Source organism: Mercenaria mercenaria, chromosome 12, assembly GCF_021730395.1.
Source record: "Mercenaria mercenaria strain notata chromosome 12, MADL_Memer_1, whole genome shotgun sequence".
NCBI classification, from domain to species: domain Eukaryota; kingdom Metazoa; phylum Mollusca; class Bivalvia; order Venerida; family Veneridae; genus Mercenaria; species Mercenaria mercenaria.
In genome coordinates this window covers 2,591,045-2,663,133 of record NC_069372.1, presented here as the reverse complement: position 1 = coordinate 2,663,133, position 72,089 = coordinate 2,591,045, and the positions used below count along the sequence as shown (strand labels likewise).

The 72,089-nt window shown below is 36.0% G+C and overlaps 2 protein-coding genes across 3 annotated transcripts; one reads left to right on the top strand and one right to left on the bottom strand.

Annotated features, from left to right (window-relative positions):
* Window positions 1-19,826: 19,826 nt before the first annotated feature.
* LOC123534279 (uncharacterized) lies at window positions 19,827-36,651 on the top strand. Its single transcript, XM_045316449.2, has 5 exons — window positions 19,827-20,054; window positions 30,284-30,853; window positions 31,653-31,811; window positions 32,844-32,886; window positions 33,068-36,651. Exons 1-5 carry the CDS (start codon window positions 19,992-19,994, stop codon window positions 35,689-35,691), a joined length of 3,459 nt encoding a protein of 1,152 aa, XP_045172384.2. The 5' UTR covers window positions 19,827-19,991; the 3' UTR covers window positions 35,692-36,651.
* A 1,989-nt stretch (window positions 36,652-38,640) lies between these two features.
* Window positions 38,641-70,791, bottom strand: LOC123533725 (centromere protein J-like). Of its 2 annotated transcripts, none has more exons than XM_053518978.1 (24): window positions 69,868-70,791; window positions 67,519-67,719; window positions 66,605-66,714; window positions 65,310-65,564; window positions 64,749-64,867; window positions 63,647-63,776; window positions 61,672-61,779; window positions 61,136-61,346; window positions 60,020-60,123; window positions 59,337-59,507; window positions 56,294-56,434; window positions 54,346-55,438; window positions 52,913-53,028; window positions 51,753-51,908; window positions 50,889-50,992; window positions 49,999-50,092; window positions 48,873-49,040; window positions 48,283-48,382; window positions 46,497-46,914; window positions 45,444-45,594; window positions 44,046-44,186; window positions 43,030-43,103; window positions 41,943-42,138; window positions 38,641-40,738 (listed from the first exon to the last, which is right to left on the bottom strand). In XM_053518978.1, the coding sequence occupies exons 1-24, from the start codon at window positions 70,220-70,222 to the stop codon at window positions 40,610-40,612; spliced, it is 4,845 nt and encodes a 1,614-aa protein (XP_053374953.1). In that variant the 5' UTR covers window positions 70,223-70,791; the 3' UTR covers window positions 38,641-40,609. The 2 variants fall into 2 exon arrangements, with proteins under 2 accessions (XP_053374953.1, XP_053374954.1); XM_053518979.1 differs by having other exon boundaries at window positions 59,337-59,504.
* Window positions 70,792-72,089: the final 1,298 nt, after the last annotated feature.

Sequence of the window (72,089 nt, the reverse complement as noted above, 5' to 3'; positions counted from 1 at the left end):
TCATTGGCAAATCACAAAACCAGTGGGATTTGCACCTTCAACAAATAGCCGCAGCGTTGAGATCATCTGTGAACCGTATGACCGGGTTAACGGCCAATAAGTTAATGTTAGGTCGGGAGGTCAATGCGCCTGCTCACCTAATGTTTCCTCAGCATCTGGGTAAAGGCCAGTGCCCTAGTGATAACTCAGATGAATTGGTCCAGAAGTTGCGGGAGGCACATGATACAGCCCGCAAAATGATGAAAACTTCCTCAAAAAGAATGAAGCGCAATTATGACTTGCGTTTACTTGAGAGGAATTATGAGGTAGGTGATAGGGTTTACCTACTTGATACTGCGGTATTGAAGGGTAAATGCCGCAAGCTCTGTCCACCATGGAAGGGACCAGGGGTGAAAGTATCCAAATTGTCATCATTCCTCTTCCGTGTGAAACTTAGAAATGCTGTTTTGGTAGTAAACCATGATAGACTAAAACAGTGTAAGAACAGGGAAGTGCCACGGTGGATTAGGCACTGGGAGCAAAATCCAGGTGACATAACTGCTGCTAAAGGCGGCGACCGAGTCTACTGCTTATGTCGAAAGCCATGGCAGGGTAGATTTATGATCCAATGTGATTTCTGTAAAGAGTGGTTCCATGGGTCCTGTGTGAACATAACCGCTTCAGATGCACTAGACATAAATCAATACAAGTGTCCGGACTGTCAAAGAAGAGTGAGGACTCAAAATTGATCATTTTTTGGGTATGTTTTCAGAATCATGGTTGAAGAATATAAGGATGGCCTGGGACGGGTAATGAAGGTGCTCAAGATGGGTAACCTGGCTAATTCCAAGAGAGTTAGCTGCAAAAATCACCTCTAGTAGGCGACCGAACAGGTATCAAATCCTGTTGGACCATGTCCGTGAAGCCAAAAGCAGGCATAAGTATAGCTGGTTAAGGGATCTGGCCAGGGAGTTAGGCGTTCTACAGTATCACTCCCGTGAGTGGATTTTCCAGAATGTGAGCCGTTTGGGGCCCCTTCGTAAATCCAAGTGGCAGGATGCCCCACGTGAACAGAGTAGGGACATCCGATTAGGGACAGATCCGGCTATTGAACGGACTGGTGAGAATCTCGAGTTGGTTCCTCCGGCAGAGCAACAATTGCTTGTTGGGGGAGAGGCCGACAGCGAGTCAGAATCGGTTTCTTCTGGAACTGCCGAAAAGTTGTTAGGAGGAAACAGCCCAACAAAACCCTCAGGCAGTGGGAAGCCGGTTAGTCTGGTTAAGCCTCGTCTGCTTGAGCGAGACGAGAGTAAGACCCAGCACAGTGCTTCTGGGACAGGGCAGGTTCCGCAAGGCCCTGTTTCTAGAAGTCCGGCAGAGAGGGCACCAAGACCTTCTGTTCGGCAAGACAAGCCTCAGCTAGTCATTACTGTGCCGGGTAAGGGGAAGCAGCCTGCTGGTCCGGGGAAAGGGTCCCATGTTAAAGGCCGTTCGGTTCAGCATTCACTGAGTGGAGAATCCCTTGCAAAGAGGTCAAAGCTGTCTTTGGGAGAAACAGGGCAACCAGGGCATGGCCCTAGGTGTCCGGTAGGAGGATGTGGGGCAGGTGTTAGCCGCAAACATGCGCTTCTCTGTCATTTGCCTGGTGTGTTTAATCTGGCTCTTTCGGGAGAAGAAATATCTCAACGCAGGTTAAGCGCCCTGAAGCTATGCTGCAGGTGGCTTTTAGGAGCACATCGAGAGCTCAGTAATTTACTGGTCTATCTTGAATCGCTGAGCCCACTATCCTCGGTTGAGCAGCCAGATGCCTCCACCGTGCAGACAATGGTTGAATTGGGTAGGACTTTGGGGGTGTCGGTTCCCAGGGACGTGAAATTAAGACCGGAGGGTAATGATGCCATGGCCTTGGTACACTGGCGCTTTCTATTGTCATTGATGTCGATGCTAGAGCGACATCAGGTTGAGAAACTTGGACACTTATTTCAGCTGTCCCAGGATGATCAACAGAATCTCCCTAAGTTGCCTGAGGCTTTTGATAGTCATTGTCACCTTGACAGGACTATGAGGGAGTGGGGGATGACTAACACATCTCTGAAAGAGATGAGTAATCTGAACCCGCTAGAGTCTCATGAGGTTCACCTCGTGGGAGTTGTAGGGGTTTTCTGTGACCCTGAGACTTACCATACACAGGAGGGTATTAAATCATGGTCTGAACAGGGTGTCGTACCGGTCGTGGGACTCCACCCCCGGAAGGCGCTTACCGAGAAAGCGTTCAGTAAGCTGGCGGAAGTTCTCGAGTTTTTGGAGGTAACAGGATTGGGGGAGATCGGTCTTGATCGAACTGAACCTGCTGAAAAATGGGCTGAACAGCTCCGCAAGGTTGAGCAAGTCCCGACTTTGCTGCAACCGGAGCATGTGCTTGTTATCCATTGCAGAAGTTTGACAACCCTTTCAGATGATTCTCTGTTAACTATGTTGTTACTTGTTACAGAGTCATCCCTCCGTCAGTAAGGAGCAGCTGATTCATCTTCACTGCTTTACAGGGTCTTTTGACATGTTACAGAAATGGTTAGAGGTGTTCCCTAACACTTATGTTGGGTTCACAGTTATGACCTGTAAGTCCAATGACTACCTAGACATGCTCCGGAAACTAGAGTCTTCCCGTTTGCTCCTTGAGACGGATGCTCCTTATTTCAGCCCGCCACGCTGTAAAAAGTCCAATCCCTATATGATTGAATGGGTTGCATCCAGGATAGCTGAGGCCAGAGGCCAATCTTGGGGTGACCTCCTCAAGTTGGCAAGTGCTAATGCACAAAGACTGTACATTGAGAAGCTCATTCCAGTCTCAATGTACGGTGATGAGTCCGGTTAAGCCAAAGGGGCTAACCCCGGTGCACTATGGATATAAAGATCCATGGTCACCGGTAGTTGTGGTATTGTGACTGAAAAGCCGCAATACTAGTACTGGTTTTACCCAGGAATCTCTCATATTATTGAGAGTAAAAGACCATGGCTAACTCTCATGGTTTAAGACTACCTCCTTCTATAGGACGGGGAGGAGTGTAGTGCCTGTCCGGTCTGGTCCGACATACGTGAGGATAGCCCTACCGGAAGCCGAAAAGGGTGATTTCCTGTGGAGCGTTCCAGCCGGTTAGACGTCCTTCATAACCAAACTGACAATCTACCGTATCACTTCTAGATACTACTGTATCCACCATCTAAGGTTATTGGTAAGTTGTCTTGGGCTATATTGAATAATCACCAATTACAATAAAGTGAAAAACGGAAGGCTTCGTCGCCACTGTACACGGATAATACACTGGTCAGTGGTCATTGTAGTCAAACCGGTTTGGTGTGTAACCCATTGTGTAATTCGACAGGTGTTGATAGCGGATTAGTAAGTGACCAAAATAAACGTATTAATATTTCATCTTCGCCTGACTACTTTATTTTTCCAAATCAAACTATGCAAAATATGCAAAACATGCAAAGTGGTATTTACCCAAATCAAAATATGGCTAGTTTAGCAAATCCGCAGTTTAGTGGACAGTTTGTTCAATCTATGCAGTCACCTCCATTTAATGTCATGCAGCAGAATACTTCACCGTCAAGTTGGGCAACAGAACTCATGGAGGATGTGAAATTAATTAAGCAAAAAATGTCAAAAATTGATAGCATAGAAAAAACTGTGAATAGAATTAACTGCAAAGTAGAAGATCTAGAAACTAAGTATAAATCCATGGATACCAGAGTGATAGCAACAGAAAATGCATCAGCGTTCCTCAGCACGGAATATGATGAAACTAAGAAAACACTGGAAAAATCAAATTCGGAAATAAAAACTTTAAAAAGACTTATGTAAAGTATTTGAAGATCAGGTATCAACAATGGAAACTGATAACCAGCTATTGAATAAAAAAGTCGACGATCTAGAATCTCGAAGTCTTCGTGACAATCTACTATTTCATGGAATTCCAGAAACTGACACAGAAAACTGTGAAACGCTGGTGCTGGAACTTATCAAAGACGATCTTGAAATTGCTACCCATATAGATATTGCGCGTGCGCACAGATTGGACAAAAGAAAAATAAAGGTACACGACCTATAGTAGCACAATTTCAAAGCTTCTACTTTGCAGTTAATTCTATTCACAGTTTTTTCTATGCTATCAATTTTTGACATTTTTTGCTTAATTAATTTCACATCCTCCATGAGTTCTGTTGCCCAACTTGACGGTGAAGTATTCTGCTGCATGACATTAAATGGAGGTGACTGCATAGATTGAACAAACTGTCCACTAAACTGCGGATTTGCTAAACTAGCCATATTTTGATTTGGGTAAATACCACTTTGCATGTTTTGCATATTTTGCATAGTTTGATTTGGAAAAATAAAGTAGTCAGGCGAAGATGAAATATTAATACGTTTATTTTGGTCACTTACTAATCCGCTATCAACACCTGTCGAATTACACAATGGGTTACACACCAAACCGGTTTGACTACAATGACCACTGACCAGTGTATTATCCGTGTACAGTGGCGACGAAGCCTTCCGTTTTTCACTTTATTGTAATTGGTGATTATTCAATATAGCCCAAGACAACTTACCAATAACCTTAGATGGTGGATACAGTAGTATCTAGAAGTGATACGGTAGATTGTCAGTTTGGTTATGAAGGACGTCTAACCGGCTGGAACGCTCCACAGGAAATCACCCTTTTCGGCTTCCGGTAGGGCTATCCTCACGTATGTCGGACCAGACCGGACAGGCACTACACTCCTCCCCGTCCTATAGAAGGAGGTAGTCTTAGACCATGAGAGTTAGCCATGGTCTTTTACTCTCAATAATATGAGAGATTCCTGGGTAAAACCAGTACTAGTATTGCGGCTTTTCAGTCACAATACCACAACTACCGGTGACCATGGATCTTTATATCCATAGTGCACCGGGGTTAGCCCCTTTGGCTTAACCGGACTCATCACCGTACATTGAGACTGGAATGAGCTTCTCAATGTACCAGAGTGATAGCAACAGAAAATGCATCAGCGTTCCTCAGCACGGAATATGATGAAACAAAGAAAACACTGGAAAAATCAAATTCGGAAATAAAAACTTTAAAAAGACTTATGTAAAGTATTTGAAGATCAGGTATCAACAATGGAAACTGATAACCAGCTATCGAATAAAAAAGTCGACGATCTAGAATCTCGAAGTCTTCGTGACAATCTACTATTTCATGGAATTCCAGAAACTGACACAGAAAACTGTGAAACGCTGGTGCTGGAACTTATCAAAGACGATCTTGAAATTGCTACCCATATAGATATTGCGCGTGCGCACAGATTGGACAAAAGAAAAATAAAGGTACACGACCTATAGTAGCACAATTTCAAAGCTATAAGGAGCGAGAACTTGTGCGAGTCACAGCTAAAGACAAAGTAGACAATCTGAAATCAAAAAATAAGGGCGTTGGTGTACAACAAACCAAATCCGTTCTGGCAAAGAGAAAGGAGCTTTTCCCAGTTATGGAGAGAGAGAGAAAGCTAAAGGAAAAAACGTGAAGTGGGCAGGCGCTAAATTGTTAGTTCGAGACGGTAATAGTGGTCCTTTCCAGGAGATTTCCAGTTAGGAACAGCAGGAGGAGCTACAAATGCTATCGTGGAATATAAACGTTTAAAAGAAAATTACAAGATGAGGAATTTATAAATTATGTGAAAAACTATGATATTCTTCTCTTTATTGAAACATGGTTAAGTAAATCTCATATGCTGAATTTAGAGATAAACGGATATAATTAATTTCATTTATATGGAAATAAATCTACAGGGACGAAAAAAGGACGATATAGTGGCGGTTTATCCGTTTATTATCATAACAAACTAAAGTCTAAAGTTTCTATTGTTGACAGCAATAATTTAGGTATCGTTAAAAATTAATCATGATCTGTTTTATTTCAATGAAGATGTATATATATGTATTGCTTATATTCCACCATCAGGTTCAAAAATCTTTTACGATAAAGATTTTGACTTTTTTGAAGAAATTGAGAAAGGAATTGAAAAATATAATCAGTTAGGCAAAACATATGTTACAGGGGATTTAAACTCGAGAACGGGTAATTTAATTGATATTTTGGAATTTGACAGATATCTTGATAGCGATCAACTAGATATTGAATCATCATTAGCAAGTCAGTATGATATTCCTATTCGATATAATAAGGATTCCGCAATTGAAGTAAATGGGCGGAGACTTGTCTCGCTTTGTAAATCGACAAGTCACGTGATTGCAAACGGGCGAATCCATAACTCATATGGCCATACCTTTTTATCATCTCGTGGTCTCAGTACAACGGACTATTTACGAGTAGATAAAGAAAATCTCTACACGATTAATAGTTTTGATATTGACGATCATGCTGCACTTCGTTTTACATTTGATGTAAAAACAAATAATAATAAAAGTAATATAAAACTGAATACTTCAAATACCGAAAGAAAAATAGTATGGGACGAGGAAAAAGTACAGAATTTTAGAACTGCCATTTTAAAAGATGTTACTGGTATTTGTAATGATGAGAATCGTTCCCAATCTATTAATGATCGGGTAATCAGTCTTACAGAAATTTTACATAAAAATGCATTGGAAACATTCGGAAGGGATGTATCCTTTTCAAATAATGATAAACCCCAGCAAAGTAAACCAAAATGGTTCAATGATGAATGCTACACAGCCAAAAAGGTATTTAAAAGGGCAAGAAATATTTTTGTTAAAAATGGTACGGACGAAAATAGAAAACATTAGAGAGTTCGAGATTTCAACCTTCGCCTTCCCCTTCAACGTCTCCCATATATATTTTGGGTAAAACGTCACCAATATGCGAGTACTTTATTTATATCAGACGTTGCTACTAAAGTTTTCCATGTAATTTCAAGTAAGCCTTAGACTTCGTTTTATTACTATATGAAATAAAAAGGATTTCTGCTTATTAAGTTATTCGATTATTCATATGTATAATTGGACTAAATTTGATGCGAAACACTATCAATAAGTATAAGAATATTGAAGTTTTTTCTGGCTAATGATTTTAACTAAATACATTGAATTGAACCTGGAAGTATGAAGTTATCAACTGATTTTGAAAACCTTTGAGATTTTGTTCAAACTTTAACTTCTACGGCATATTTGTGTCCTCGGGCGGTATTGATTATACCAGATGGGCCTTTTTGTCGTAATAAGTGAAGTTTTGAACGTCCGAAGATGTGATATCACGAAAGTCAAAACTTCAGTCTTTGTAAATCTACTCTGCCCACATACACGGCATCAAAGACTGAAATCTGGATGGAGTCACATGGCATGACAGTCATTTTACTTGAAAAATGAATAATAACGCGCGATTATCATTTGGTGGAACATTTTATTTTAACTTCCAAATAGAATCAATCCGTTTCTGCCGGACACTTAATAAGACAATTGCGTTTTAATTATAAACATAAAATGGTACTAGTAAGACGGATTTTTATCAGACAATTTTAGATCTATATCATGATGCGAGAGGTTTCCTGTTAGCCGTATGGGATAGCATCATTCTTTACATGCACGGACCCAGAACATGGCAGAGGGGCATTCGGGTCAATCCCCCTTTGATTCTTACATTTTACAAAGAAAATCGATCTTGAAACTCGGTGTGACTACCCACCACCCCCCACCCTTGAATGGGTAACCCCCGTCTTAAAGTTGGTGTCCCTCTAACCAAAATTCCATGATCTGCACATGCTTTACTTATGAAATAGTATATTCAAACAAATACGTGTATATGCCCATATGTTATTTTGTGCGACAATTTTCGTCTCCACCTAACAGTTCTTGACCGTTATATTGTGTTGTCTGAGAGTTTGGCAGTAAACAGAGTCAAACTGAGTGTCATGATGCCAAAACGTATGATATCACGAGAGTACTTTACATTTGTTTCAAATCGCTTGTTAAGTGTATTCATAAATTGTGTATATTGGCTCATGTTATCAACATATCTTTTAAAAGGTTAGATTTTCAACAGGAACAGTCTACAAGTAAAACGCGTCTTTTAAGGAATTCGTTGTACAAAGTACCAATTCAAAGTAAAAAAAAAGACTTTAACAAAAACTATGAAATACTAGTCAACAGCCTTTTGTGTTTGCTTCATCTCATATATTTAACTTCAAAGTATATCGAGAAATGCATTTGTTGTAGTTGATGTCTCATGTTTTTGTTTAAAAATATTAACTGTAATATCTTTCAAGAACACCATCAACAATAGAATATACGTTGATATAATTATCATTTTTATTTCCTCTCATGTATGATTTACAATCATGCATTGTATACTGACATCATCTTATATAATTATTTTTTTTTATATATATATTGGACTAATATCCAGGCGATGATTATGTTAATTGAAATGTTTTAATTTAATTTTCATTTCTAAAACCTCTTGTAAAAGTCCTGCACTTTCGGATAATTGATATCAAAATGCATGAGAAAAACGATCATAATTACAGATAAATTGAATGGGCGGATTAAAAGAAGTAAGGTTTATTCTAAAGTTTGAAATCTCAAGGAATTTTAATCGGACTTCAACTTCATACGTTAACTCCGCAAGAGACGTTGAAGGGGAAGGCGAAGGTTGAAATCTCAAACTCTCTATTTTGTAAAAATGCGTACGCAATATAATAAAATAAAATCAAAAACAAAATATAGATTTAAGTTGCGTGAGAGTCGTGAACTTGAAAATATTGCAACGAAACAACCCCGTAGGTTTTGGAAATCGGTTAAAAAATGTTTTAAAAAGAAAAGTTCTAAAAATAAAGATATAGAAATCGATCAACTTCATACGCATTTTGCTACATTATTTGGTGAAAACAGTGATGCAGATGTAAATATTGGAGAGGATAATTTTGAAAATATCTATGATGATGAACTTGATTTACCAATTTCTGAGCAGGAGGTACATAAAGCTGTATTTAAACAAAATAACTTTAAATCTTCTGGCCCAGATGACATTTCAGCAGAAATAATTAAATCATCTTACAGTATAATCTCTTTTCACCTTGTTTCAATTTTTAATCAAATTTTTGACAGTGGGGAATACCCTGAAAGTTGGGGGACAGGATACATTTTCCCTATAATTAAAGGGGGTGATCCAAAAGAATCTAAAAACTACCGTGGTATAACACTAAATAATATTTTGTCTAAAATATATTCATGTATATTACTTAACAGACTAACCGTATGGACAGACAAATACGAAACACTTGTAAATTGTCAGTTTGGATTTCAAAAGGGTAAAAGTACGGTAGATTGTATATTTCTTTTACATTCAATTGTATCAAAGGTGTTGTATTCTGGTAAAAAATTATATTCTATATTTATAGATTACGACAAATGTTTCGACAAGATAAATCGTTCATTCCTCTGGCAAAAACTACTATCAGAAAATGTTAACACCAAAATGATAAAAGCAATAAAATCAATGTATGCAGTTGTTCGTGCTTCTGTTAAAGGCCTAGATTCACTACTATATAAGTGTCCCCCCCAAATCCAATATACAACTCCCATCTTATCTGTTGCTTATCAACGATTATGTAACCGTAACTGATTAGAGTCAATTAGCACAGCAGGGACTCCAACTAGACCATGAAGATGTGTGCAGTGGAGTTGAAAGAAATTAATTTTTCTTCAGTGAATGTGGAATGATAATAATATTAATTATTATTTTGATATTATATAGATGATAATAACAATCACTTTAATGTTATAATAATGATAATAATAATAATAAAAATAATCATAATAATAATAATTTTTTTATTATTATTATTATTATTATATTACATAAAGGATAATTAAAGATACAGTAATAATATTGAAAATAATAATGATAATAAAACACAAGTAAAGTGAAAACTTCATGAGTTCTTTGTGCTGACAAACAATATTTTTCTAATTGGAAACTGGGTTTCTTGTATTCATGTAATCAACATTATTTGAACTTTAAATTATTGTGTTCCATCTATACTGAATTTTCATTTTCAGTATGTTGCCAAAAGTGATTTTTTTCATGCTTTGCTTTGTAACTTTGAAATGCACATACTGTTTTTAATTTTTAGACAAATGTTATTTACAGTATTCTGCAAGCTTTAGATGAGTGAAAGTCACATTTTTCTGAAATATCACAATTCTCCAGACAGACTTTGAAAAAATAAAAACTTGCATATTTCTTTAAGTAAGTTTATCATTATTTCATTATTGTGAAAATAAGTTTCTGATTATCTTATTATTGTGTTTGATCAACAAATATTTTTCTTTACATAGAAATGCCAAAAAAAAAAAAAAAAAAAAAAAAAAACTAGTATAACTTTAAAAGTTATCAATTATATATCAATTTAAAATAAATTACATTGTTTCCCATTCTCACTAATTGATACACTTGTAAGGTAGACTGACTCTCCAATAAACATTGACCCTTGTTTATTGGAACCATACTGTGATGGTCATTAGCCCCCAACTGTGCTGGTGAAGACAGAAATCCCTTGGCCCACTGCCAAAATCTAGGCCTTTAAGTATAATGGACAAGTCCACCCAGATGTTATAAACTCTCATCAAGGGGTAAAACAAGGAGACCCAAGTTCTTCACTTTTATTTATGATGTTCGTAAATGATTTAATGAAAAATATAAATGCTGATCTTGATGGAATATTCTCAATCAATGAGCTTAGTCTGTTTTTAATACTTTACACTGATGATCAAGTATTATTTTCCACCAATCCTGAAACATTGCAAAGTATGTTAAAAAATGTAGAAACGTACTGTAATACATTTGGTTTAAAAATAAATACAAGTAAGACCAAGGTCGTGATCTTCGAAAAAGGGAGACCAACCAATTTTACCTTTTATTTATACGGCGATAAACTTGAAGTGGTATCATCCTTTAAATATTTAGGTATATACTTCTTTAAGAATGGCAATTGGTCGCGTACGCAAAAACTATAGCAGATCATGCATCAAAAGCGTTGTATCGACTGTTTTCTATTTTCTACCAGTATGAATTCAAAACCAGTGAAAAGTGTAAATTATTTGATACGTTGGTTTCCTCAGTTCTAAATTACTGCTCAGAAGTATGGGGGCCGTAGATGGAAAAGATTTAGAATTAATCCATACAAAATTCTGTTGAAAAATTCTTGTTGTTAATAATTCAACAAATCTGACAGGATTATATGGTGAACTTGGCAGGGAACCCATGAAAATTAAAATACGTATAAACATGATTAGATACTGGTTAAAAATTCAAAAGTTAGGTGAGAGTAGTTTGGTGAAGCAAATGTTTAATATGCTAAAGGAAGATACAGAAAACAATATAACATATAATGGTCAGAACTGGGCGTATCAAATCAAAACTATTTTGGACAGTCTGTGCTTATCTGATATGTGGAATAATCTTCATAATTATCAAAATATGTCGGTATTTGATTTTATTAAACAAAGAATATTAGATCAGTATCATCAAACTTGGTATGCAGATATCAATAACTCACAGAGATTGATAACATATTCTAGGTTCAAGCATAATTTTACTCTCGAACCATATCTTGATTACTATAGCCTAGCAAAACGAGTGTATATCAAAATCTCCTTGATCAAAATCCCCTCCACTGAAAAATGACTGGGAGTTACAAAATCCCCTTCATACTTTTGCAGGGGGTATCATAATCCCCTCTGTGATTTTCATTATAGATATATAGATATCAGTGCCCCAAATTAAATTATGTTTGCTAAAGGCATTGTATTTACGTGCTTTATGTAATAGACTTTTAAATTGTGTATAGTTGTATTTGAACTTGATGAAATAAGTAAAAATCACAGAGGGGATTATGATACCCCCTGCAAAAGTATGAAGGGGATTTTGTAACACCCTGTCATTTTTCAGTGGAGGGGATTTTGATCAAGGGGATTTTGATTGTCTCCCTAGCAAAACGATTCAAAGTCGCCCTTAGTAGATTTCGTATATCTTCACATAGTCTTGAAATAGAGAGGGGAAGGTATTACAATATTTCAATATCAGAACGAATCTGTAAATTTTGTACATCAAAAACTGTAGAAAACGAATATCATTTTCTGTTAACATGTCCTGTATATTCAGATTTACGTAGGAAATTCTTAAAGTCATATTATTTTACCTGGCCAACTTTGCAAACATTTGATAATCTTTTAATGTCTAGAAACAAGAAAGATATAATTAATCTATCAAAATATATATATTTCGCAAATAATCGTAGAAAAGAACTAGACAAATAAATATTAACATGTTATTGTTATTTTAGTAACTTATCGTAATACTTTAGCTTCTGCTTAAAGATATATTTGAAGTTCACATTTTCTCTAAAAACTGGAGTTGCAAAACTTTCATTGTTTTTGTCACTACACTCGTATGTAGGCTAGAAGTAATGTTATATTACTTAAAGGCAAAGAAAATCTCCTATATAAGTGACCCCCTCCAAATACCAGACTTTTTAATCCCCAATATACAGGATCCTGTCTGGTCCAGTCTGATAAGGGTCCATAAAAACCCTGTAGACTTGACATGTAGCCTAATTATTGTCTGAGAATCATAAATTTTATTGCCTACAGATAAATTGGTTATTTCCTGTGTTTTGCATTTTATTTATTAAAATGCTGTTGTTTTTTTTTTTGTTGTTGATTTTTTTAGAATGTACACAAAATTATTTTAATTTATGTTGAGTAATGTCCCGACCAGTTAAATAATAACTCTTATAGCAAAGCAATTCTTCTCACTCCTTAACAATTAAATAATTACTTAAAATTTAATAAAAGAAATTAAAAGTTTGTTTATTCAATGATTATGATCTTTTTATCAAAAGTAACAAAATAAAACCAGGAAAAGAAATGATAATTGCTGGATTTTATTAGAAATTAAAGAAGCGTTCAGTTGCATTTTTAATAGATAAATTGGAATATGGACAGAAGGATTTTATATATTAAAAATGCATAATTCCCCTTGTGTTGTCTAAATAAGGATTCTTTTATGTATAATAAAATCCAGCAATAAAGAGATATCATTGTTCAAAATACACATAATTTATAATTTCTAAAAGCTATGTGCCTGAATGCATTTTTTGTATTTTTGGTTAAAAAAAAATGCAATGATGAAATTTAATTGTTAAAAAACTTGATTATTGAAAATATGAAAAAACACTGTTGTATCTTATCACTTTGTTTATTTAGCCCTAATTCAATCAAGCTTTCTAAACTCGTTATAAAGGTGAGAACTGATTTGCTACGAAGGTGAGAAATATCACCTGTAATTTATGTACTGCACAGTAGCTATACAGTAGCTTATAATGATAAACAGAAGCAAGTCTATCAATGGTCCAGTCTTGTGTATTGGCCCTTACCACCAATACGCAGACCTTATCATTCCCATAGGCCACATACCTGGCTACCAGAATCAGTGTCTTTAATGCTGAATAAATTTTGTTGTTGTTGTTGTTATATACATTACCATAGCCTGGGAAGCCGTTGGTAATATTCGTGCCTTGTCAGAAGAAATCAAACCTAATATCTATGCTTTAAAGATCCCACTTAATTTGCGCTAATTAGTGTTAATTGGCATTCATCGAGTTTCTGATATTATCAATTTGCACAGGTGCCCGTCCAGGCTTGGTGCCCATATGGGTGCGCCCCGTCAAAAAAAAAAATTAAAAACACTGTTTTAAGCCTAAAACGAAAAAAAATTGATTTTTTCCTCTATAGATAGTACTCTTACATGGAAAAGGTGCTTGCGTTGCCGTAACACTATGGAGGTTTCCTAGGACACGCTGTGGAACAACCAAAATGTCCAGTTCAGTACCAATGCAAGCTACCCTGCTGCCATTTACACATCGGACATTTAGAAAACAGTAAACAATCCTATTCCACCTAGTTTACAACCTTAAACAACTTGCATTTAAATTCTAAGACGCCAAGAACGGAATAGGTTTTCTGATATTATCAATTTGCACAGGTGCCCGTCCAGTCCTAGGTTTTCTACTTTCGTTTTGAAACAAAATGGCCGATCGTCACTGTTATTTTGCAGGTGTCTAGACAATTTGGATTGTTTGAATTTAAATGTAAGTTATTTAAGGCTGTTTACTAGGCAGAACAAGATTGTTTACTATTTTATAAATGCATGATGTGTAAATGGCAGCAAGGTAGTCTCTACTGTTATTGAACTGGACATCTTGGTTGTTCCACAGCGTGTCCTTGTATACCTCCATAGCGTTACGGCAACAAAAGCGCCTTTTCCATGTAAGAGTATAATATAGGATTTTTTTTTTCGTTTTAGGATTAAAACAGTAGTTTTTAAACTCCTTTGGGGTGGGGTGGGGGGGGGGCCACCCATATAGGTACCAAGACTGGACGGGCACCTGTGTCAGTTTGCAGTAAAAAGTTAGAAATTGTCAGACTGGATTCCCAGGCTAACTGTACCATTCAAAAATCCTAATATAGATAATTACAATGTACAACAAAGTTGTTAGTTTCCCACATTCTATATCCGGTTTTACTAGGTACTTTCCATAACTTTCCACTTACAATCAATATTATTTACCACGGTGGGGAAACGTACTCCGGATATAACCCTCAAAGTGAGATCTGACGTCTTTTTCGCCAGAAGATATTACTGTATTAACGCTTATCTACCACATCCATATATAGAATAAGAAATCTAATTAATAGTTTAATGTTAAAGGTGGCCAATCACATCTGAGCATCATTTTATGACATTTTTCAGTTATCATATAATCTGTTAGAGATTTATTTAAGGAACAAAAAGACCCATTACATAGAGTTAGAGTCGTATTGCAAATGTAGATTTTATCACTTTTTAAGAAAATTTGTAATTACCTCCCTTTCATAAAAAAATTTATTTAAAAAGTAGTCTGTTTGAATGATTTCAATACAATTTCTACTTTCACATATTCATTTGATAAATATGAGGATATTTCAACTACCTGAAACAAAAGACAAGTTTTAAAACAGCGTGTATGTCAGGATACGAGTTATATGACCCAGGGAAGTGTCTACGCCTTAAGTATCTTGTACAATGAAATGGGTCCAATCGCTACTTAAGGTGACTATGTTTTAGACTATCTGAGAAACGATGTAGAATGTCCTTTGTTAAAACGTATGACTGGTGAGACCACATATTTCATATATAAAATTTTCCTCTGGCTACCTTGCCTAAATGATTCGTGTACCAATGATTCGTAAATTATTTCTTCTCCTTCTTCTTCTAAATACTACACTCCCTCATAATAATGAAGATTATGTGTAGGCGCTGGTGAATTTAATATAACTAAAATATAGTGTTTGTACATGCAGAAATTATAGTACAAGAGCTAAAAGTTCGTTTGTTTGTTTTTTCTTTTTTTTATTTCTTTTACAAAATTAGAATAAAATATTTGTACAGTAGAATAAATAGTTGCTGTTTAATATCCTATGGCTGAGACAACAACAGGCACAGTGGCGATGGTCTTAAACGTGTCAACGGTGGCTGCTTCATGAGCTGTGATAGGCAACATGTTCCACTGGCTAACAGTTCTTGGATAGAATGAAAATTTATAGGAGTCTTTGGATGTTCCAATGTGCCTGAATGTGTATATGCTACCATACCTTGTTCTTAAACCTGTAGGGACCAATAAATTATTTTGTGGGTCCCATACTGTCGAAGACTATTTCAATTTGGGTCTAACTATGGCTTTATAGGCATGTTCTTTTACTTTTGAGGAATTAATTTTTAAATTTCTACGAAAAACAAAAACCAAGTGACTGATTTGCCTTATTTGTAATGGAATTGATATGTTTGTCCCATTTTAAATTATTCTGGATTGTGACACCCAGGTATTTTGAGGATTCAACTTTTTCTAAAGCATGATTATGTAATTTATAGCAAAACTTGATGGGGTTCTTTTTCTGTATGATGCTAAGAATATTGCATTTATCTGGGTGGAAGTGCATCAGCTAGCTATGAGCTAGATTATTTCAGGGATTAGGCAAAAATCACTCAATGTTTCAACTATCAACCTTCAACTTATGAAATCAGCCCAAACTCCTATAGGCTGGAGATACTATACTTGACTGTTCTTTTTGTCAAAGTTCCCGTCAGACAATGTCTTTGAACAACAACGTACGAGTCCTATCGCATAGATGCTCATTCTATATCCTCTTAATTAAAACTGTAACTCAATATATTTGCCCTGACTCCTGGATGCCCAGCGCCTATATGCTTTCACATATAGCATTCAACTACCATATAGGTATAAACCCGATGCCTTGACTGTTCTTCGCCAATAAAAGGCTGAACATCGTCCATAAGTTGGAACTTTCCTACTATCTAAGTAGATTACCAAACACCGTTAAGGTAAAACTCCTATGCGCTGGCCCTATAGCTCCAAACCTTGTTGAAATTCTGCAAATCTTCTTTAGTCTATGAACAGCAAACGTCTTTTTTTTAAATAATTTATCCGCCCTGACAGTGTAGTTGCAATACCTTCCTCATCAAGGTACTGGGATAAATTATGTCTCCCCCAGGAGACATATTGTTTTTGCCCTGTCCGTCCGTCCGTCCGTCCTTCCGTCCGTCCGTCCGTACGTCACACTTCATTTCCGAGCAATAACTGGAGAACCATTTGACCTAGAACCTTCAAACTTCATAAGGTTGTAGGGCGCTGGAGTAGACGACCCCTATTGTTTTTGGGGTCACTCCGTCAAAGGTCAAGGTCACAGGGGCCTGAACATTGAAAACCATTTCCGATAAATAACTAGAGAACCACTTGACCCAGAATGTTAAAACTTCATAGGATGATTGGCCATGAAGAGTAGATGACCTCTATTGATTTTGGGGTCACTCCGTCAAAGGTCAAGGTCACAGGGGCCTGAACATTGAAAACCATTTCCGATCAATAACTAGAGAACCACTTGACCCAGAATGTTGAAACTTCATAGGATGATTAGTCATGAAGAGTAAATGACTCCTATTGATTTTGGGGTCACTCCATCAAAGGTCAAGGTCACAGGGGCCTGAACATGGAAAACCATTTCCGATCAATAACTAGAGAACCACTTGACCCAGAATGTTGAAACTTCATAGGATGATTGGTCATGATGAGTAGATGACCCCTATTGATTTTGGGGTCACTCCATCAAAGGTCAAGGTCACAGGGGCCTGAACATGGAAAACCATTTATGATCAATAACTAGAGAACCACTTGACCCAGAATGTTGAAACTTCATAGGATGATTGTGCATGCAAAGTAGATGACCTCTATCGATTTTGGGATTACTCCATTAAAGGTCAAGGTCACAGGGGCCTGAACATTGAAAACCATTTCCGGTCAGTAACTTGAGAACCACTTGTCCCAGAATGTTGAATCTTAATAGGATGATTGGTCATGCAGAGTAGATGACCCCTAACGATTTTGGGGTCACTCTGTGAAAGGTCAAGGTCACAGGGGCCTGAACATTGAAAACCATTTCCGGTCAGTAACTTGAGAACCACTTGACCCAGAATGTTGAAACTTCTTAGGATGATTGGTCATGCAGAGTAGATGACCTCTAACGATTTTAGGGTCACTCTGTTAAAGGTCAAGGCCACAGGGGCCTGAACATGGAAAACCATTTCCAATCAATAACTTGAGAACCTCTCGACCCAGAATGTTGAAACTTCATAGGATGATTGAACATGCAGAGTAAATGACCCCTATTGCTTTTGGGGTCACTCCGTTAAAGGTCAAGGTCACAGAGGCCTGACCATTGATAACCAGTTCCGATCAATAACTTGAGAACCACTTGACCCAGAATGTTGAAACTTCATAGAATGATTGGTCATGCAGAGTAGATGACCCCTATTGATTTTGGGGTCAGTCTATTAAAGGTCAAGGTCACAGTGGCCTGTTCTTGTAAAATCATTTTTTAGAAATAACTTGAGAATCACTTGACCTACAATGTTGAAACTTAATAGGATGATTGGACATGCAGAGTAGATGACCCCTATTTATTTTGAGGTCACTTGATCAAAGGTCAAGGTCACAGGAGCCTGAACAGTGACTTGAGAACCACTAGGCCAAGAGTGTTGAAATTTAGCGGGATGACTGGACATGCCAAGTAGATGATCCCTATTGCAGCCAACCATCAGTGTCTCTTCGACTTTCGCTCCTGACCCCTATTGACTTCTTGTATAGGACCTTGCATTGGGGGAGACATGCGCTTTTTTACAAAAGCATTTTCTAGTTATTAGTTGAATCCTCGATGTGACACATCAATCGCTGGATACAGAATGAATTCTCTGTCATCCATCTACCTATTTATACCTTAGCAGAAGTGAGCTTTGATTGATGCTATTTATAGAACTTGTGTCAGATTGGTTCAAATTCGAACATAGTATTTTACAACGAGTACTTGCTCTAACAAATAGTTGGGCCACTTTGTATATAACCTAATGCTTGATGCTGGGATCCAGCTAACGCTGTAATTCACCCAAATCGTTCATGAATGACCAACTTCCTATTATTTACAGCAATTCAACTATAATTATAGCAATGATACAATAAAAAAGGAGTCGAGCTCTATCTGTGCTTACTTGTTATATATTAGTAATATATTAAATATACAAATTATTCTGACAGTGTAGCTTCGGAATTCACCTGTTTTCAATCCCTCTAGTTTGCGCAACCGAGATAGACAAAGGGAGGTAATGATAATTTTATAAATTTGCATTTCTAATTAATTCTGGTAATGTATGTATTTCTCAATGCAAATCTTTGACAACTTTAATATAATAGTGCTTATATTGACATTCCTTAGGCAGAGCAACAGCCTTACTACTGCATGTTATCTTTCGATTTTATGCTCTCACTAGACATAAAGTGTTTGAGTGTCCATCCGTCATTCAGTCCGTCCGTCACACTTTTTTTTTGTTTTCATCCAATTCAAAGAAGCATGGTATGCGTACATTATCAACATGAAGTGGACATATGGGGATTTCATGTTTGAATTGTGCCATTTTTTACCTACATATGTTTCGTCTATACTCAACTTTTTCTGCAGTCTCCATTTAATTCAAATGAAACTTAGTGTAAATCATGAACATGAAGTGGACATGTCACGTGTATTACGTCGGGACTTTCAAGTTTGATTATGTTTAAGTTATGCCCCTTTTTGCCCTATTACAAAAACATCTGTTTCTTGTGCACCCAAATCCTCCTACAGTGCCCATACAATTCAAATGAAACTTGGTATATATCATCGGCATGAAGTTGACTGACGCATATTTTCAAATCTGACATATCCGACTACTATTTTTTGAGTTACTTTCCTTTTTAACTTAACCGTATAAGGCTACCCCTGAATCATGTATGCCAAACCCGTACAGTTTCCATCCAGTTCAATGAAGTGTGGTATACATCGACTCCATGAAGCAGACATGTGCATATTTTGAAACTATTACTTTTTGAAATTATTCCCCTATTGGACTTGGCCATATTAGAACTACATCTGTACCTTGTGTACTCGACGCCTACAGCTTCCATCCAATTCAAATGGAACTTTTTGTCCATCGCCCGCATAAAGTAGACATGCATTTATTGTTGGTAATTTCATGTTAGTTTTTTTTAATTCGCCCATTTTCTTTTAATGTAATCATGTAATTTCATATCCGGTGTATGTTCCCCCGCCGTGTTTTCTACGAAATATAAATAGTATCGTCCTAGGATATTGCATTTTAGGCATAATCACATGATTTTCATTTTATTTTTAAAGCTAATGTCAGTCTCGAACTAACTTGTACACTGACAGATGCAAGTATATCTATGAGAACATTGGGATACTTAGATAACAAGTACATAGGAAATTGCACATACAAAAACAAGTTTTAAAATCTTTAGCGTACAAATATATACTAGTATGTAGGCGGTATATGATACGGATCATCCGTTGTAAATGTGACAGTGTATTCGGACTGTTACTGGATCTGTGTAAGGTAAGTTCTATAAATATTATCATTACTTATCAATAATAAAAAAAATCTGCTACTGTTATTTGACAATTAATGTAATGTCAATGAAATGTATCTGAGATACTGAATAGGTCTATCACCACCTACCTTCATATAAACCAGGGGCGGATCCAGGATTTATTTCCAGTGGAGGGGGGTCCGGATGGTGGTAGATGCGGGAGGGGATGTCGCCCTCCTACTGGTGGGGGTACGTGGGGCTCCCAGGAAAATGTTTGTTTCTCGGGGTCAACGGAGAGCGAATTTCGAGCGTTTTAGAGTAAAAAAACAAGAATCTGAATCCCATCAAAAAATGTATTCATCACTTCGAAAATTAGAAATGCAATATTATTTTACAAATTTTCCGATGATATGAAAGGCACGGATGAACACGGATGAAGAATTCATTATTAGCCTTGACTAAGTCTTCTAAAGGGTTATTAAAAAAATATTTATAAATCAAATATATTATGTATTTTAAATCTCCGTTAGATATAGGGGCGTACCGTTCTGGACGAGTTCATTTATCCTTGAATTGAATTTACGATACACAGCAAATTATATTTGGATTCTCGGTGCCGCAGCACGTTATAATGAGTTTTGTACTGTTTGTTCAACTGTGAGTGCAGCGAATTCATTTATTCTTGAACTGATTTTACAATAGTATTATACACAGCAAGTATTGTTTGGATTAACGGTGCCCACAGCCGCAGTACGTTATATAATATGATTTTTGTACTGTTTGCTCAACTGTGAGAGTGCAGCTTTAAAAGTTTTCATCATTAACTTGGAAAATTCTGTGTGTATTGGGGGGGGGGGGGGGGGGGGGGGGTTATTACAATTGTAATATTGATTTTTGTAAAGAAAAAAGATTTGAAAACCCTGACCTATATACAATTATCAGAAATAATTTACCTATGATAATGTCAGACACTAATATGAACGAGGCACTCGTATATTCAAAATATTCATCAAAAGAAAAAGGCAACCACCAAACCTTAACAAACTAGTGACAAAAGATAAATTTGCAATAAAGTCTAACAAAAGCGGAACATTTACCGTTACAAATTGAAAAAAAAAACCAACACACACACACACGCACGCACGCACGCACACACACACACACACACACACACACAAAAACAACAACAAAAAACCCGTAGTTTATGCAAACATATAAAAGAAAGCAAATGTTACATAGTTTGCCAAGAACACTTGTTGCGATCATGCCGCGAATATCAGGCGAACATGCCGCGAACACTTTTGATACAATATTCGCAGGATGTTCGTTTGGTGTTCACTTTTCACAGGCATATTAGATTTGCCGAGAACATGTTGCCGGAATTAGTAGCTGTGAGCTTCCCACGAACAAGTTGCTGCGATCATCCCGCTAACTAGCTGCTGCGAACATGCCGCGAACTAGCTGAGAACCATGACTACTAAGTTAAGCCTGGCCAGAAATGCCCATGAAATAGCATGCACAGAAAAAGGGCAAAAAAAAAACAACAAATAAATTAACAGGAATCAGGGATATAAATTCGTTGAATTAACTTAGTACTGAGGCTGTAACAAATTCAAATTATCAATGTCTGAACTTTTTCATATCATGATACTTGGTTTATTTCGAAATTTGTAAGAATTTTAATTGTTAAATGTAATTTAAATAACAGTATCTCAGTGCATGTATTAATTTCATCCCAATGTCTTTTCTTCACACTGCTTATAAGTTATATATATGACTACAAATCTGTTATAGTTTTACTTTTACATCTTATTTTTCAAAAGCTAAAATTGTCATTTTCATATTTCTTTTTAGATACTCTGGTTCAGCTCTGCAAAAGTTTAAGCATCTATTTTATTTTCAAAATTCCTCATGTTTATTCAGACATCTATATGAGTATAGATATTAAACATTTTGACTTACCACAAATAAGAATATATTCCTATTATCCATCTAAGAATCACCATTCACATTTGAAAAATGTCTGTAATGAATACAGATTTTCCTAAATATCTGGTTGTAATCATACTTTGACCTTACAGATAATGTTACAAATTAATTGATCTACAAATACCTGCCCTGATCAAAGCTCTTCATAAACAGTATACGAAAAGATTACAATCTTCTAAGTTCTTCTCGCGATCATTGGTCTTCCTGATAAATATCCCGCAAACGAGTATCAAATCAATAGCGGCAAGATCGCGGGTAGCAGCGAATATCCCGCGAATACTTTCTGCGAATAGGTATGTTCACAGCATGTTCGCGTCTTTTTGACCATTTCGTAAGGGAATTTTAACGGCAAAACATTTTATGTAAATGAAAATATGTCTTGTGATGTAAAAAAATGTACTTTATGTAATCATCACCTGCAACGGTTGTGGAGAATTTTATATTTATGTGGAAGAGAATTCCATAGTTTGGCAGCAAAGTTTGGCAGCAAATGAGCGAAAATAGTTGACACCATATCTTGAGGTTCTTACCTGTGGTATATCGGCTGTTCCAGAACATCTAAAATAATACATATTTTTTTAATATTGATAATATCATGTAAATAAGTTGGTCCTTCTTTGTTTGTGATCTTAAAGACTTCAAGAGCTATATATATGTCCCTCATTCTTCTAATTTTAAGGAGGGCTTCTTAGACTTAAACAACAATGTATTATAATCAGACATGTAATCACTGTAAATAAAACAGAGTGCTCTTTACTGGATCTTTTCAATCTTTTTGGTGTTGACCTCCCCACAAAAGTGCCAAGTTAGGGGGCAGTAGTTAAAATTTGATAAAATGAATGCGTGATAAATGCTTAATTTCCCCAGTCTGCATAGGTACTTTCCAATTCCTTTAAGGACATTTAGCTGCCTCAAAGCCTTTTTACATATGTTGGAAATATGCACATCAAATTTAAGCTTAAAATCAATAGTTATACCTAAAAGTACAACATTATCTTCACACTAAATACTGATGTCATCATGATTAAAAGAAATGTTTATTTTTGTTTTGTTACAGATAGCAATTGCTTGAAATTTATCTGGCTTGGCTTCCATTTAACAAGAAATATGCTATCTGATTCCAGACTTCTTACTACATTTGAAATATCATAGTCTGCATGCGACAATTTATTAAAATCTGCATAATTTAATAATTTAGGTTTTCAACTAAATGAAAAAATATCATTAATGAATATATTAAACAGGACATGGCCTAATATGAAGCCCTGTGGTACGCCTTTATATATTTCTTTGAAATCACTAGTAAGAGGCCCAATCTTGACACACTGAATTGCTTTCTATTATTTAGATAGCTGTTTACTTAATTCAGAGCAGATCCAGATAAACAATAATGTTGCAGTTTTAGAAGAAGTCATGCGACAGATAGTCAAATGCCTTAGAAAGGTCTATTAAAATTGCGGCCACAAATTTATTTTGGTCACAAGCTAATTTCCAGTCCTCAATATTTCTAAAAGGGTACTTTGCATCCATAGACAGGTATAAAAGCTGAAAGATATATATTCAAGTGCACATTAAAGAATACAGATAGTTGTTCATTCATTGCTCTTTCAAAAGATCTTAGACAAAAATTTGTTAAAGGTTTCACAATAGAGGGTTTAGCTAGTTTAACTAATTTAGATGAAAGCCCATCATAACCAGTGGCCTTTTTGATACATAATTTGTTTATTTGCTTATCTACAAATGATTCTTTAATTGTGACATCTTCTAATGAAATAAGTGTTTAAAACTGATTTCCGTCTCAGTTTTGTTATCAAATTACGCTGCTTCCTAAAAGACTCCCATGTTTTACTACTTTTATCTTTAATATATATATTATGAAGCATCCTGTTTTTAAACATAGTTTGCTTCAACTCCCTGTTCATAAACGGAGCAGGTTTTGGATGTTACTTTTTCCTTTTGATAGGTACATGTGTATTTGCAACGTCTGAAAAGGTAGATCTAAAACAGTCATACATAGTAGACGACAATATTTTCCGTAACAGCTTCCGAGTACTTACGGATAACGGCGGAAAATGCCGGAATTTTTTAAGGTGATTGACATCATGTTTTACACTATTACTAAAATCTTGATGTAAAATTATCTGTGTTAAATTTTTTAAAACTTCTATAAAAAGACCATTTTGACTTGGTAGAAGGTATTTCTACTTTCAGCTAAAATGCTATCATATTATGGACACCACGCAGACCGCAATTAAATTTGCAGATTTTCTCTAAAGATGTGTTTGCATTTGATAAAATAACATCAGTAAGGGATGGCTTATGCTTTGCTGTGCAGCAAGTTGGATTTTAAACATATATGTAATTATGAAGATCAAATATATCACAGAAAAAATTTAACATGTCACATTTTGTAGGTTTAAGCATATCATAATTTATATCACCAATTAGTACACAATTTTTGTATTTATCATACCGTTTATCCACAGTTCTACAAAAAAAAAAACTTTCTGAAAAAGGTCATCACCAAGTGATGGAGGATTATGTGCCCCACATAGTAACTATTCACTGATGTCCATAGGAATTTAGCAACAAATTCTTTCATATACAAAATTAATGTAAGCTGTCACAGTCAAACTTATGTTCGTTCTGTTCCTGTGCAAAAGAAAAATAGACCAACCATTTTGGGAATGCCAATATACACAATACTACAGGAAGCAAACATCAAATCTATAAATTTCGAACTTATCAAAATCATAGTTAACAACAAAATTAACCCATATCATGATTGAAACGATTGATTCTGCCTTTGCGACCAATGTAGATCATGATCAGCCTGCACATCCGTGCAGCCTGATCAAGATCTGCCTGTTCGCTATTTACTCAGTATCATTTTGGTAAGCACTCATTTTAACAGATAATGGTACTGTCAAAATTGAAAGATTGATAAATTCATTATAGAACTTTAGCAGGGTAAGGGTTAAACTTACACAAATGACTCAATATAAAATAAAGATATAATTTGGCACAGATTTCTGGACCAGAACGTGCAACACAACCCTCATTCTACTTTAAGTTTCCCCCCTATATTTGTTGAAAGCGAGATCAATTTAATGCCTTGATTACAATTTTAATTAAAGATTAGTGTCTCAAAATGATATGATAATAAAATTATGAGAATAATGATTATAATGTATTTGTGTTTACTCAAACATATTTTAAGATTAGTATGGGATGGTTCCCCGACCCATACTTGCCGTTTGACGGGGAAAATAGATAGAGTTACCCTGTATTCGGGACCGGGAAAAAGACGATATGAGTAATATGTTAGTATTAGGAACGTAAAAAAGGTGATTGTTGTGATGGAGTTAGGGGAGGTGTAGATACGAATAGTGAAATTAAGAAAAAACAAAAAAACAAAAAACAACAACAACAAAAAACCAACCTATTACAAAATCTGACACCAGTGTCCTTGACCTTTCGGATACCTGACCCTTAGCAAAAAGATGTATTCACCTAACCAACCTTTACTTTTGAAGTTTGATGAGTTAAGAGGATAGGGCAAAATTGAGAAGCTCCCTATAAAACTTAAGTCTGAAAGCATCGCCGTCGCCGTTGTGAGTATAATAGCCCTGCTTATACTTTGTCGAGCAAGAAAGCGTAAAAATAAGCATATTGTAAGAGTAAATACATGTAATAGTAAATCATTTTAACTTTAATCGTCTGTTGGCAGCAAACGTACGAACTTGTTTGTCCCCCCCCCCCCCCCACCCCACACACACATGCCTTTATGTTCTACTTAGCTGGTGTTTCATATAAACCCACCCGTAAGAATGGTGCAAGTAATGATAAGTCGAATAATAAGCTACCTATATCATATAATAATAACTAAATTTTGTTTACAGGATATAAAGTTAATGTTTGGCTACATCAGTTAACGAAGAAATTTGAGTTATACTACTTAATGGTTAATTTTAGTTTCAACGAGGAAGTTATGTTGCAAGGATATATTTTCTACTTATTGATGCACTTTCGTATTTCTATTGTTTTATACCTCCCAAAAAATGCACGGGCGTTTAATAAATACATATACATTAACCTTCTTACCTAATTATCACAGTTTGCATTTTTTTGTTATTTGTTTTGATCTGGACATAATTCTGTATTCAGGATATTTCGGGGCAAATACTATTGTATCAATTTATCTTAAAGTACTTGATTATTTGGCAATGAACTTATTTGATGACAACTGAAAATCTTATTTCTGTCAAATATTTGAGAAGTATATCGAGGACTGGACGTAAAACTCTCGTATCTTGTTCTTTAAATTCAGCTATGTTAAGTTCAGCCTTCGATATATCGTTCCTATGGTTGCATATTTCTGCCACGAGATAGCTATCGCGATAATTAAATAAATTATCTTGATAAAGCGAACTTTTCTGAAAAGATTATTTCAAATAGTCGAAAGTTTCCTGGAAATATTATTGCGATATTGTAATATGTATGTATTATTGATGATAAGCTGTACATGCTTAAATCAAAATAAACCTATGTTCTGTTCTGTTCTGATAATTTACATTATTATCATGAAATGTTTTGCGTAAGCGCACACAGCTGTCATTTATTAACAAGACAGCTGTCTCGATACTTTCAGCGATTATCGTGATATTTCGAACTTTTTCTGAAAACTTTATCGCAATAGTCTAACGTTTCCTGGGGAAAAAAACATATCTTGATAAAATAATTTTTTGCGGTAATATTTTCATAAAAATGCTAAACTTTTCTTGAAAGTTTAGATATTATCGTGATAGCTACAAAGAATCTCGTGGCAGTTTCAAGCACTAACGCGAATTTTTGTGCTAAAATATTTTCAGGAAAGAAATAAACAAAATATCTAGAAAATATTACGTTTTGCTGAAATGTTTTCTACGGAAACGTTTATGGGCCTCGCAATGTCGCGTTAGATAACGTAGATAAAACAGAAATATCGACATATTTTCGCGAGAAATCAACATATTATCACAACAAGTCGGTATATTTTATTGACTTATTGCATTCATTTTTTCAATGTTTAATAATTTTTCTCGAGATACGCGTATGCTTAAGCTATAAAGATTTATCCTGTCACTTGCAGTATTTTCGACCCGATATCAGGGTGTCGGATATCTTTCTTTATATACCGTCAGTTGATCATGTGACCAGTGATATACGGTCAGTTGATCATGTGACCTTATGATCGATATTGTTGTCATAAGAAATTTTGCAACGAAACCATCATCATTGTGTTGGAAATGTCCGAACTAAGAAAATGAGTGGTCAAATAATGAGTTTTTATTCAAAAACGAAGAAGTTGTTGCGATTTTGCCGGTAATCACGTCATTATATAAGTGACGTCATTACGAATATGACGTCATTAAAGCGGCTGTCGCACACTTATTTTTGTAAAATAAATTGCCAAATATCGGAAAATGAAGTAATGACAAGATAAATAGAATAATAGGTTAGTGCCTAAGATGGAGCAAGTTTATCTGGCTCGGCTCCGGACGTTATCAGGTTCGCCTTCGGCTCACCCGATAACCTCCTCCTCCTCGCCAGATAAACTTTCTCATCTACGGCACTAACCTATTATTCTCTATATCTCGACATAGTATGACGATATAAAACGCCCCTTTCTTGATTTACTAAAGTGAGTTCTCGTAATATCTTCTAGCATAAAACTGCTGTTCTTGTCACTTTTTGGGGGTGTATTAACAAGAGAGAAGACGTGTGTTAACAGAGAGATTTTCGCGCTCACGTGCTGTTATAACACCTTTTTATATTTGCGCGTTCCGTGGCAAAGCGTAAACGTATTACGGCTCCAAACGAATAATTCAAACGGAAATGACGTTAACGTGAAAAAACAACTCAGATATTCCCGCGCATTTCATGGAAATTTAATGACGTTGAGGCAGAACGTATTCATTTATTAGGTTTTTTTCCGCGTTTTATGCTAGAATAGCGTTAGCGCATGTTCATTTCGTGTTATAACATCTTCAGAATCCCTCGGGATACGTTGGTACCCTCGCCCTACGGGCTCGGGCACCAAACAATCCCTAGGGATTCTGCAAAGGTTATAACAAGAAAAACATGCGTTATCCCTACATAGTAATTGCTCTCTTTAGAAATATGAAATTTGGGTTTACAGGCCCGTAGGAAATATTTTCATATTGGGCGGGCATTTTCAATACCATGCTAGTAAGACAAATCAAATAGCTGGAAGTTTAATTAGTAGAATAAACGCAATTTTGGAAATTATTTTGGGAATTGTAGCACTGACCCTGTTCCTAGAAGCCTGGCTTACCACCAATATAAAGTGACCGTAGGGCAGTTTAAACTGTACTTTAACAATTACAGCACTTAGTTTGCAATTTTTGGGAGCGCAATGTCCTAAGAAGCGGTTCCTAAAAACCACAGTAACGTTACCATGATTCCCTTGAATTCTGACAACACACAAAAGATATATGAATGACCACAAAAACAAGTTCCATATTTCCTGCCATGAATAAAAGTATACACTATTCAAGTTGACCACTTATAGTATGTAAGTTCCTTATTCATGTGAGGTGACAGATAGCAGACAGTGTTACAAACACATTGGTCCGTCAAATGCAATGCTACAGATATTTTAGGATATCCAAGCAGTCTTAATTTTCTTCATATAAAAACATCAACATTTTATTTATTTATTTCCTTTAATCAGCTTTTTAAAGAAATCCGACTGTATTCTAGATGAACTTATTTATATTTCTAATTAAAATTGTTGTTATTTTCGGACGTTTTTTTAATGAAATCCATTCATAAAACATAAACATTGTATTTCCTTTAAATTTGAATATTTACTTTTTCTTATGAAATCCATGTTGAACCTAGATCTGCTTTATGAAAAACATCATTTTTGTTATTTAATACAAAGGTTTCTTGGTGTTCCTTTATGAAATCCATAAAAATAGAAAACATACTTTTCAAAGAATTGCTTCTCTTTCACAACATCTGACGGACGTCTGTTGTGAAAGTAAAACTGTGGATATTTTACTGTGAGGTTGTTTTCTTTTTTAATTTTCTTTATCTGTTTAATTTGTTTGCTGTTGCTGTTTTGGAAAAAAATATGCACTCAGAAAATATTTATAAAAATGTGTTATGTGCTAGTGATATGTTATTTGTTCACAGACAAACCAAACTGTGTATGCAGTTATTCTCTGCTTCATACTATCTGTCAACGAGTAGCATTAAAGCACTTACAAATTAAATTTTTAGTCTTGCTATAACTAGAAGCTTTACCGAGTCCCTTTATAGAAAGGCAAATGATCCGCCAAGTGAATATTTGGTGCCTAAGTACTCGTAAACTGCCTGTACACAGTGAATCCGCATTTTATTCTGGAATTACTATACGTTTTTATTTTATATTTATGTTCATTGTTTACTCTGCTTGACAGTCCGCCCGCTTAGCTCAGTAGGGAGAGCGCAGATCTACGGAACGTGGGGTCGTGAGTTCGAGCCGTGGGCGAGGCGTATGTTCTCCGTGACGATTTGATAAAAGACATTGTGTCTGAAATCATTCGTCCTCCACCTCTGATTCAAGTGGGGAAGTTGGCAGCTACTTGCGGAGAACAGGTTTGTACTGGTACAGAATCCAGGAACACTGGTTAGGTTAACTGCCCGCCGTTACATAACTGAAATACTGTTGAAAAACGGCGTTAAACCCAAAACAAACAAACACAACTCTGCTTGACGAGACCCAAGATCCACGCAAACATACTGAATCCTTAACCCAACCCCACCTTTCCTACGCCCCTGGTCACTGTCATTGAAGTGACTTTGTATACATATAGTCGGGTTAAGTCGAGAACTTGCGTTAGAAAATCATAAAGGGATGGTTTATATCGACACAATATGTCGAGATATCATTACAGCTTACGCGGATCTCGAGTAAAAATGATTAAACATTGAAAAAAGGAATGTAACATGTCAATAAGATATATCGACTTGTTGTGATAATATGTTGATTTCTCGCGAAAATATGTCGAAATTTGCGTTATCTAACACGACATTGCGAGGCCCATAAACGTTTCCGTAGTTTTCAGAAAAATGTACAAATTTCTTGAAAAGTTTTAAATCTTATCGTGATAGCTACCTGAAATATGCCACCATACGTCCCAGTGCGTTCCGGTGCTTTGTAAAACTTATATTGGAAGGCATTGAAACGTTACACAATATGTACAACATCTTTCAGAATACAGCAATGACTTCGTCAGATGAAAGTGAAAATCATGCCAAGAAAGAAAGAAACTGGGAGCAAGCAAGACATGGCCTTAAGTACATGCGTAAAGGAATTCAGCCTTTTGTAAATGATGTAATTAAAGAAGAACACCAGAAAATATTGAAAGCTATACAATACACCATTGGAACTAATAATGCATGCAATAGCTGCAGTCTAAGCACACTTAGACCAAATCATTCCAAAACACATGGCCGCTGTCCTCTAAATCATAAACATTGTAATTGTCTTCTAGCGGCGGGAAAAACCATAAATTGTCCGAAAGGTGCTTGTGGAATAGTATATGAAAGACTTATAACTCTGCATCGTTTTCAATCTCCAAATTGGAAGAACGTTAACCCTAAAACATGGTGTGTTGATGCTTGGGAGATTGGTAAATGTTTTATTTCTACCCATGGGTATGACGAAACGAGGTCAATTGCCGACATTGATACTTCAGGGCTGCTACAAGTGATTATAAACAATTTGGCATTCCAGAGTCATCTAGATTGTACAATTGACCCGCCCGAGGACACATTTTCATTGGTAAGATATTTCTAAGCTTGTAAACTCTCGGTGATACTCTTGTATAAAATCTAAATCTGTATATTGGCGTTGATGGTTGTCATACCCAACATGAATGCTTAATATTGCGTAACAAGCGCCTATAACGCTGAATGTTAACAACCACTGATGGCATTACAAATGTTTAAACTAACAGATTATTAAAAATATGTTAAATTATTAATTGGGTAATCAGCGTTGCTATAATTGAGCCCATTCAATGTATCTGTATAAAGGAGTTCCACTTAAGCTGTTGCTAGGGGTGTGGGACATTTCATCATCTCTTAGTAACGGAATCAATGAAGTCGCGCATTCTTATTTTCCTTGTTGGGTCTGTGCTTCAAATGTATCTGCTGTAGAATTTATTATGAAAAGGATCTTTGCTGCTATAAGTTTTTGCTTGCATGAAATAAGTAAATATCAGTTACATCTTGACTTATAAGTTCAGTTTGCAGTGATGTGTATTGGGGAAAGTATTTTAGATACGGCACACCATAAATGTTTGCATTTTTAAATAATTTTCTTTAATTGAAAAGAACAGTATTTAACATAATGTCAGTTTTACAAAATATTGAAATATATTATAAATCTTCAGTTTTATCAAAATGCCTTAGAAGTGGGTAGGACTGTATTGTTAAAGAGGACTAAAATGATAGCTCCTTTTAAAGAATGGGTATTCTTGATATTGAAATACACACTATTATTTAGTAATTCAAAACCATGACAAAAAATTATTGACAAAGTACTTTGGTGCAGTCTAAACAGTGTTCATTTTTTTCAGATTAGAAAGGCTCGGGGTGATCTATTCCATTCTGCTGAGCATGAAATCGAACAAAAGACTAAAGAGACCTATTTAAATTTGATGATATCTGCTCTAAAAGATAAGAAAGAGCTGTGTAACCGATTAGAAGCTCAAGAAGCAGCGAAAGAGATTGAGAAAGTATGTATATGATTGTGTATTCTAGTTCTAGAAATGGTCTATAAAGACCTATCTTTGTAGTTTACTGCGAATCATATATTCCAATTTCCGCTGATTGAGTATCTCCCTTATTTATATTTTTTTTCAATTAGACATGTCTTCGCATATTTATTTAAAACTGTAATCGCGAAATGTGTATATTTTTGTCACTTTGGTGGTTAGTATTTTAGAAACGAAGTAGCTGATGACAAATGAATTTTCTTTGCTACTTTTAAAGACATTAACAAAATCAATACGATTGGAAGAAAACTATGTTAAACAATACTGTACATAAATAGGTTAGAGAACATTCTGGTACACATAAGTAGAACTGGGATAAAGTTTATAGTTAATATCAACAATCTGGAACTTTCTCTATTCCACATGTTCACATATCATATCTCCCATTCGCATTAAAGTGACATGGGTCGGTTTCGTAATATGACCCTGTACGATTTCTGAATTATAGGGATTGCATTCACATTCCATCAGCTACTGGTGATGTTCATAGAACTAATAATTCCAACGAATGAATGTCTGCTGTGTAATCTAAACGAATGAGTGAATTGATTTTCCTAACTACCTATAAACAGTCGGGTCTAAAAACCTTTTTTTTCATTTTGTCCACATGTGCTTGCTTTGTCTATGTATATGTGTGTGTGAGTGTGTTCAGATTTAACGTTTTCAGTCAAATAAACGACGGCGTCTACTTTTAGCAGTGAGCACAGTGCTTGCCGTGTGCACGTCCGCGTGCTGTGGGTTGCGGTTTGGGGAGAGTGCGTTAATTTCCCTCTGAGCTAACTGAAACAGTCATCTATTCATCTGGATTCAGCTCAAAATTGTGAAAAGGGTAAACGGTTATGCGACAATTCTCTCACCATCATTGTTGAAGTCTGCTTTATGTCATGTACATATACATACGTTTTAAGTCAGTTATTTGCAAACCTTATTTATGACAGGTCTATCAAGGTATGCTATTTGCCCCTAACTGAATACATGAAACTTTTTTTCCAGCTGAAAACAGATGAAAATAAAGACTACTGTTCATCGAAGAAAGGTAGGTTTCATATATTTGTTGTTATTTAATCTTAGTTACGGATTTGTGAATATTTTCATAAAATGAAATTAAATTATAATTCAGAATTAGAATATTTAACTTCTTGTTGAATGTGTACTTCGATTTCGAGTAATCATGTTCGATATATACAATAATTCTTTCATTTGGTTTACATTTTTAGATTTGCAAGAACATTTGATACAGATGTATCTGAAATATTACGGCAGGGTATCTGTGCACCCGCTTATTTCATCTCAAGACAAGGGCATTGACGAAATGTACGTGCAGCCAGATCTTGTCGCTTTGCCAGTATCCCCCGGAACATTCCATCAGGAGAAAACGGTAACAGGGTACCACGATCTTTTTGTGACCGGAAACGACATGTTCAAAAACATATATTTATCTGGAGACGCTGGTATTGGAAAAAGTGCTTTTTGCGATGAAATGGTGATCAGGTGGTGTCACATTAAATCAAAAGCTGCTTTGCAACCATCACCAGATGAGTCAGTGTTGTTACAATTTGATTTTGTGTTTCTAATACGACTTAACATTTCCAAGAGTGAAAATCACGTCCATGATATGGTTAAGACTCAGCTGGTACAGGACCCATTCTATCAAACATCTCTCGATCACATATTGAGGAATGAGTCCAGTAAATGTTTGATTTTAATGGATGGACTAGATGAATGGTGTCCTGACAGTCCGGGTCTACATCTACCAATGGTAGACCGCATGAAAGACTATGTCATCCTTACAACATCCAGACCTTGGAAACTTGACATTCTAAAAATAAAACCTCCAGAAATGGATAGGCATATTAAGTTACTTGGATTAAGTAGCAGGTCATCAGAACTTTTCATTGACAGAATTGTAACGCGCCTAAATTTAATATACAAACAAGAGAAAAAGTCCCAAAGTTTTTCAGCAGCATTAACCGCAAGTGGCCTTGACTACCTAAGTAACAATCCCATATTGTTGCAACAACTTCTATGTCTGTGGCATAGCGGAAAAACTTTCGGAAATTCTCAGTGTGATCTGTATAGTAAAATGATCGAATTTTTATTAGAGTTTTCTGAGGCACGAAGTCGCCATGATTTGTCTTTTCAAACAAGCACCATTTCTTCCTCTCCTCGGACCGAATCTCTTCCAACATGTTTAGATAATATAATGGTTTGTAGGCAGTTTAGAAGTGTCATTGAATCGCTTGCTAAAGTAGCCTTTGTCACATTAGTCAATGGAAAAAAGGATATGTTTGAGCGAGTTTTCTTAAAGAATTGTGGTTTGTCAGAAAATGATATAGACAATTGTCTAAAAATAGGACTTTTGACACAATGTTTGTTTTTAAGTCCTATTGCTCAGAAAGATCGTTCGAGCGTTACTTTTATACATAAAACATTCCAGGAATTTTTTGCGGCAATCCACCTCACGATGAATTCAAACCAAAGTCTGTACGACACTTCGTTCCGTTCTTTAGATGAAGTTTTTGAAATGTCTAAAGTACTTGTGTTTTCTAGTGGGATGAGTGAAAAAGATGCGTTGTCATCCTCAAGCCTTATTCAAAGGAAAGCAGAAGAAAATGAACATTTGCAAAATTACAGAAAGCATATTTCTTGCCGACTCTGCGAAGACGAAAATGATGGATTCGGGTGCGTTCTTGTGAATTGTGTTCAAAGTACTGTTTTTAGTTGTGCAGAAGAATATGAAAAATCCGGGCGAAATAACATTTCCTTTAATCTAGTGGACATTTTGATTGACAGTGACACAGATCAAAATGTTTTATATAGATTAAACATTAACTGTTTGAAATCTGTTACCATTTTGAACTTTGACGGTGCAGCAAGGTATGTTATTGACAACTCCCGCGGACTGCAAAAAATAACTATTCAAGGCGTTAGTGCGACTAGTGATATGCTGCTTGCATCTCACATCTGCCATATGATAAAGAATTCAGTTAGTTCTCTCAAGAGTCTGCTTATAGATATTGATTTGTTTTATTTCGTGCCGTTCGGGGCGGATTCCAGTTCTTTCGATGTACATATGAATTATTTTCTGTTCGTTCTAAAATTACTTGCGTCATATGGCCATGAGTTAAAAACTCTGAAGCTTTATTCTGGAAAGAAGCAATTGTTTCAGAATCAGGATATAGGACAAATACTGAATGCCTTAGCAGATTGTTGGTATTTGAAGGAATTGTACGTGGACTGTTTAATTAGTCGTACGACAAATCAACTACTTTCCGTCGCGCCTGCACTATGCCTCGACCTGACGAGAAACATCAACCTCGAAATATTCGACTTTGACCAAGTCTCTGTAAAAGATATACGTATTGAAAACAATATCTTGCACACTTTTAAATTCCATAGATTGCCTAAGCTCGACAGTTTCCATTTCTTGCAGCGTATGCTTAACTCGACATGGTTAACGGTCCTGCATCTACATTTTTCTGAATCTTGTTCAAAAGTAGGCATTCATCTGTCGAATGTAGTTCCAACACTGAAGGCGCTTCGACATATTTCACTTTGGAATATTGATTTCGGGGCCAACCCACTGATATTTTCCGAAGAGTTGCAAAATCTTCAACATATTGAGTTAGGAGAAGTTCGACTTAGCAAGGAATGTTTTGACAATCTTATTGACAGCCTGCCTCTCACACAGCACGAACTGAAGGTAAATCTGCAATCAGTTATAATATCAAAATTTGAAAATGACCTATACATACGGCAGCGACTGAGTGAAAGGAAACACAAGGGAACAGTTAAAGTCAACGTTTACAGCCAGGGGGATTTTTACACTCGTATAATATGAAAATAACTCTTCTTTTAAGTGTTAAGCATTGTAACAATTGTAAACTTGCTACAACGTTGAAATTGTCTCGTGATGGTTAAATACAATATCATATATCTCACAGAAACATATTCTGACAAGAAACATCTTTAATGTTATCCAATTTTACAGGGTTTTACAACCTTTAGTGTTTCAGATTATCTATTTAATTTCGCATTCTCATAGCTAAATCAGTATGTACCACTTTTGTTTGTCAAATGTCTCATAATTGTATTATCTCAATACAAGTCATATCTGTCTATAAGCCCCGTTCGGAAGGCAGGGTGTATATGCTTTGCTCATGTCGGCCGGTTTGTTTGTCGGTAGACCATTTGACTTCAGATAAACTGCAGAAGACTCATACTATAACTCCCAAAGCCAAACGGCATGGGATGATAGCCTGTACATGTGGTCTGTGAATGACCACTATCGTTTTTGTGTTAAGTAGGTCCGATTTCCCACCAATATCCGGTGAACGCTAAGTTCTTTGGCCGACTTTGTGGTGACTAGGTCAAAATGTCATTGAGATAGAAAACGGTTTCTGATCAGTACTGATGAACGCTTGCGTCTACAACATGATTTACTTACATTTAAAGTATGCATATCCAAGGTCAAGGTCACAATGCCTCAAAAGTGACAAACCCTTACAAAGACATTGCACCAAAAAATGCATTTTTTATAAATTACAAGGTATTAGCTCTGGTATTATGTAGACTGTGACTGTATTAGCTGGAAACTGTCCTCCAATTGGTACAAACATGTATAAACAATATAAACCTAAGGTTATACACTAAACAAATCTTCGAACTCAACAATAATTTTTGTTTTGGCAGTATCTTGAGGCATAATATTGAGTTAATTTAAAAGTACATTTCTAAACTTTTACATACATTTACACACTTTATAAAAAATTCAATAAAATAAATGTGGGCCATCATATAATTTTCCTCATTCTACGATCTCACCCCATGTTAGAAAAGTCAAAATAAACACATTGACACGATTCGAACATAAACAAATAAATAATTTCAACACAAAGAACACAAATTATAAAATGTACAATAACACCGCTGTTTTGGCAAAACTTTTAATACCAAAGTGTAGAAAACATACTGTGATTGAACCGGCCGTCCGTCCTACTTTCTTGTGCAATTCCTCTTACACTTTGAATCAAATTAAATGAAACTTAGTATACATTTTCTACATTAAGTAAAATGAGCATTACGATCAACAATATCTGTACCTTGTGTACTCAGCTCCTAGCTTCCACATAATATTAGCTCGGCTATTTGGAGAATAGTCCGAGCTATTCTACCCGCCCTGGCGCCGACGTCGGAGTCAGACCTTGGTTATAGTTTTGGATGCAAGAACATATGGCTATCATTTTTCTTTTTTCTAAGTCAGTTACCAAATCTGACATGTATTTTGGCTTTGCATGCAAATTAATCTCTCAAAAACTGATGTATATATTGAGTTGAAACTTCACATGTATCTTCGGGGTTATAAAACTAGGTGATAGCATCAAGGCCCATAACTCTGACATTTATTTTGGCCAAATTATGCCCGTTTTGGACTAAGAAATTCCAGGTTAAAGTTTTGCATGCAAGTCACTATCTCAAAAACGTATGAAAATGTTGAATTGAAACTTCACACGTTTCTTTGGGTTTATAAAACTAGGTCATAGCAACAAGTCCTATAACTTTGACTTGTATTTTGCAAAATTATGTCCCTTTTTTAACTTAAAAACTTCTGGTTAAAGTTTTGCGTGCAATTTACTATCTCCAAAACTAATGCAGATACTGGATTGAAACTCTATCGATATTTTAACATTTAGGGTAATATTCCTGCTTCTGGGACAACAATTTGAATAGTCGAGTATTAGCTGCCTTATGGACAGCTCTTGTAATAAAACTTGGTAAAAATGATCAATATATACAATGTTGGCATCATGCTTGTATTACGATATTTTTAGAAAAACAAGAATCTACACCTTACACTTAAACTTTACCCTGCTACATTTTTTAAATGAGACTGGTCCATCATTCAATTTGGACAGCACCACTTATTATTCAAAGTGATGATCGACTGAATAGCGAACAGTGCATACCATGATCAGTCTGCTTGGTCTGCAATGGTCGCAAAGGCAAAATCACTTGCCGCCAGCAGGCTCAAAGTTAAACCTATTTGCATACATGTTCATTGACTATTGTGAAAATCTTTATATACTGTTTTTTCTCTAACATTACAAAACGACGCACGAAGTGAATCACATATATTCATCCTTTCAAACGAGTCATAGAATCAGTTACTTCCCTTTATCACGGTCAACTGTACAAGTTCGTGTCAAAAATAACTATTAAATATGTAGATTGAAACAAACGTATTTAATCAACATGGGTTGTAATATTAAATTAATAAATGTTTTGCAGTATTTTGGCATCGTATCAACAGTAGTTTTTATTCTAAATGCGTTTTAAGTTTCATAAGTTTTAAGTAATTTGAAAGATACTGGCAAAAATCGAAGTGTAGCGTGACAATATTTGTAAAGTGTATGCTATGAAAAAGACGTGAGCAAAGATGTTCAGTGGAACAAAATCAGGGGCTATCACTTAATTCTAGCTATGATATTTGTCTAATAAATGTCTATGTTAGCGCCATAAATATCTGAAATTTTGCAAATATTGAAAACGTATTTCAAGGCAAGTGAGATTATTTGTTGCCATTATGAAGACTTTAAGCAATGAACTGTCAACTAAGATGGGTTTTCAGAATGGTCCTGTAATAGGCCCTCTGTCATGTGAGCCTAAGGCGCAAAACGAGGCCGCAGATCAAGGCCACAAACCGAGGCCGCAGACCGAAGTCTACTGCCATTATGCAAACACATGTACTGGTACGACAAATATAACATGAACTATATACAAAAACACAGACTGCACAATTATAATTTTATTTCAGCATCATATCAAAATTTTAAGTTATTTCATGTTTTATGATATTTTGCAGTCTATACATACACAAAACAGATAAAAAATACAAAATTTTAGCACTAAGTTATCAACAACATCAATATAAGCTTTTCATATTCACTTTAAAAGGAATGGTGCAAACAAATAGATCAGACATTTACACAGATTAAGATGCAAGTTAGAATGGAAGGGGGCAGTGTCAGTAGAACATTTAAGAAATAATATATCTCAAACAATTTCAATTTTGTCATTAGTAAAATCATTGCTAGAGTTCAGCTGCATAGAATTATATCATGTGGGCTCAGCCCGAATGGTATAATAACACATGAATGACAATGATTTTCTCTTGAAACATTTTTTTTTATTCTAACACGGTATCAACAATTATTTATCAACATCCTTGATGGTATCCGCTGTTGTGTGTGGTGTTCTTTTCAAGCGCCTCTATTACGTTTGTATCTTTGCTGGACAGGAAAATACATTGGCACATGTTAGAAGTAACCTTCAGGTTGTATCTGATTGACAGAAGAAGGTATGTAACATTGTAAGTCAGTGAAACTTTTGAGGACAAGTTCAATATATTCCTTTCCACTGCCTTTTTTACTCTTCCTTTAGGAAAAAACCCCTAAAAATGCATGGTTGGTTTTTGAATTTCTATCACTAGTTTACAGATCTATGCAAGTACTATAAAACAAGGCAAAATTAAAATCTCACTAAGGTACAAAGCACTGAGATACATAGTAAAATCTGTAGTGAAATAAATACACTGCTGACAGATCTATATCCAAAAGAACATTCAGAGATCCATATGCAAATCATAAACCTTACACAAACATATGATTAAACAGATAAAGAAACAGCCATTTATAGTCCAACCAAAAGATATACAAACAGATCTATTGTCTAAGAGATAAACCGAGATGAGTAGCACCACATTTAAAGGAACATAAACAAAACTTAACATCAAACTGTGTACAAATATTTTTGAAAGACCTTAACGTAAACTGTTTTGTTAGAAAGGAGATTATGTATGAATTTGCTGAAGTTTGAAAACATGTAAGACCAATGAGAAATATTGCTATTCTTTACCAATGATCTTGTGCAAAAAGGTAAATAAGAAAACATCATGGATATCCTAAACATTTAATCATAAACACACCTATCAATATTATCTTTTAAATACTAATTTACTTAAGCCCCACTGTGAAGAACCCTCAGGCTCCACTGTGAACAATGTTTGAGCTCCATTGTGAAGAACACTCGTGCTCCATTTTAAAGAATGATCAAGATACACTGTGAAGAAAGCTAATCCTTCAATATGAAGAATGCTTGAGCACAAAAGGTCCAGTGAGAAAAATGATGGAACTTCACTGTTAAGAATGCTCAAATTCCGCTGTTAAGAACGCTTGAAGAACATGAACTATCCACTCATCTGCTTTGCAAAAATAGCTATTTCGTAACAATGAGATAATACCATGATTGCAGTAGAGTTCAAATTTCTGTAACTCAAACAGGCAACATTAACCACCACACGACCATCCAAATCTGTCCATACATCATGTAGATGATGCTTTTTTCCAGCTTCTGTTAGCCAGAACAATCGGTAATTTTGAAAATCTCAGCTATTTGGCCAGTAAGTCTAGTACTGGGTATGACAATGTCTATATCTAACAAACTTGGCAAGATTTTTTTTCAAATACAAATACAAATACTTGTGAGGCAACATAATCCTATGCTACACCTTTCACTCACTACCCAAAATAGGACCTTATTTATATATATCAGGTAGTATGTCATGAGATACTGGAAAGTTCCTTTTTTCAAGGTATTTGTCACCAGTGTACTAGTGTATAAAATGACATTTCCATCACTAAATTTCACGTCTGATTTTTCTCTCAGCAAATGCATTTCGGGTAATTGTAACTGTTCTATTTTCAGCATTGTCTATCCACAATAACGTTTCCATCTTTGTCTTTCACTCGTAACCTTCCGTTGGAATATCTCGTCTCCTGGCGACCATCTGGATACACTGTCTTCACTGTACCATCCGGATACTCCCGTTTCTACAAAAACAAAACAACTGTATTTGAAAATACTACATTCATAGTATTACATTTCTTTCATTTCATTACTAGTATTATGTAACTAGTAGTTTAGAAGGACGCATGATGAAAGCCCAATATGCTGCTGTGCCACATCTGTTGTACCTTGCTTACCTAATATTGGTTGCGGTTTTAACCTTTAGCCTGTTATATTACTAAAATAGACTTGTCTGTCATCAAATATGGACAGTACCATTTATTATTCGAAGGGGTGTTCACTAGAAATTTACTGACTTAATAGCCGACAATGCAATCCTCGATCAAGACTGCACGGACATGCAGGCTGATCTTGGTCTGCACTGATCACAAAGGCAAAATCACTTGCCACCAGCAGACTATAGGTCAATGCAGCCAGCAGGCTAAAGGTTAATGCAGCCAGCAAGCTAAAGGTTAAGAAATACCTGAGCATGAACACAATAGTCATAGAATTAAAAGGCAATTTTGTTTATTTTCCAATAGACGATTGACAGAGTATTTGCTTTTTATTTGTTTAGTTTATCAACAGATCCAGAAAATTATACCTCAAATGACTATATTAATATTTTTCTGCTTTAGATGGTGGATGGAGACCGCATGTGTCTCTCTGGGGATTTTTTCTAGCACAAGCTGGCACTTGAGTAGAACCACCTTATGAAGCCTGCTGTAAGACTTCCACACATTAAAGAATTCTACAGGCAAAGATGGGCAAGTGATCTGAAGTCAGCGATCTTAATCATTTGGAACACATATAGACCTCATACATTACATCAGTGACATAGCTCCACTGACTTTATACATAAAGTAAAGTCATCCTTTTAGATAGCATTCATTCACCGTACATTGTAGATCTTAGACATTCATTGAGAAAGTGCTTTGGAAGAATTCAGATTGTCGTGGCATAAATGGAGTATTAAACGTAGAGAATTCAGGAATATATTTTCTGAATAAAGCATTGCTTTCAGCTGTTATTTATCCTAGCCACAGAGTCTATGCTTGTTTTGTACAGGAAAGCACCATCAGCACCAATGATTTTTATTACACTAAAGGCAAACTTGAGGTAAGTCTTAATGTTTTATCTTATCGTCAAATCCATAAAATCATAAACACAACAGTCACAAAACAGTCATTTGGGCAGGAACTACAAATTGTAAACTGAATGATTTTTTCTCCAGTGTTTGCTTAATACCTTATATTCCTGAGTATGTATCTCCCTCTGACCATTGGGAAACTCCATAGTTTTATCGCCATTCTTTTCCAGTCGTATCACAGTTCCATCTGGGAATATACTTTCTTCAGACCCATTAGGAAATATATATTTGATTGTTTGATCAGGGAATGTTATTTCCTTTGTCCCGTCGGGATAGAGTTTCTCTGTCTGTTGACTGTAAAATACAAAATCACTAAAATTTGGTATTTGTCACTAAATATTTATCATTTTTATTTAAGAAATAATTTTTTTTCGATGTTCATGCGAAATGAAAACAGAATAGGATCTGCAAATGTAGTGCAATTCATGTTCAAACTGCCATTCCTATTCTGTTGTTCATTTCCCATGAACACCAAAGAAAAATTCTTATATTTTTACATTATATTTCCTTTCCATTTGTATACAAGATTAAATAATATATTGCACTCATTTTGTGGCATTTCACATTAAAATCAGCTTCCCGGCCATTCTGTTCACCAGACGGAACAACTGCAACATCATCTAAGGAACATTCTCCCTGACTATGCAAGGACATCATCAAAACAGCGGCCCGTTATCACTAAAAAGCGTCGACGTTACTTCCCGCCTTTCCTTCTGCCCATATGAAATGAACGTCATAATTTTCAATGGAAAAGAATAGGGATAATGTAAATATATAGTCTTAATAAAATACATTCATCAAATCAGAAAAAAATGTTACTGTCTGGTTAAACTACATCTCAATGAGAAGAGGTGTTTTAAGGGTTTTTAACAGGTCACTGATGAAATGAAATATCCCCACTGTTTTCATAGACAAGACCTTTTGTTCATTGTATAACCATATTAATTGTTTTGAAGTACAGTTGAACCTGCCTTAGAGACCATCTGTATTAAGCTGCTACTTGCCTTCAGCAGCCAGGCAGCTAACCTCCTAAAACTATGTATTATTTGGGTTTTAACTTGTCTTAAACGGCCACTTGCCTTAAGCAAACAGCTTGTGTATTCATTTGGCTGGCTGCTTAAAACAGGTTGGACTGTATCCCCAGAATGGTCACAAAGGAAGTATGTCAAGGTAAGCAATACTTACTTAGGAAACTGTATAATCTCCAAGCCGTCAGGATAATTGGTGTGAGTAGTTTGGTTCTCTGCATAGTAATATATCTGAAATGTAACACAAATATTTCTATACATATCAGGTGTTTCTGAACAAACTGGCATGTTTTCTGTATAAATAGGGTTGTTTCTGTATAAATACTTATCCATATATAGTTACAAAATATTGTTACATATGATTTCTTCTTCATCAAAGGTGTGCATGTTTATTTTTTTCAGTCTGAAGGATTGCAATATCTGCTGGATAACCAGTGAACTTCATATATTCATCTACTGACCACAGGCACTCATTTTAGGGCATTGCGTTTTCCAGTTAATGATCAGAAACCATTTTCAGTCTGAAAATCAGTGACCTTAAACTTTGACCCACTGACCCCCAAAACAACCGAGGTCATCTACTTACAACAGGCAGTCTGCCTATGAAGTTTGGCCAATGTAGGCTCAACATTCTCAGAAACCAAATGATCTAACAACCAACAATGAGCAAAACAATATATCAACTCTTCTTCCAAGGTTGGCATAATTACCAGTGGTAGAAACTACTTTTTTAACAACATATTTAACTAATATAACTTTACAATGTTGCAGTCACATAGTGACCTTCCAGCTTTTAACAGTGAAGGAAGACCACAGGTGCTCCTTATTATGCAGACCTGTGATTCAGTCAACAATCAAAACCCTGAAAACAAGAAATCTTTTTTCCAATAGAGTTATATAGGAAAATTCTGGCAATCAAAAGCTTAAAATTTATAATAAAATCACAACCAGTCCTGATTATTTCAAGAACAGGCAAGGACTTGGGTAGGATCACCAACAAGCAATCAGATTCAATAGCTTTGTCACATGGAGGAAATCTATGGAGTTCAAACTAACAGCAGTGAGGGGCGAGTGATCTGATGTCAGTCATCTTAACCACTCAATCACATCAGCCCCACTCGCTCTACTGAATGGAAAGGCAAAATAACAAAGTTGTATTCAAATATACATTACCACTCTTTGATCTGGCATAATCTGTTTCATATCACCATTAAAGAAAGACACAACAATTGATTTTCCATCGGCTGAGATTTCTTTCCTTGTACCATTAGAAAACAAGATCTCTCTAGCACCATTTCTGTATGTCCTTTCAACCTGTAAATATAAATGCAATGAAAAAGCTGTATTTACACTGCTGCAAATAATGACAGAAAACATCACTAGCTGGACAACTGTACAGGGGTCTCTCCAGTAGTATTTTCTGTCAATATTCTCAGCAGTTAGTACATATTCTTTATTACTGTGAAATCATTTAAATTCACTGGCATGAAATTTCGCGCAAACGTGAAAAAGGACTGTTTCGCGTGGGCTTTAATTCACGCATTTTCAATTTTAGAAATGAAAAAATAGAACAAAATAATAATAATAGCGCGGTCTTAAATTCACGCATCGGTCCTAGCGCGAAATACGTGAATATTCGTCTTACGCGAATAAAAATGATTTCACAGTATTACACAACTCCTTATATAAATCACTGACTCACTGTTTGCGCTATTGTCCGGTCTGCAATTAAAATTAGTTATCCTAGACTAAATTCAAAAACTGAGAGGAAATGACTTTGAAAGATATTTCTGATGTCAACAATGAATGGCTTACCGGTCAACTATTAGCGGACCTCTAGCTAATAGCTGACTATCAACTGGAAAGCCATTCAGTAAGTGTTCATGATAACTACTAGAGACTGCTGTGATGATCTTTGAACTTTCATTCTTTTTGTATACAAAACTATTGGTTTTTAAATGAAGTAATATTCTAAGTAAAGATGTTTAAAAAATCTTCCTTTCAAGTTCAATTTTATTAAACTGTAGCCAAAACTATACAAGTGCTGAGCTTCCGCCAAACAGAGTTTGTATTTAAATGAATAAAGAACTAGAGATGCTTTTGAGAAAAGCGCATGTCTCCCACAACTGCCTAATCATCTAGTAAATAATAAGTCAGTCTTTATATATTGTTTACTGAATCCACATGTGCATGCACTTTCTTGACACCAAAAGGACCCCTACATTACTAGTAGTATAGGGGTCGGTTTGGAGGTAAAACCATGCAAGAAATCTGAGTGGTTTTGGTAATTCAAGGGCCATAATTCCGAAGTGCCTAGGCCGATTTGGCTAGTTATCGAACTTGGCAGAGCACTTATTGGCAGACACATTTTGTTGAAGTTTAGTGAAGATCGGATGAGAAATGTTCGACTTGAGTGCGGACAAGCTTTGTGACAGACAGACAAACAGACAGACACACAGACTGGAGTAAATCAATATGTCTCCCACTCCACTGTGTGGTGGGAGACATAATAACTGAAATGATCGTTTTTTTTCAACTTTCTGCTATAAAACACTGATCATCTATAAATACCTTCCCATCGCTGTGTTGTATCTCATCATATTCATCATTATCTCCCTTGTCTATGACAGATTTATCCACTCCTGGTCTTGGAGCAAATTTTCTTGGCATGTTAACAGGGGCAGATAACCCATCCCCATCAGTCTCGGAGTAAATACTCAAACTGTTAATGATAAGACAAATAATTAGCATGTAATGTAAAGAAATTCCTCCAATACATTTTTACTGTAATTAGAAATAACTATTTAAAATTTTGCATCTGCAATTTCTCTGAATACTGACAACTCGGAATTTAAATTATTTTTATCGGAAAAATAAATGGCTAACATTAAGATAAAGGCAGCAAAACTCTTCAAAGGATTGTGTCTATTATATTAAGATTTAGTATAAAAATCTAAACATTTTTTGGAAAGGTCTTTTAACCTTTACCCTGCTAAATTTCTAAAATGGACTGTTCCATCATTCAGTTTGGGCAGTACTACTTATTATTCAAAGGCATTTTCACTGAAAATTTACTAACTGAATAGCCAACAGTGCAGACCATGATATCCGTGCAGGCTGATTTTGGTCTGCACAGGTTGCAAACGCAGAATCACTTGCCGCCCGTAGGCTAAAGGTTAAATCTCTAAAAAGACAGAACAAAACTGAATACAATGCAGGTGACTACAAAAAGATGAATGTCACTAAAGAAAATTTAACATCTAACTTATCATCAATTTCTGAACAAGGTCGACAGCTAGAGAACACCCTCTACTCCTGGAAGTTTTACTGTATTTCATTCACTATTTCCAGCTTGGGTGAACTTTAACCCATATCATGCTGGACACGATTTATTCTGCCTTTGTAACCAGTGTAGATCATGATCAGCCTGCACATCCATGCAGTCTGATCAAGATCTGCACTGTTTGCCATTCAGTCAGTATACTTTTGGTAAGCACCCCTTTTAACAGTTAACGGTACTGTCCATATTAAAAGAATGGACAAGTTCATTATAGAAATTTAGCACGGTAAGGGTTAAAAAGTAGTAAAAGTTACCTGGTCATAACAAAATACTGTTGTACTTACTCCTGTGGTTCCGCTATGGTACCAAGTTCCCGCCTTGGTAAATCTTCCGCTAAAGAATTGCGTAGCACATTTTTATTGTCACTTGAATTTGAAATTTTCCCTGAAGTTACACTACTATTGCTTCTTCCAGTAGCCTTGTGTCCTGGCTTACTGGAATGACCTTGTCCATGCACTGAATGACCCTGCTTTGCATTGTGGGTATTATTTTTCTTAGATTGGTTTAATTTTGCACTAGAATGGTTCACATTAGATTTAGTGGACTGGTTCACATTGGAAGGTTTATTGTGAGTAGACTGTGTCTGGTTGTGAGTGGTTTGTTTAGGTGGTGGGGGAAAAGATGAGCGAATATTCGCTTTTGGTTGCTGCTGGGAGGGCTTGAGACTAGAAGTGGATCGCATTGTTGCTGATGCTGAAAGATCTGAAAAACAAAACAAAAACATGGTATCATCATATCTTTCTGAAATCTCTTGAAAAATGACATGAACTAGAATAAATACATCTTAATATATGAAAAGTATATTTTAAATTAATAATGCATGTTTGGTTGGAAAGAGAATGATTTGTCATATTATCAAGTGCAGGCTAAAACAGAAGCTGAATATGTTTATCGTTTCTTTTAAAGTGCCACGAAAAAAGTTTATATTTAAATTACAATTCTTGAGAAATGAAATATAGTTTCAAAATATTGCAGCAGAGTATCTAATAAACATTGTTCTATTTCAAAAAGTAAGATATTGTGAAATCATTTAACTTCATGAGCAAAAAATTTTGTGGTTAAGGCCAAAATTGCTATTTCGTGGGGACAGAAATTCGTGGATTTCAAACTTTTGAAGATGAAATGAATGGCAGTTATATTTGTTTGTTGAGACTTAGATTTGTTGGTTGAAGCTACCATAAAATCCACAAAAATAAATCCCCCATGAATATTAACAATATTACAGTATATCATTACATATTGGAGAAACATGCATATGTTCTGCAGCAGTGTCTTTAGGAGCAGAAAATTACTCCACAAAAGAGCAAATGGATATCTCTCAAAGCCAAGCTAATAATCTTTCAATTACATACTCATTTACACATACATACAAATGATGTTCATCTACTCTTTGGCTTTGCTTTGAATTTTTTAATGCAAAAACACATAATAAAACTAGGTGTTTTTGTCATAAAAACATACATGTATGTGGGGCTCCCCCCTATGTATTTTACTTTAGCTCTGGCGGCCATTTTGTGCAATGAAGTGGAACATGTTGGCGATGTACACAACTAGGCTTGGTACTGATCACTCCTGTGAAATTTAATCGAAATCCAGCCAGCAGTTTGACCTGTGGAAGCCAGACAAGATTTTTCTATTTTTAGCTCTGATGGCTATTTTGTGCAGCTAAGTAGAATGTGCCAGCGATATGCACTAGAGTTGGTACTGATCACTCCTGTGAAGTTTCGTCGAAATCCAGCCAACAGTTTGACCTGTGAAAGCCAGACAGGATTTTTCTATCTTTAGCTCTGGCGGCAATTTTGTGCAGCGAAGCGGAATGTGTTGGCAATATGCAAAACTAGGCTTGGTACTGATCACTCCTGTGAAGTTTCGTCGAAATCCGGCCATTAATATCATACTTATGGAAAAATATACTGATGTTAAAAGTTACTCTGTAACTTTATGGAGAGTTAAAAATTTTAACTTATATCAAATACTATTGCAATGTGCCTGTTCGAATTTATTGCTAAATTTACAAGTTTGATTAAAAAAAGAAGATAGATCTACAAAAGTGTTTACAGTAGTTCATACCATTATAGCCATGCTCAACATGACCATTTATCATCTGTTCAAGCTCCTCTGTTGGTGTACTGCTTCGTAACACAGTCTGTCCACTAGTCCTTGGTTTATTCTGCAAGACAAAAACAGACAAAACATTTCATAACAGTCATTGCTAGCTTTGTAATATATAGGTTTGGATTCACCCAATTTTTTAAAAGAAGTCAGCATAGATGGATAATTCAAATATGAAAAGAAACGTTTGTAATATTTTTTATATTTTAGCCCCATGCTTAGCTCAATAGGGAGAGCGCAAATATAGGACCTCGGAGTCGTGAGTTCGATCCTCGGGTGACGTTATGTTCTCCGTGACGCTTTGATGGAAGACATTGTGTCTGAAATCATTCGTCCTCCACCTCTGATACATGTGAGGAAGTTGGCATTTACTTGTGGAGAACAGGTTTGTACTGGTACAGAATTCAGGAAAACTGGTTAGGTTAACTACCCGCCATTACATAACTGAAATACTGTTGAAAAACGGCGTTAAACCCAAAAAAAACAAACATATCCTTTATATTTTTATGTTGTAAAAGATATTTAAAAGAGTACTTTTTTTTCACTACCTTCTGATCTTTTTGCATCCACTCGAGGCGTTTCTTCTCAAGCAGTTTGATCTCCTCCTTCAGTTCTTCGTTTTCCTGCTCGACTTGATCGATCTTGTCTCTTAAACGCGCATTGTTTGCCGTCCAGCGGCTTTCTTTACGCTTCATTTCTTCTTGCAACTCGGACAACTACAACATAATTAAGCATAAAATTGTTAGTATTTGACAGACAAAATTTGCATTTGGCAGCTAGCCAAGGCAGTTACAGTCTGGCTGCTAAACGCAGGTGACTGCTTAACCTTTACCCTGCTAAATTTCTATAATGAACTTGTCCATCTTTAAATTTGGACAGTACCATTAACTGTTAAAAGGGATGCTTACCAAAAAGATACTGACTGAATGGTGAACAGTGCAGATCTTGATCAGACTGCACGGATGTGCAGGCTGATCAAGATCTACACTGGTCGCAAAGGCAGAATCAATCCTGTCCAGCATGATAAGGGTTATGATAAGTTGCATTTAGAACAAGAAGTCCATCAAGGATGTTAGCTTACCAGCACTGACACAGCAAATTCAAATGACCTTCTGATTGCATTGCTGCTATAAATCCCCCACCCTACTCATCCCCCAAAAATATTGTGCAAATAATGCTGATACACCTGGTCATCATTGTGTCTCAAACTTTTTTTCTAAATTATTTAATTCATGAAAGTTTAAATATGGCCACGGCATAAAAATATGTGAAATTAAACATTTCATCCCATATACTGCAACTTGAAACTGATTCATTTTCCATCTTGGATAACTTATCAAAGTTCTTATATAACATACAATTTCAATCCTTCAGGAGACCAAGGAGTCTCTTCTATAGCCCAGTGGTTAGTGAACAGCTTCATAAACAGAAGAGCATGGGCTCACATCCTAAAAGGGGCTGCACTCTTCAAATACTAATGGTCTTTCAAATGTGACTTTAAACGAACGTCCTGTCATGTGCTTTATACCATGAAACTTCTTAAACTGGAGCACCTAACATAAAATTTCTAGAAGATTTTGGTAACCTGTGGCAACTACAAATAAACTTAGATACACAAACAAACATTAGGAATATTCAAAGCACAGAAGTGAGTCAAGTCTATGTAAAACTTACCTGTGATCTCAGATTTTCAATTTCCTCTCTCTCTTTCTTGTCGGGACCTGCCCGTGCAGCTTTCTGGTACTTATCAAACATCTTCCTCTCATGTCTAGAAAAGAAAAAAAACATTAATTTTGAATCTAGACAAATTATATAATGGAGAAGTTATTTCAAATTTTTGTTTGAATCTACAGAGCAAGACTAAAATTTTTTCTTGTTGAATGTTTCTCTCATAAGATTGACTATAAAATATTAAAAACTTGTAAGCCATTAATGCACACTTCTTTTAGCAATTTTTTATTTTGCACACTTCTTTTAGCAATTTTTTTTTTATTATTTTGCAAAATAGATATCACAGCAATTCTTACTTTTTACTAAAAAATTTCAAGGAAAAATGAGATTAAATCTCTCGTAATTTAACTGTTTCTAAATTTTGGAAACACAAAAATATCAGATTTTCCAGTTTTAAAAAGCAGAAAATATCTGTCTACTTGCGTTTTCATAAATATTTTTTTCTTTGTTTTTGCTGGGTTTAACTTCGTACTGACACAACTATGGGTCATATGGTGACTTTCCAGCTTTGACAGTGGAAGAAGACCCCAGGAGCCACTGTGTATTATTTCATCATGGGTTGACACCTGGGTAGAACGGCCAGCTTTCTGTAAGCATGCTAGATGGCTTTCTCACATGAAACATTCAACACACCAAGCAAGGCACGAACCCCCATTGGTGAGGAGCAAGTGATTTGAAGTCAGCTACCTTAACCACTCAGCCATGGAGGCCCCCTCATAAATATTAATAAATATATCTTAACACAGCAAAATGAAGCAAGCAGATAACAGGTATAAGGAACAAAAATCTTTCGTTTATTCTATACCCAGAGCTAATTTTTTCTTACTACTTACTTTAACTTTTTCATCTCCTCATTTCTAAATTCCTCGATTCTTTTCAGTTCCATGGCCTTTTCTTTTTCAAATTCTGTTATTTCTTTTTTCAGCACAGTCAAGCCCTGTAAATATATGTATCTATGATAATTCTTCAAAACCAAGATGTAGCCAATGACATTCTAAAGAACTGTGTTCAAAAACCCAGGTTACTGTATTTATCTGTCTATAGGACAAAGTTTTTCTCCTTAAAAGTCAGACCCAATGTGTTGCCTTGTTTAATAAGTGAGTCAATGTTATTTAGTAATATTTACCTGAAGCATTATAAAGATTTGTAAAATACTGCCAATGTTGAAATAATTAAATGGACCTGTCTCACTGATGGATTGTCTTAAAGTTGGGTAAATATGGCAGTTGATGTGTACTGAACACTTTTTATCATAGCCAGAAGTTGAACAAATTATTTCAATTTAATACTGCCTTTGAGAAGCCGTTATACTGTATAACAGACATTTTTACATGCAATGGCAAAAATCTCCCCCACCCTACTCCTAAATTTTTTCTTTTCTTTCTTTTTGGCAGGGGGCTGGGGGTGTATAATAATTCACTTAAAAAAGTACATAAATTAACATAATATATATTGTAACATGCAGTTGTGCTAAACAGGAGTATCGCTAGACCAGAAACATTTTCAGGCCTGACCGGCTAGAATGGTCCAGGGACATAGTTCTCCATGAAAAGCTGTGTAGGAACTTTGTAGGAGCATTTTCAGGTATACCTCTGACCAAAAACATGTTCTAAAACACCATTTCTGAAAATTATGTGCAGATCCAGGCCTACAGTGCCTATGAGAAGCTAGGTCAGTGCTATATATTCTATGTTTACCTGTTCTCTTTCATTGCGTAGAGTAGCAAGATGTTTATTCTCATTTCTGAACTTCTCTATCTCTCTCTCCAGCTCCATGAGTTTATCTCGTAGTATTTTAGACTGCACACCATCACCTGTGCTAGCCTGAGCTACAGACTGAATCTTTTCTAAATTCTGAAATAGGCAAACAATGGATATTTTTCTATTGCTATCACTGTGAAATCATTTAACTTCAACGGCATTAAATTTCATGGTTTCTAAAGGCCAAAATGGTTTTTGTGGCGATACCAATTCAGGGATTTTAAATCTGAATAAAACAGTTACTACACTTAATGGAATTTTACTTGTTCACTGGCATTTACTTTCATGGATGGACTCAACCACAAAATCCATGAAAAAAGTCCCCCTCAAAAGAAAATGTTTTTAAAGTATTTCGTGTGGTTTTAAGTCACATGGACAAAAATAAGGTCATATCGCAACATTCCAACCTTAATGATGAGGAAAAAAATCTTAACTGCCAGCTTTTTCTTTTCTCAGGCATATGCAGGTTTCTGGGTAGGACCACCCTCCTTCAGACACAATACATGATTTTATAGACAATGTTCATGCAGTTAAAACTTCCTATTTTACACTCTGTAGATTTACTCTGTCCTTTTCACAACTATTTTCTGTTCCAACTTCTAAGAATGATGAACAGCTACCTTTGAAAACTAGGAGTTGTGACACAACATGAGAATATATGCTGTTCGTACACTCTGTGTTCAATAACTTCAAAATTATATAACATTGCACTGATTCAATCATTGAAAATGAAAGAGAAATCTAACCTGTGAATATAACTTAATGAATTTCAGCTTTAATGACTTTCATTTGAACATGAAATATGTGATGAACTGAAGAATGCATGAAAGTCTTTTCATTCACAAACTTTAACCCTGACCATGCTAAATTTCTAAAATGAACTTGTCCATCTTTCAATCTGGACAGTACCATTAACTGTTAAAAGACTGCACAGATGTGCAGGCTTATCATGATCTACACTGGTTGCAAAGGCAGAATCAATCGTGTCCAACATGTTAAACATAGCCAATGTAATTCATACAAAAATAAAAACTACACATCTCTTATTCAGCTCTGATATAAAATACACACAGTAAAAAAGTATTTTTCATTTGTACCTGCTCTTCTTGTTTTTTCTGAGCTGGTTTCAGACTTGGGAACAATTTAGAAACCAGCTTAGAAGTGGGTGGGGTATCTTCACTGTCTCTCTCCGGTATCTCTGGCTTACCAAGACCTGAAATTAAGCAATGATTTTGAATTTTTTACAATGAACATCCCATGATTAAGCACAAACTCTGTGTTAATTGATACAAGATTTAAGGAAACTTCTGAAACTTTTTCTCCAAGAAATTGACAAACATTTCTTGTTCCTCAAGATAAAACAAGAGTGCCAGACTGTCACAAAATAGGCCCGTCTAAATATTCAGTTACGTATCATAAAGGTAATAATGTTGATGTTGTATGCCTTGTTAACCCGAGAAGGAATTGAGGTATTTGTGAGATTCCATGTGGAATGAAACTGACAATCGGATCAGAACTGTTTGAATGGACAAGGCTTATTTCGCAGATTTCGAGTAATTCAAGGGCCATAATCCAAGAGTGACTGGGGCGATTTGGGTGGTTATCGAAACTGGCCGAGATATTATGCCCACAAACATTGTCAGCAAGTTTGGTGAAGATTGGATGAAAACTGTTCGGCCTAAACACTGCATAACGAGCAAACATTACTAGAAGACTGACATGCATAAATTATATTGTCTGTTTTTGGTGGGTTTAACATTATGCAGAGGTCCTGGTGGAAAAAGACTCAAGGTGGCCCATCTGGGCATTAGTTCAGGCACAGCCAAGGACCTGGGTAGTACCATCAACCTTCTGTAAGCCAGCTGTATGGCTTTCTCACATGCAAGGATTTTACACCCTTAATAATGGGCAAGTGATTAGAATTCAGGGACCTTAACAATTTAACCATGGAAATCTTCAACAAATATTTGTACTTCTGAGGACGGTCTTTGAAGAGGTCAGTAATTAAGAATTTTGTCTAATAGGAGAGAAAATATACTTTGTTCAAATTAAATTGTCCGAAGCTATTCACTCATCAGAGGAGCCATTAACAGCTGTTTCACTGTACATCACCATTTGTAGCATGACAATTTTAGTAAATCACTAGTATTAGACAAGTCACAGATGCATTCAGTGAGCACCATGATCTTATCACTGTATATAAGCATAAACTAGTATTCCAATATATCTTAATTCCTCTGTATTTTTTAAAAAAAAAAAAAAGTCTTGCTGATTGAAAACAATAAAAAGATCATTATATAGCTCATACAAAATTCTACCTTTAGTAAAATATGGAAAATCTGAAAATAGCTAAGATCATACAGTAACTTTAAAGTAAAAATCCAGGTTTCACTCTATGAATGAAGGTTCAAAATGGTAGTCCAGATGACCTAACAGACAGACTAATTACTGTCTGAAAAATGACACGACAGTAACAACCCCTAGCTTGATAAAGTACATGTTTAATTATGATATTTATATAAAAACATACCAGTCACAGGCCTATCTGTATCGCAATCTTCAACTAGAGTTTTGTCATGTTCATTTTCCGATTCTTTCCGTCTTCTGGACTTGAGAATCTTTGGCGTTAGATCACCCCATTCATCATCGTCATCAAACTGTAAAGTTTTCTTCTCCCCAAAAGATTTTCGAGAATTTCTATCTCCGTCATTCGATCTGTCGTCATCTTCTTCGCTAAAACTTCCATTTTGTTTATTGCCCACGGAATCAGAATCTGAATGATATGAAAACTTTGTCTCTTTGAGAACTTCGTGTTGTACACTGCCCAAAGTATCCTGTTTCGGAACCCTTTCTTTTGAGATTACTATCGGAGATTTCGCTTTCGGTGCAAAGGCACTTCCATTCAAACTAAACTGAAGCAAATCTTTATCCGATGGCAGATTCTGGAATGGAAATTTGTTTTTATCATCTCTTCCAGCTACTTTACGAGTCAAAGGTTTTGCCGGTTCTCTATTTTCGATTTGACCCCCAGCAGAGAAGTCATACTCGTCATCCTCTGATTCCACTTCCTGTTCCGATTCGGATGTTTGTGATACACTACCTGATTCAGTAAATCCTGTATAACTTAACACTCTTTCTAACTTCTTATCAGTTGAACACACAGAATCATTTTTTCCTTTACTGTGACTCTCATTATGTGATAAAGTTTTAAAGTAATCACTTTTCCCGCCAAAATGTTTTGAATCACCATGCGTATCTTTTTGAACATTTTTAGTAATTTTATCATCACCATCATCAGAGCTAGATTCATCACTGGAATCATCACTGCTATCACTCACTGATTCGTACTCATCATCATCATCATTTTTGCCTTGATTCACAGATACTCCAGTACCTGCTTTAGAATCTGATTTCAAATGTTCATTTTTCTGCCCATCTCCTACTTTCAATATATTTCCAACACTGCTAACAGTATTATAATCACTTCTTGTGTCTGTTCTTACACCTCCATGTTTAATATTTGACTGTTCTTCCAGCTGTTTTTTATGTTTAGCTTTTTTCTCTTCCTCAAGTTTTTTAATCAATGCTGCACGTGGACTAGTCGCCCTCCCAATTTCTTGACTCTGGAAAACCCAGAAAATTGTGCAGTGTGTAATTAATGAATGTTACCAATGTTTAGACATAAATCTGTAACACTTACAACTATATTTATGTATTAACTTTTAGTCTGCTAAATTTCAAAATTTGACTGGTCCATCAATTCCAAGTATTATTCGAAGGGGAGTTCCCTGAAACTTAACTCACTGATTAACGACCAGTGCAGACCATGATAAGCCTGCACGGAAATATGGAAATAAAACATTTGTTAGACAAAGAAATGTGACATGATCAATTTTCTGTAAATTTATTTGTTTGTTTTGGGTTTAACCCCGTTTTTCAACAGTATTTCAGTCATGTAACAGCGGGCAGTTAACCTAACCAGTGTTCCTAGATTTTGTACCAGTACAAACCTGTTCTCCGCAAGTAACTGCCAACTTCCCCACATGAATCAGAGGTGGAGGACTAATGATTTCAGACACAATGTCGTTTATCAAATAGTCACGGAGAACATACGCCCCGCCCGAGGATCGAACTCACGACCCCGCGATCCGTAGACCAACGCTCTACCTACTGAGCTAAGCGGCGGGTCAATTTTCTGTAAAAGACGCACACACGCATCAAAAAAAATCTTAAAATATTACTGTGAAATTTAATTCCGTGGGCATGAAATTTCGTGGTTTTGGTCAAAACAGCAATTTCGTGGGGATATGAATTCGTGGATTTCAACTTTTGAACATAAAATGAATGGAAATTTTACTTGTTCGTTGGTATTAAATATTGTGGATCGACTCAACCACGAAAATTAGTCCCCCACGAATATTAATGATTTCACAGTATTCAGTTCAGTCTTTACAATTCAAAACTCTGTTTTACCATACCTTAGGCAGAACTCCTGTTAGTATTCTATCATTCTGTAAACCATGCAGACCTTTGGTCACTATGGAAGAATTACTGCAGAATGACATGTTGTCGGCAAAGTGTTCCAAAATCTCAAACTCATCCAATTCTTCCATATCCCTCTGTAAAAGAAAACCAAAGAATTTCCTATTTCAACTTAAACCTTATACTACTAAATTTCTATAATGAACTTGTCCATCTTCCAATTTGGACAGTAACATTAACTGTTAAAGGGGGTGCTTACCAAAAAGATACTGGCTGAATATCGAACAGTGCAGATCATGATCTACATTGGTCGCAAAGGCAGAATCAATCGTGTCCAGAATGGTAAGGGATAAGAAATAACTTGCAGTTCTGTAGTAATGGTAACTACTACTGTGAGTTCAATTTTCTCACAACGGTGACTTTCCAGCTTTGATGGTGGAGGAAGACCCCAGGTGCCCCTCCGTGCATTATTTCATAATGGGAGGGGGAGGTGGCATGGATGGCTTCCTCATGTGAACATTTCAACACGCCAAGTGAGATTCGAACCCATATCGGTGAGGGGCTAGTGATTTGAAGTCAGAGACCTTAACTACACGGCCGCAGAGGCCCTCACTTTCACATGCCTAAAGATATCTGTGTGAAGTAGCACACTGCACTGGCGTTTCTGTTGATATTACCCATGCTGGCAAAATCCAAATAGCTTGACCTACACAGTTGATCTATGTTTATTATAGTATTTAATTCAAAATAAATCATTTTATGGAAAAAAACATAAGGTTACTTACAAATGATAAAACTAAACAAGAACTTTGTTGTTGTGCATTCAGTTGTAGATGCAGATGGGAATATTACATTCTCAGGTAACTTGTTTTGGCAGAAACTCTGCCAAAAAAAGTTACACTTGGACTGGGTATTTAGATCTGTATTTACGTCCATTGAAAGATTATTACATTCTTTCTCCAATTTGTTCAACAATGGCAAACAAAATGCAGCACAGACATAAAACAAGAGGACCATGATGACCCTGAATCGCTCACCTCTTCCCACATGATCCAGTTTTGAGTATGACGTCGTTTTTTCTATTATTTGACATAGTGACCTAGTTTTTGAGCTCATGTGACCCAGTTTTGAACTTGACCTAGATATTATCAAGATAAAAATTCTGACCAATTTTCATGAAGATCCATTGAAAAATATGATCTCTAGAGAGGTCACAAGGTTTTTCTATTATTTGACCTATTGACCTAGTTTTTTAAGGCACGTGACCCAGTTTCAAACTTGAACTAGATATCATCAAGGTGAACATTCTGACCAATTTTCATGAAGATCCATTCAAGGGTATGGCCTCTAGAGAGGTCACAAGGTTTTTCTATTATTTGACCTACTGACCTAGTTTTTGATCGCAGTTGACCCAGTTTCAAACCTGACCTAGATATCATCAAGATAAACATTCTGACCAACTTTCATACAGATCCCATGAAAAATATGGCCTCTAGAGAGGTCACAACGTTTTTTCATTATTTGACCTTCTGACCTATTTTTTGATGGCACGTGACCCACTTTCGAACTTGACCTAGATATCATCAAGATGAACATTCTGACCAATTTTTATGGAGATCCATTCACAAGTATGGCCTATAGAGAGGTCACTAGGTTTTTCTATTTTTAGACCTACTGACCTAGTTTTTGACCGCACATGACCCTGTTTCGAACTTGACCTAGATATCATCAAGATGAACATTCAGACCAACTTTCATACAGATCCCATGGAAAATATGGCCTCTAGAGAGGTCACAAGGTTTTTCTATTATTTGACCTACTGACATAGTTTTTGACGGCACATGACCCACTTTCGAATCTGACTTAGATATCATCAAGGTGAACATTCTGACCAATTTTCATGAAGATTTCATGAAATATATGGCCTCTAGAGAGGTCACAAGGTTTTTCTATTTTTAAACCTACTGACCTAGTTTTTGATCGCACGTGACCCAGTTTCAAACTTGACCTAGATATCATCAAGATGAACATTCAGACCAACTTTCATACAGATCCCATGAAAAATATGGCCTTTAGAGAGGTCACAAGGTTTTTCTATTATTTGACCTACTGACCTAGTTTTTGATGGCACGTGACCCAGTTTCAAACTTGACCTAGATATCATCAAGGTGAACCTTCTGACCAATTTTCATGAAGATCTTGTGAAATATATAGCCTCTAGAAAGGTCACAAGGTTTTTCTATTTTTAGACCTACTGACCTAGTTTTTGACAGCACGTGACCCAGTTTCGAACTTGACCTAGATATCACCAAGATGAACATTCAGACCAACTTTCATATAGATCCCATGAAAAATATGGCCTTTAGAGAGGTCACAAGGTTTTTCTATTATTTGACCTATTGACCTAGTTTTTGAAGGAACGTGACCCAGTTTCGAATCTGACCTAGACATCATCAAGGTGAACGTTCTGACCAACTTTCATGAAGATCTTGTGAAATATATGGCCTCTAGAGAGGTCACAAGGTTTTTCTATTTTTAGACCTACTGACCTAGTTTTTGAAGGCACGTGACCCAGTTTCGAACTTGACCTAGATATCATCAAGGTGAACATTCTGACCAATTTTCATGAAGATCCATTGAAAATTATGGCCTCTAGAGAGGTCACAAGGTTTTTCTATTTTTAGACCTACTGACCTAGTTTTTGACGGCACATGACCCAGTTTCGAACTTGACCTAGAATTTACCAAGATGAACATTCTGACCCATTTTCATAAAGATCCCATGAAAAATGTGACCTCTAGAGATGTCACAAGGAAAAGTTTACGCACGGACGCATGCACGGACGGATGCATGCACGGACGGACGCATGGACGACGGACACTGCGCGATCACAAAAGCTCACCTTGTCACTTTGTGACAGGTGAGCTAAAAATGATGTCATGGTAGAAACACCACTAAAACTGGTCAGATTTCTAACAGGAATTCCCTCAAAATTTGAGATCACCCTGCTTCACACCCGCACCAAACAACAAGCCGTACCTCAGATTCTTTTTGCCTTTCTTTCAAGTTTGCAACAAAAGAAGCGTCATCAGGGAAGGAATCGGCACGTTTCATTTTTCCTTTCCTCAGTTTGTCCTCTTCTGTGGAGATCTCTACTATTGTCTGCTTTCCTGTATCTCTGCTGGGAGACTTTGTGATAGGTTTCTTCTTCTGAACAAACCAGACCATAAAAACAAATGAGCCGCACCATGGGAAAACCACCACATAGTGGCTTTGCGACCAGCATGGATCCAGACCAGCCTGCGCATCCGCGCAGTCTGGTCAGGATCCATGCTGGTCGCTAACAATTTCTCTAATTGCAATAGGCTTGAAAGCGAACAGCATGGATCCTGATCAGACTGCGCGGATGCGTATGCTGGTCCGGATCCATGCTGGTCGCAAACCCACTATGTTGGTTTTCTCATGGCGTGGCTCAAATGCTTCTTTTCTACCTGAGACTCCGAGACATCAGTCAATTAACCCGATCTAAGCTAAAAAGTTCTGCTGAATAATGGAAGGTACTCCCATTTCACTTCAAATGATTTAAAAGAAGGAATTTAAGAAACAATATCATTTAACAAAGTGGTACTAATATGGTACCCTGCTAAAATTAGTAACTCCTAATGTTTAACTATGGTTTGAAGTTTAAATTGGTGTTGAAACATTAAAAGTTAACCCCATACCTTATCATCAGATTTCTGTTGTTTTGACCCTTGACCTGTTGTCTTCTTGCCAGGCTGGTTCCTGGTTTTACTGTGGGTTGGTGGTTTACCTGCTGATTTTGAGGCTGTAAATAAAAGCTACCACATGAACCCTTACCCTGCTAAATTTCTATAATGAACTTGTCCATCTTCCAATTTGGACAGTACCATTAACTGTTAAAAGAAAGCTTACCAAGAAGATACTGGATGAATAGCGAACAGTGCAGATCATGATCAGACTGCATGGATGTGATCTACACTGGTTGCAAATGCAGAATCATTCGTGTTCAGCATGGTAAGGGTTAAACTGTTTGTAATTTAGTATTCTTCCTCTTTCCAAATCAAATTCTATATCAGAAATAGAGACTATTTCCTTGTTTTGAGTGATTATGAAATATATTTCATAAAGGAGACATTTTTACATTTTTATGAGTGTGCAGGGTGAGTGAAAATGTAAAAACTGTCTCACTTCCAGGGGAGATAGTCCACATTCACCCAAAACAAACATATTTTCTTTTTCTATTAGTCTTATTAATGATGAAATACGCATTTTGCAACAAATGTCAACCTCAGAATAGGCAAGAAAATGATGTCAGACATCTTATGGAGTTACAAAGATGCACACGGTATAAAGGTCAATTTCATTTTATAATTTGCAGCATAACATAAAATTTTCTTCAAGTAATATTATTTGAATATACTATAAAGAAAAAAGCATGACTATAATTTTCATCTCATTTTACAAATTTACAAAAAAAAAAAAAAAAAAAAAAAAAAAAAAATAAAAAAAAGTAATATATATTAATACACAATGTACAAGAAGATGGGCAAAGCTATACCAATCACAATGAGTGATATGAATTAAATCTCACTGCTTAGTGCGTGGTCATAGACGATATATGAATTCAGAGATTTCAAATAGTGAAAAAAAAAAATAATGGAAATTTATTTGTACATTGGGAAATGAAAAATGGGATTTCATTTCTCGGATTGATGCAAACCATGAAATACAAGAAACTAGTCCCCCATAAAAATTAACTAAGTAGTGGTCTGAATCATTTAAAATTTCCAACTTAATAAAGCTCTCATATCTCATACCAGGTTTAGTTTGTGCACCAGTATTTTCTGACTTCTGTGAGGTCTGTTTGTGAGATGCCTGGCTCCCAATATGAGACCCTGAGCTCTTTTTCTTGGTTTTATGTGGCCTCTGTCCTGGTTTGGACTCGAACCTGGCAATCCCTTCACCTTTTTTCAGGAAAGTTCTCTTTGGCTGACTCGGGGAGTCCTGACTAGCATTGGCTTGTTTTAACTACAATACAAATATAAATATATAATGAAAATAATCCTCCATGGTTATTTTTGTGGTTATGATTCAATATCGTTTTCTAGGTGATTATATGATGGTTATTATAATACTACCAAGATCTACAATGTTGTATTTCGCTTGAGTGGATCTGCCAGGACTGGATCCCATGAGGTAGTTATGCAGAGTGTGAACTGGCCTAGAAAAATCCACCGGAGTCAAATACATTACTGCAGATCAAGATACTGTTTTAATGACTCTTTTGATGCTTTAATTTTTCGGTCACAATTTCAAATATTTAAACACAATCGCAAATAAATAAAATTGCTACCCGGTCTTCCTCGGCCTTTAGCTGTTCTTCTAGAAGTTGTTCAAATGTTTTCCCACCTTCAATGCCTGGTTTGATTGGCAATTCATCTATATCTCCTCCTGTTTTAACCTGTAAATGTATCATCAAAAGCTACTTTCATTTTACACCCATTAAAACTTTTGGTACAGGAAAGAAGTCACAAGTTCTCAATTGGCGGATCAAGGCGAATACCAGTGAACACTAGTATGTTTCCATGTGACTTTTCCTGTTTGGACTCCTGTCCTAATTTTTTGGTTACAGTGTCATGCAAAAGACGTGAATAACAAACAAACAATCAATTGTGTCAATGTATGTAAGAGGCTGTGTAGAACAACCTCTGGAGACAACTCAACCACTTGTCCATCTTTCAATTTGGACAGTACCAGCAGGCTGATCATGATCTACACTGGTCGCAAAGGCAGAATCATTCATGTCCAGCATGATAAGGGTTAACATCTCCTATGGTTCTGAGACAACAACTTGTGCACGAAAAGAATTGGAACAAATACCTTACCGTTGGATGATTGTAAGAAGCAACCAGCAAGGTCTGAACATTTGATTTGGTTGTATCTCTGCGACTTCAGCAGGTAAACAAGTTTTGATTCCATACCTTAGCTTTTTATTTCGATGTAAATGAGATGTGAAACCAAACATTTTAGTCCTGTCTGGTGCCATATAACCTGCACTGTGATGGTGTGTTGTAAAACGGTTAAACCCAAATTAACAAGAGAGCCATGATGACCCTATATCGCTCACCTGTTAAACTTGCCTTGGAATCATCAAGATAAACATACAGACCAAGTTTCATGAAGATAGGATCATAAATGTGGCCTCTACAGTGTTAACAAGCTTTCTTTTTGATTTGAGTGGTGACCTAGTTTTTGACCCCGCATGACCCAGTTTCGAACTTGGCGTAGGAATCATCAAGATAAACGTTCTTACCAAGTTTCATGAAGATAGGGTCATAAATATGGCTTCTAGAGTGTTAACAAGTTTTTTCTTTGATTTGAGCGGGTGACCTAGTTTTTGACCCAACATGACCCAGTTTCAAACTGGGCCTAGGAATCATCAAGATAAACAGTCTTACCAAGTTTCATGAAGATAGGGTCATAAATGTGGCCTCTAGGGTGTTAAAAAGCTTTTCCTTTGATTTGACCTGGTGACCTAGTGTTTGACCCCACATGACCCAGTTTCTAACCTGGCCTAGAGATCATCAACATAAACATTCTGTGCAAGTTTGTAGCAAATCAAAGCATAAATGAAACCTCTACAGGAAGTTTTGCCCCTTTCAGTGGCAGTAACTCTAGAACCCATGATGGAATCTAGCCGGTTTTCGAAAGGAATCAAGATCTTATTGTGATTTAAGTTGTGTTTAAGTGTGGTTAAAATCGAATGTAAAATGTCACTTCTATCATGGTCACAAGGTAAAAATTAACAAATTTTGGCTCTTTCAGGGGTCAATCAGGAGCTGTAACTCCGGAACCTATGATTGGATCTGACGGATTCATCATGGAATCGAAGATCTATTGTTGTTTAAGATATTTTGCAAGTTTGTATCAAATCAAACCATAAATGAAGTCTCTATATGGCTGCAAAAGCCAAAATAGCAAATTTTGGCCCTTTTAGAGGCCATACCTCTGAAACCCATGATGGGATCTGGCCAGTTTTCAAAAGAAACCGAGATATTATGCCAATTATGAATACAAGTTGTGTGCAAGTTTGATTAAAATCGACTGCAAAATGTGGTCTCTATCGTGTTCACGAGCCAAAATAGCAAATTTTGGCCCTTTAAGGGGCCATAACTCTGGAACCCATGATGGGATCTGGCCAGTTTTCGATAGGAACTGAGATATTATGCCAATACAAGTTGTGTGCAAGTTTGATGTAAATGTAATGTAAAACTATAGTCCAAAACTGAAAACCAATTACGAAACCCCTAACTTAGAAAGTATAATACCTCTATCTGCGTGTCTTCCTGGTTTTCATCACTCTCATCATCATCATCACTACTGGCATCATCACTATCATCTTCATCACTTTCTTCATCATCGGAAGTGTGTTCATCCTCTTCTTCTATTTTATCATTTCTGAAATTTATATTTGTGTAAATATATGTATTATGACCTTTGATTCAGTTCAGGACCATTATATTTATATAACATCATACTTATCTTACTGAAATCCTCCTTTCCTTGATTTCATACTAGTACTTACTTGACAACTTCTACACATGAATTTTAAAAGTGTACCTACTCTAACTTTTGGTGTGGTTGTCACTGACTATACTGATGTCAATGCTAGATTAATGGTCATTTTCTTCTCTCTATACTGTCCAAATCTCTGTTTTCTGACCTTTTCTAAATATCACTTTCATTTTTACTACTAACTTCATACACTTAAATCTACATTTCTCTTTCAATTAGAATATCCTGTAAACACATTTATTTGAGCACATATTATTTATGTTCTAATTTTTCTAACATGGTCATCCTAGTAAAATGTTTTCCATTACCCTGTTTTATGTTGAGAAGTGCAGATAAGCAGTGAAATTCTACCTTAATAATTATTTTAATATTTTCCTATACAGTAGCCGAATCAGACATAATTCCAACATCTTGAAAGAAAAATACCACGCTAAACAAAAGTAAAAAGAGGTTCAGAGTTCACACTTAAATGGACATGCACTGGATTTTTATTACATATTTCAATAAACACCAATGGTGTCAAACATGTCAAAAATCTTAAGTTTGTGATTTTTAACAAAAAGTTTGGAATATACCTTCATTTTAAAAAAGATATTTAGGCATATACCTTCATTTTAAAAAATATTTAGGCATATACCTTCATTTTATCAAAAACTTAGGCATGTACATTCATTTTACACTTATGAAATTTATTTTACAATTCAGAACTATGTTAATTTACATTTAGTGAGCCACACAATTTATTGATCTGACATTTTATAGAAGACTCTAACTTATGTTTAGGGATTTTCATTTTACTACATGTATGTGTACATGTACTGAAATTTTATTACTTCAACATTATGTTACATTTACCTTGTATCAGGTTTTGTCCCATGTTGCATCTCCAGCATAGTTGGTGACTGTGACGATAAATTCAGAAATTCTGGATCATGTTCCAACTCAGCAAATGATCTATGCAGCTTTTTGGGAGCCTAAATGAACAAGAAAATCAATTTTTCATGTCGATAACTGTCATGACTATGCTTCAATCTGAAAGCCTGTTCAAAATCCTGCACTGAATCTATATCAAATTAGCTATAACTGAAGAAATTTGATGTTCCACCTGTCCAATAAAATAAAGACATAGCTTTCCGAGCATTGTGACAAATTCCTATTTTGTTATAATCACAAACTCCTCAAAGCATGATAGAAAACCTGCATACATTTAATGTTATTTATAAAATCTAATCCAATTGTATGTATGCATGAGCTGTTCACACTTTTAGATCCTTTCCGTGTGATGTATTTTTTCTTCAATTTGATTTCAATCAAAGCTTACTGTTCCTCTGCAGGTTCTTCTTGTTAGAAGTTTAAATATGGCTAAATTAAGCAAATAACAAGTTATCACGGAGAAAAACACAAGGAAAAACTTACATCTAGTTCATGAGGATTGAATCTCTGTCTAAACTGGGATAAGTTCTTCACTTGTCCCTGCCTCATCTGGTGCAATCCTATCTCAACGCTCGCCTCCGAGGCCGAGTCTGGTATCGGAAACATACCTTCTTCCATACCAGCCTGACTTCCACGATTGGAGTTTGTGTCACTAAATAAATCGGGGTTTGTTTTTATTTCATCATCATCTTCCTTGGGCTGTACATACATCACAGGTTTCGGCAGTATATGCTGTCCCTAAAACAATGAAAGATAACAAATTGTTTTACACTGTGACCTTTCTATTTATACTACATTAACAACAATAAACATGTTGTTGCAAAGTGCAGACACCCATTATGGCATATTCCTGCAGCAGACGGCTTACTGCCGCGTTGACATACGGCACTCTCCTGCAGCAGACGGCTTACCGCCGCGTTGACATATGTTACATCACTGTACTGACATTGTATCACTTCAGCTACATGTAATAACAAGAGCTGTCACTATTAGTGACAAATGCCCCCGACGCGTGCCCAAGAATGCTTCAGTTGTCTGTGCAAAATATGCCAGAATAGTTTAGGTATGAATCATTTTGTGACCTTGACCTGAAAGACCCGGGTCATAAGCACGACACACCTTCTCAATATGGTTAACATTTGTGTCAAATTATTTTCAAATCCCTTGATAAATGGCAGAGTTATGGACCAGACAAGAAACAGACCATATTAATCTTTGACTTCTGTCACCTTGACCTTGGAGCTAGGGGTCTGGGCCATGCGCATGACATGTCATCTCATTATAGGGAACATTTATGCCAAGTAATTTTAAAATCCCTTCATAGATGGCAGAGTTATGGACCAGACAAGAAACAGACCATGTTAACCTTTAACCTCTAAGTGTGACCTTGACCTTGGAGCCAGGGGTCTGGGTCTTGCACATGTATGACACGTTGTCTCATTATGGTGAACATTTATGCCAAGTTATTTCAAAATCCCTTTACGGATGGCAGAGTTACAGCCCGGACAAGAATTTACATGGATGGACAGTGCGATTTTAATATGACCACCTTCATGGGCATAAAAAGAGCGGAAAACACAATGCATAATACTTCACTCCTGATACATGTACAATATTTGTCAGCAAATACCTTAAGAACTGTGTATACCTTCATTACAATCTTCAATACTTGAAGTAAGTCCTTTTCACTCTGGAAACGGGTCAATGCAATGCTTTTTGTTGATGAAAACCTAGCTTCTTAAAATGATTTTTACTGAACTTTCTTAAAATATTCAAACCTCAATTTCTTGCCGTACTGCTGGTTCAAGAAACTTTGACACATCTGTTCCAGGGGGAATCTGTCGTCTTGGTGGCGTCTCAGTGTTTCCATAGAAATTTGGATGCCCACCTGCAAAAAGGTTTTCCACAAATTAAAATAACTTGTTTATTTTTCAGAAAAGTAATGTATCTGAGACATAAATGAATGCAATTATAAGTTAGTAACTAGTAACTCCTCAAATTATAAAAGTAAAGCAAAAAAAAAATGTCTAAAAATATGTTCACCCACTGAAATACTTAAAACTGACAATTTGCAAGCATAACCCATAATTAAGTTAATGGTACATATAATTTTAAAACTGAAATCTTAATAGAAAGTAAAAAGAAGCCCAAAAATCCCCAAAATCACAAATGTAATATGAACAGAAAGCAAGTGAGAACACCACAGTTATGGAATTTAAAAAGAACAAGATCTGTCACAGGAGACAGTGGGCTCCACTATTTCAATGTTGGATAGTGGAACAGGGCACATCTGAGGAAGCTGGAGCTATCAATGGAGTGTTTAATCATGCTGATAATGATGTGTTTGGACAATATTTTAAGTCCGAGTCAAATGTACACAGTAATAACTGAGATAGAGAGGTAGTGTATCAAAACATTAACTAAGAATAAGTTAACAGGGACATAATTCATGGTATATTTTTGCAAGAGTAACTAATGCCCCGTGTGTCATATATTGGTGCCAGAGTTATGGCGCTTGTGTCATATGATGTGGGCAGAGATAAGGAATATTTTTATTTTAATTTTCAAGGAAATCCATCATGTAATAAGAGAGATATGAAAACTTCAATGAAACAGTGGACGCGGATGCCGCCGCGAGTAGGATATCTCTCCATATACTTTGTATACTAAAGCTAAAAATTAACAAAACAACCTCCCCACTGGTTGTCTCTCTGTTTGGTAATCATGCCCTGCATTTTTTCCTGTTCCTTTCTGAGTAGACTCAATTGTTGATGCTGCTGTGACATAAGCACTTCCTGTTGTTGTTGTTGCCACTGCCGTAACTCTTTAAATCTTTGTAATAAACGAACTTGCTCAACGGCTTGTTGCTGTTCTATCAAGTCTCTTCCTGCTTCTATAAATCATATACAAAATCTTTTAACCTATACCCTGCTAAATTTCTATAATGGACTGGTCCATCTTTCAATTTGGGCAGTACCATTTATTACTTGAAGGGGTGTTTACTGAAAATTTACTGACTGAATAGCGAATAGTGCAGACCATGATCAGACTGCACGGATGTGCAGGCTGATCTTGGTCTACGCTGGTCGCAAAGGCATAATCACTTGCCGCCAGCAGGCTGAATGTTAAAGTGACATGATTAGTCATGTTTGGCAAAAGTTTTTATTGAAGTGAAACTTCCCATGGAAGTTGATCTTACTAAAATAGTCTTATCCACTCATTCATGACACATGTTAATGGAACAGTTTTGCTGTAACAGTAATCCTTAACTTGCCAAATTTTAAGAGTAAAAGTTTTCCTGAAAGAGGTTTGCTTATTACTTATACAAGTGATCTTGATCTAAAATATGTCACACATTAAAAAGCTTTATATGTGGTTAATAAGCTCATTCAAACTCAGAGCTTATGGTATATAGTTTTATTTCATAAAACTTCTCTTCAATGTCTAATTAATTTTATTTAAATAATTCTAAACTGGCAACAGAATACATTTATTTAACATTATACTTTCCAGGGCTTGAGCAAGAGGGTGACTTGAGCGAAATAGTTGCTCTGGAGCTCCCCACTTCGCTTTAGTCCGACATCAAAGCGGAATTCCAGTCACCCGATTTTTTTTATCATTACCCATTATCGACCTAGCTTGTCAACTTGACTCGAATACACGATGGCATAATTTAAGCTCCACCTACTTCCGATACATGTAAAACATTCCCGAGAAGTGTGAAAGCGGTTATGTCACTTAGTGTTGATAAACTTAAAGCAGTAAGGATTTATATTACATTAACTTATACATGATTCTCTTTTGTCCTTTAAAAAGTATCTTACCTCTAATAATTTCATTAAATCCATCTAACTTTTACTTATATTTCTAAAACACTATACAACACCCAGAGTTAGGCACTTTCTGTGACAAAAATAACTGAAATTCACGCAAATTTTGACACATGCATCAGAAACTGGGTTAAACCTGTTGGACAACTTTTTCTTTTAATACATGCGGACACTAGCGGGAGATCAAAGGAACATGTTAATTCCATGTGACTCACTGCTGTTGACAAGTATTTAATTCAGGGCCAGTGCAATACACATTTAATATTATTTAAGGACTGTGAAATGCTTTTATGGGTTTTTGTGATTTAACTTTTAATGCAGTTAGCATTGAAAACTTGATTTTTTTTTTGTTATTCACTTAAAATAGACTTAAACAAAGACAGGAACTTATATAAAACCAATAACAAGTATATTTAGTTCCTTTTTCAGGCATGTTGTGGCACCAAATTCTCTCTCCCTACTCTAAGCTGAGGGAGAAGTGACTTCTCCCTAAAATCCAAGCCTAGCTTAAGCCCTGCTTTCTTCTAGCTTCATCACCAAGGTGCCCACATTTATTGAATTTTGTAAACGTTTGTAAATATGATCTTTCAAACATGAAACAATACTGTTTAAAATGGCCTTCAATTACGGCCTTCAGTTATGACCCTTGGTAGATTTTTTCTCTTCTTTAGTTGCACCCACAACCATAAATTTATGCAATATTTTTCTCATATTAAAGTGAAAAGAAAAATCACATTCAAGGTAATGTTTGGTAACAATTTCACAAAGTTCATGCAGTTTTGATGTTCCACTGCTACTTTTGGCACTGTTTGGTGCAATTACAGTGTGAAATTAAACAATTTTTTTTTTAATCAAATCAAACTTAGTCCTGTATACAGTCTTCTTCCATACTACACTTCTGCCCCAAAAATGGAATTTATTCCGTTATCAAACAAGTGCACAGAACTGGCTGCTTACTGTTTACCAAATCCTCATATCATTAACGGGCATAAAAACACTTGTTTCGTGCAGCTTTATGAGCAGAGAAAGACTCTGATGGTTTGTCGAGGATCGTTTTGTTTAACTGGGTAGAAAGTTTAAAATTTTCATCAATCAAGCAGGAGATAGATTTGTTTAAAATTTAAACTTTAAATTGTAAAAGCCTCATACATTACCATTTAGAAGTTTAAGTCAATACTGTTATATAATAATAATAATTAGTATTAACTGACCAGAACGTTGAGATGCATCATCTGTTGACCTGCTGGAAACAGCACTCATGTTAGCAGCCGGATCTGTCATGCCTTGTTGTTGCTGTTGCATCATTCTGTCAAAATTCATTGCCTGCATGAACATCTGACTTGGAATGTCCATATCCCACATAGGATATCCACCACCCACTGAGCTAGGTGTTGTTATACCTGGTCGAACACCTGCATATCCATTCATTAATGGTGGCCTAGGTTGAACAGAATGAGTACCATAGCTTAAATCCATTCCAGGTTGCAAATTTCCACCATATGACTGTGCTGGCAAACCCATGGGTCTTCCTGGCCACGGAGGCCGTGATCCAAATGAATTATCCATTGCTATTGAACAGGTGCTAAAGTCAAGAAGTTTCCTACCCCATTTTTACAAATAGATTTCAAAAGAAGTCATATTACAGTATTAACATAGTTTTATTGTAATAGCGTCCTTCACTTACAGTTTCAAACTTTCACAAACACACAAATATTTTGTTTAGTAAAACAAATTTTATATTCTTCTGTCTCTTTCATTTCAACTTAAAATAGACGTGTAACTGAACTAGATCTTATGTGCTCAGGATAATGAATACATTTTTACTACGTGTTGATGTTTTTCATGATAAGCAATTGCATAAATGTTTTTATACAATTTAATTTTCAAATTCACCGCCCCGATCCAGACATGTTCCTTCCTGAGAAAAATAAACGGAAAGAAATCGGTAGGATTAAGTCAATTGCTGATAATAAACATCATTAAAGATGAATTCTTAACAAGGGAAAAATATTTCTACGTAAAAGCATACGGACATTTCTTAAACTGGATTGTTTGTGAATGAAAAAACGATTAAATAATTCCGTGACAACTAAAATGTTTACAATTCTCCGCCATATTTTACACCTGTGAAATGTTCAAAATGTGATATTTACTCATTAGGCACAGAACTGCTAAAACGTACCGGTAAAGGTACATTTTTTTACCGTCGCTTTGTGAAACAATGAACACAAGCTCTGTAGAGCTTTTTAGCGACCCTATTTTAAGATCAGTTAAAACCAGTTACATACCTTACTCCCTGCAGTTTGCTGGTACCCAATTTACAGCTGGGTCGACTGAGGTAATCGTGATAAAGTGCCTTGCCCAAGGACACACCCGGCAATGGGAGTAGCCAGGAATCGAACCCGGGGCCTTCACCTTCGTAGGAAAGCGTCTTAGCCCTCTCGACCAATGCGTCCACAGCAATTATGCGGTAGATTTTTGTGAAACAATGAACATAAGCCCTATAACGTTACAGCTTTTGAGTGAATCTGTTTTAAGAACAGTTAAAACGAATTATACCTTAATCCCAGCAATTTGCTGGTGCCAATTTACTGAGCTGATTGAGGCGCCTTGCCCACACCGCAGTGTGAGTAGCTAGGAATTGAACCCGGGCATTAACCTCTATAGGAAAGTGTTTTAACCCTCTCGACCAATGCGTTCCCTATAATATCTTTATTAACAAATTATTTTTAAATGGCTATTGTATTTAAATCCCTGTACATATCATGATACATTTTATTAGCTTTCTACTGAGGAGTTAGGCCTATGTATGCACGAGTTCAGTGTGCTCAGCAGAAATATTGCACGACTTCAGGAGCGCAATCATGATTATTTCGCCAAAGAACGAGTGCATATTTTTCGATGCAGAGCTCAAATGTTTTTATTTACATACGTATACACATATTAATTCATTGTAATGGTTCCATCGTAACTTATCGGAGAGTAAAAACGAGTATGTAATGTGAGATTCTCATTGTCATTTCCAGAACATTCACTCGTCAATAGCAGCCAGATCTTTCTCGTAGCGGTTCTCACCAGTGTTCATATTTCATGATTTTGTCGATCATGAAATATTACTACATAAACTAAATCTTTATTACTTCACAGATAAATCATTAAAATTATTTGAATCGTGGCTTTCAAACAGAACTCAACTAGAGCTATCACTGAAGGTGGTGGGATGAATGTACACCCCCCCCCCCCCCCCCCCCACGCGCACGCACTGACGCAGTACATTGCAATATTGCATAATTATGTAATTATGTGGACTGTATTTATATAGTATTGTAACAAAAAAAGAAGTGCCATAACTCTGCAGATTTTTTTTCCTGAAAGAACCTAACACGCACCACGCACAAGTAATGTTGGTACTGACTGATCACTTGTGTGAAGT

Excerpts from the sequence above, each read along its gene's own strand:
- LOC123534279 (XM_045316449.2), top strand. The coding sequence starts at position 19,992 with ATGATACGGATCATCCGTTGTAAATGTGACAGTGTATTCGGACTGTTA. Across the intron at positions 20,055-30,283 it reads TGTTACTGGATCTGTGTAAG|AATACAGCAATGACTTCGTC; the intron begins GTAAGTTCTATA and ends AACATCTTTCAG. Across the intron at positions 32,887-33,067 it reads CTACTGTTCATCGAAGAAAG|ATTTGCAAGAACATTTGATA; the intron begins GTAGGTTTCATA and ends TTACATTTTTAG.
- LOC123533725 (XM_053518978.1), bottom strand. The coding sequence starts at position 70,222 with ATGGATAATTCATTTGGATCACGGCCTCCGTGGCCAGGAAGACCCATG. Across the intron at positions 63,777-64,748 it reads GGGACAAAACCTGATACAAG|AAATGATAAAATAGAAGAAG; the intron begins GTAAATGTAACA and ends TATAAATTTCAG. Across the intron at positions 50,093-50,888 it reads GAGGAGATGAAAAAGTTAAA|ACATGAGAGGAAGATGTTTG; the intron begins GTAAGTAGTAAG and ends TTTCTTTTCTAG.